The following is a 72,089-nucleotide window of genomic DNA, read 5'->3' as shown; positions in this document are numbered from 1 at the left end:
ATTCTACAAAGGATCTAAATTACAAAAAATCTATATAGGATACGTCCAGATATTTATTCCCTAAACGTCTGGTTTATTCCTTTTAAGAATTTGCATTTTCAGAATATTATTTATCAAATTATTTCACTGAGTAATCAGTGTTTCTGAAACAAGGTGCATGTTTGCTACAAATCGACACATTTCATTTGAAATGAATAACATATTACATCCCAGAACAGTGGCATATTTGATTCATTTTATTCAAAAATGTTTTTGAAATAGTTGATCTATATCTGACTTAAGTTTATATTATTTAATCACTAAATATTTTTGGATTTTCATGACTATTTGCTTTTTTATTATACTTTAAATTCCATCCACAAAAACATTTTGTATAACTATTATCATAATAAAATTTTAAAAGATGCTTTATGACCCAGAATGTGGAGAATTGTAGGGAATGTTCCTTGAGATATCTAAAAAAAGAGAAAAAAAGTGTGTGTATCTAGTTTCAGAGGTAATGCCATGAAATTTTCACTCACATCACTTTGATTGATAGAGCTATTCAACTCAGATTTATTTTTACTGGTTTTCTGTCTCATTGATCTATCATTTACTGATGGAGTTATTGGAGCATCCAACAGAAGTCATTTACATATTTTATCTTTCAATCTATATTTGCAATTTTGTTTTGTGTCTTTAGGCATCTTTATGTCACTCAATGAGAGGAACAATTCTCCTTAAAATTAAAACCTCAAACATAATTTTATTATAAAAAGTCTTATCTTTTTAAGAAATAAAGAAAATCACTTTAAAAGACTATTGCCACAAAATAATTGATATAGTAACTATAGTTATAATGATATGCTAGTTAGGTTTTAGTTAACAATAATTGTTGAGTTATTTGAAAAACTTTGTAGAAGAGAAAAGATACATTTTATTCAGTTCAACACTGAAGAGGGTGAAATAATCAGGTAGAATTTACAGATTGTCCTCTCCTCAGCAATGTGAAATTAACATTTCTTATAAGTTTGTGACTTCATGATTTCTTTCCATATGTATTAATAGTGACCCATGGAAAATGCACATTAAAAATTTAAAGAACCAACTAACTTTAATCAGAATGGTTACTATCAAGGAAACAGCAGCAGAGGCTGATAAAAATAGAGAAAAGTAGAACAGTTGTCCCTGCCAGAGTGAGACAGATTCCATATATATATGGATATATATATATATATATATATATATATATATATATATATATATATATATATATATATATATACTTATATTTATATATATATATATATATTTATTTATATTTATATATATATATTTAAAATGATTTACAGATATGCATTTAATGAAAGCTAAAAAATGTTTAAAGGAGTTAAAAAGTCGTGCAGTTTAAAGAGAGCAAAGAAATAAAGAAGTGATTCCATTTTAATATTGAAATTAAAATAATATAGTAGAATTACCATAAGATTCAAAGGATTTGCATCTTCATTCAGTGACATTTATGTACACATGTGTGCTGATATTTATTCAGAAAATTAATGATATGAAATTGCCTAGATGTCAATCACCAGAAAAAATGTAAAATAAAAATATGGTACATGTACATAATAAAATTTTAATCACTGATAATGAGTAATTCAATAAAATGCTCAAGGTAATAAATGGTTCTGAAAATTATTATATTAAGGGAAGTCATACAAATTTGAATTGATGAATCCTCATATTCTTTCTCATATGTAGCTTGCAATATACATGTGTTTAAACTGCTGTACATACAGATGAAGTACCAGAGATCTGGGAGCTAAGAGACCCTAAGGACTCTATGGGGTGTCACTTTATCCAAATGCCCAACATTGGGCAGAGAGAACAAACTCAAAGAGAGAATAAAATAACGCTATTAAAAAGTGGGGTACAGAACTAAACAAAACGTTCTCAATTGAGAAATATCAAATGGCTGAGAAATATCTGAGGAAGTGCTCGACATCCTTAGCCATCCGGGAAATGCAAATCAAAACAACCCTGAGACTCCACCTCACACCAGTCAGATTGGCCAAGATCCAAAACTCAGATGACAACAGATTCTGGTGGGGTTGTGGAGAAAGAAGAACACTTCTCCACTGTTGGTGGGGTTGCAAACTAATACAACCACTCTGCAAATCAGTCTGGCGATACCTCAGAAAATTGGACATAATACTACCTGAAGACCCAGCTATTCCACTTCTGGGCATATACCCCAGAGACACTCTAATATACAACAAAGATACATGCACCACAATGTTCATAGCAGCTCTATTTATAATAGCCAGAAGCTGGAAAGAACCCAGATGCCCTTCAGAAGATGAATGGATACAAAAATTGTGGTACATTTACACAATGGAATACTACTCAGCCACCAGAAACAATGACTTGACCAAATTCTTAAGAAAATGGCTGCATCTAGAGAATATCATTCTGAGTGAGATAACCCAGTCACAAAAGAACAGACATAATATGCAGTCACTGATAGTGGGATGCTAACCCACAGAGGCTCGCACTGCCCCAGAAACAACTCACAGACTGTAGGAAGTCCAGGAAATAAAGAAAACAAAACAAAAAAAAAAATCTTTACACAACAAGAAAACTTTGACTATCTTCATGTTACATTTTGTTTTGCATGTACTTTGCGCTCATTGTAACTATTGGGTTTTTGATGCATACTGTCAAACCTTTAAAAAGATCAAGTACTGACTATTCATATAGATTTATGTAAAAATTATTTTAAAATCTGAAAAAAAAGTACTGACAAAAATGTATTGTATAATTTTATGCAAAAAAATGCTTGAAATCTGTACATTTATCTTTGTTTTGTAAAATAAAGAAGTTAAAAAAAAACAGTAAAAAAAAAAAAAAAAAAAAAAAAAAAAAAGAGCCTACCTGTAGTAGCTAGACAGGACCTCAATCAAATACTAAGGGCAACTAACCCACAGTCAAAATATCTGATCCAGAATTGTTCCTGTCTACAAAATCTTCAGTGGCAAAAATGGAGAAGAGACTGAACGGAAAGCATTCCAATGACAGGCCCAAACTGGGAGACCAATGCCTGAAACTTACTAATGCTCTGGTGTGTTTCTAGAGAGGGGCCTAGCCTAGCTGTGTCCTGATGGCGTCCTACCAGCAGCTGACTAAGACAGAAGAAGATCCCAACATTGGACTGAAGTCGGGAACCATGTGGTTGTATTAGGGGAAGGATTGAAGAAGCTGAAAGAAAGAGCAACCCCATAGGAAGGTCTGTGGTCTCAAATTACCAAGACCCCAAGGAGCTCGCAGAGACTCAGCCGTCAACTAGGAGCATGCACTAACTGGTTCAAGGGCCCTGGCACAAATATAGCAGAGGTCTGCCTGGTCAGGCCTTTGTGGGAGAAGATGCAATTAATCGCAGAGAGACTTTAGACTCCAGGGAAGGGGGCAGCCTGCCACATTCTCAGAGGCAAGGGGGAAGAGGAACAGGATGAGGAAATGTGGCAGGTGGGACCAAGAGGTGGGATAATGATGGGAATGTAAATAAATAAAATAATAAAAAACTTAAACAGTATAAAAACACCGATAAAGTGACTATCTGAAAATATTATGATATCTAGTTTTTAATAATTGAAACTTTATGTTTTATATACAATACTTTATATTTATAATATATTAATAAATTATATTTGTTTGTTATGTTGTATACTTATAATATGTTAATTTTATATTTTGCATACCACATGCTTTTTGATCAAATCGAACTCCATTTCTTTACTTCATATTCCTCCCTAATTGTCCCACTGTTTTCCACACAACTTCGTGTGCTATTTTATTTTAACCAACGGTATAATTATAATTTTGTCTGCATGTTTAAGCATATGGCATATCCTGCTGCATCATTTATAGTCCCTTAGGAGTGGAATTTCTGAAAAAACAAACAACAACAGCATTACAACTGATTCTAACTCCTCTAGCTTCCATTGGACAATGTCTCCTCAACTAAGGCTAAAACTTCATGGTACCCACCCCTATCCATGCTAGGATTCTGGTTGGCCTCATCTAGGGAATGTAGAGAGTCACAACCTCTGGGAAACCCTGTGTAGAATACCCCTATCCAGTGCTCCACCTCACACTCATCTTACTCCTCTGACACAATGTAGCTAACAGGGTTAAGGAATTTGTCAGGGATATGTCACTGAGAACACAATAGTCTTTCTTTGTGCATTAGGCAGATAAGGGTGTCTGTAGGATGGCAAAAAAGCAGCTTCTCTGGTGAAGACTGAAATGCACTCATCAGCAGATATAAAGATTAACTTGGAGGACACCATTACTATATCTATTTAGAAGGTTCACAGTAGTAATGATCTCTTATGGCCTATGAAACTGTGCTCACAGGACTGGGGCCCCAAAATTCCATCTCTCATCATATAACATGCTCAAAAACCCATACATAACACCTAAGTTCAAAAATACTGGTGCATGATATACTTTAAAACTTATGAGACACTTTCCATTCAGAAAATATTTGAATATAATGAAAAAACTGGTAATATTCCTTTAACTCAGTTGCTCTAATTCAATGATTAGCATGGGCCAGTAATCCCTGGAGTCATTGCAGAACTATCAGTACTTTTGTGAAATTAGATTTAAAAAATAAACTAAGTTATTTTAAAAAATATGGAGAAATTGAGCTATAGCCTCGAGGATTAGATTATTTATAACATTATTTTAATATAGTATGATGTGCTTTCTGCTGATTGGGATGACAATTGCTTTCTCTTTTTCAGGAAAAAAGAAATACTAATTCATAAACACGAGTTTAATATAAATCTTTGTATTTGTTTTCATTTCTCTATCTTCTTCAGTGTCTATTTCACTTTGTGTAATAAATTAAATTACTTTCATTCATTTTCCTATCTCTTGTCTTCTTCTCACCACCACTGAAATCCTTCCTTATACTGAGTAAGCCACCGCAAAGCTTGGTGTACTAGCAGGTACAAAGCACATGAGAAACAGAGGCTGGAGAGATGTGAAATAAGACCCAGTTATTCCACTTCTTGGCATATACTCCAGAGATGCTCCAACATACAACAAAGACACATGCACCACAATGCTCATAGCAGCCCTATTTATAATAGCCAAAATCTGGAAAAACCCCAGATGCCCTTCAGTAGATGAATGGATACAACAATTATGGTATATTTACACACTGTAGTACTACTCAGCTATTAGAAACAAAGACTTTATGAAATTCCAAGGAAAAATGGATGCATCTAGAGAATATCATTCAGAGTAATGTAAGCCAGTCAAAAATAACAGACATAATATGCACTCACCGATAATTGGATACTAGCCCCAGAATGATCTGAACACACCAGAAACAACTCACAGGCCATTTGAAGCTCAAGAAAAACAAAGGCCAAAAAGTGAAAGCCTCGGTCCTTCTGAGGAAAAAAAAATAAGTGTATAGCACCCTCTCAGAGTGTGGTACACCTAGACCTTAAATCATTAATAATCCAAGAACTAGGAATTTAGCCTTGTGGCAATTTTTGGTATCCAAAGATCATTATGTTTAATCTATATACACCAAGAAAACTCTAACTGTTTCTATATTACGTTCTGTTCTACATGTGCTTTATGCTTATGGTAACTAGTGGGATTTTAATGCATACTACCAAGCCTGTAAAAAAATTAAGTACTGTCAAAAATATAATCATAGTTTTAGGCCAAAATGCTTTTAAAAATCTGTACATGTATGTTTTATTTAAAAAATAAGTTTTTTAAGAAACATACATAAATAAATAAAAATGATAAATTTTCATGTAAAATTAAAAATTATATGTGTTTTGGACAAGGAGGTATTGCGTACTCATGTACTCCCTCAGATATTGTTAGGGGAAGAGACTCTAGAAATTACTGGGCCTATCTCAATTTTATCAAGGATAGAGGACAACTTATTTGGGAATATTGAAGTTTAATAGTTGGTAATAAAGAGGTGTTATTTTATTCTGTGTTGTAGCCATCGATACATTCCCCACATGATAGCATATAAACTAGCACTTGTATTGATAAAAATATCTCTAAATCTCACAGATCACCAGAAATGTTGATAGTGATGCAAAACAAAGAATACTCGTTATTAAAATTTGATTAAAAAGATAAAAACACAAGGTCAAAGTGAACATGATTATAATTATCAGCAATTTGTCTTCGACTAGACAATAAGGTTAAGCCTTATTTCTTACAGTGTAGTACAAGAGGCTTTCTTTTATCTTTTCTCCACAAATTAGTCATAAAAATAGCCACTCCTAGATTATATAGTATTAAGGATAAATCTCTAGTCTATCAATCCTCTGCAAATTTACCTAGCACAAGTATTAGTATGTAACTACTGTCCGATAGGCCTCCATGACATTAGGTCTTTACAACTCACATCATGCTTCAATTCCTGCCAAAACCTTATAGTGTCTGATACTCACCAACACAATGTTAGCATCATATTTTGTGAATAGTAATGAGTATGATGCCTCTTTACTTCAGTCTTTATCTTTAGACATCACATTTGGATAATCTCAAAACTGAAAATATATTGTCTGGCAGGTGCTGTACTTTCACAGACAACTACTGTGAACCAAATACCATCCTTAAAAATTGGTGTAAAATACTAACCATGTCTATATCCATTCCATTGGGGAAATCAGAAACTAGTAGAATAGCTAACAACAAATACACAATTGTAGGAGAACCTTCAGAGTCATCTGCAGTTCTTTGATCTTCAAAAGACAACTCTTTGGAAGGCAAGTTATAGCCTTAGGACACTGGAAAAGTTATTACTGGTGTTCATATATTAACTAAGAAAATATATCTTTTGTCTCTCTGATTAAACTCTAGTGGCTATCTCAGCTCATAGAAAAGGGTTAAAAGTGGAGGACTTTTATGTGCCTATTCCCTACCACATAGATATAATATGAATTATCTTGGATCTGTTGATATTTAGTAGCCAAAAGCAGTCTCATTTGATAGTCATTTTTAGGTTAAATTTTATGATCAGTGAAGTTTTAATCATAATATAAAGCAAATAAGTATTTTATATTTTCATAGCTCTAAAAACAACACAGAGATGTTAACTTCTTTTTATGAAAACCATTTTAAAATATATTTCCAATCATTTGTAACAGAAAAGTAAGTATGGAATGAGAGGTAAGTATTTACTTTATATACTACTTCTTCTCTAACTAAAGTAGTGTTGGAAACTATTACAGAACAAAACACATATGTCAAGAATGGAGATATCAAATATACCTTAAGGTAAATCCAGTAACATGGAAACTGGAAACATGAATAACTAACTCCCCATGGCACTATACACTCTGAAATACCTGGTTACAATAGTCTACTCCGGCAATTACTTCTCCCTCTTGCTTTGGGTAAATTGATATCATTTTTGACCCCCAGTAAAGCACATGGATGACACTCTACTATTAGCCTGAAGGTAAGAGTAGAACAACAGAGAGACCTAAGTTTAAAAGCCACCGATGCCAACAGCATATTAGCCTGTGTTCTTCTGCAATCTGAGCCTTGTAAACTGAGCAAACCTCTATTATATAACCACAATTAAAGTTCACAAATATACCTGGACTGGCAACATACTGATTTCCCGCCCTGCAGGTTTGTTAACAGATCAGATCAAGTCTTCTATGGAGAGTTTGATAGCTGACAAGGTGAGATGTGCTGAGATCGACTTTTAATGCACATTTGGCCTGAAGCCATCCTAAAGAACACAAGCAATGTGATAGAGAGAGTTATTTACCTACCTGATAGAGAAACATCTTAGGCTTTCTAAAATGCCAAAGCAAGCACTGTCATCGTGAAGCTTAATGTGATCTCATAACATTGGTCCAATTAAGTGAAATGCTCCACAGCCACCTGTATTTCTGTCAGGGTATGTATCCCCAGGGTGCTGTCAGTAGCACATAATAATTCAAGAATGATTGTCTGAAAGGTTTTATTGGACTCACTCAGTTAACTCAGATAAAATGTAGAGAAAAAGAAAACCTTGCAAGTGACTGGATGAGTTTCAGTCCCCAGTGTTTATTTTCTATATAGAAATGTAAGATCTGGTTAATGGGAAGTGATTCAGTGATGGTTTGTCTAATAAGTTTTGCCTGATTCATTTTTTTTTTCAGTTTCTCTTGCCCCTTCCCCCAACTCAAGGAAAAACAATGTAGGCCATCACAAAAGGGTCTTCAAAGTACCCAACCTTAGCTGGTTATTTGGTATTAGAGATAGTCGAATGGTGTTTTGCTGGAGGCTGAAGGGTACATTTAAATTCATATTTTTTTAGACAGTAATGAACATATCTTTAAATTGTGTGGTTTTATTTATTAATATTCATTAGTATTAATATTTTTTAATTTATTTACACTTTTTACATTTGATTTGTATTTTATTTACATTTCAAATGTTATCCCCTTTCCAGGTTTTCCCTCCATAAACCCTCTATCCCATCCCCTCTCGGCCTGCTTCTATGAGGGTGTCTCTCAACACCACCTCCTGCCTCCCCACTCTGACATTCCCCAAGACTGAGGAATTGAGCCTTGGCAGGAACTAAGGCTTATACTTCCATTGATGCCCAATAAGGCCATCCTTTCTACTATGTATGCAGCTGGAGCCATGGGTCTGTCCATGCGTACTCTTTGGATAGTGGTTTAGTCCCTGGAAGTTCTGGTTGGTTGTTTTTGTTCTATTGTTTTATGTGGTTGCACACCTCTTCTGCTTCTTCAATCCTTTCTCTAACTCCTCCATTGGGGACCCCATTTTCAATCCAATAGTTGGCTGTGAGCATCTGCCTTTGTATTTTACATAACCTGGCAGAGCCTTTCACAAGGCAGCTATATCAGGATTATGTCAGCATGCACTTCCTGGCTTCCTGGCATGAACAATATTGTCTAGATTTGGTGGCTGTATATGGGCTGGATCCCCAGGTGGGGCAGTCTCTAGATGTCCTTTAATTCTGTCTCTGCTTCAAACTTTGTCTTCATATTTTTTTCTATAAATATTTTGTTCCCACTACTAAGATGGATTAAAGCATTTGCAATTTGGTCTTCTTTCTTCTTGAACTTCATGTGGTCTGTGAATCATATCCTGAATAATCAGAGCTTTCTGGCTAATATCCAATTATTGGTGAGTTAATACCACATGTGGGGTATTTTGTGGTTGTGTTACCTCACTCAGGATGATATTTTCTAGTTCCATCCATTTGCCTAAGAATTTTACAATGTTATTATTTTTAATAGCTGAGTTTTACTCCATTGTGTAAATGTACCACATTTTCTTTATCCATTTTTTTGTTAAAGAACATCTGGGTTATTTCCAGCTTTTGGCTATCACAAATAAGGTCGCTAAAAATATAGTGGAGTGTATGTCCTTGTTATATGTTCAGGCATCTTTTGGGTATATGCCCAAGAGTGGGGTAGCTGGGTCCTCAGGTATAATTCCAATTTTCTGTAAAATCTCCAAACACAGTTCCAGAGTGGTTGTACAGGTTGCAATCCTACCAAGAATGGAGGAGTGTTCCTCTTTCTCCTTATCCTTGCCAGCGTCTAATGTCACCTGAGATTTTTTTTCATTCTTTCTTTTCTTTTTTTGGTTATTTTATTTATTTTTATTTCAAATGTTGTTTTTCTTCCTGTTCTCCTGTCTGTAATACCCCCACTCCATTCTACTTCCTCTTTGTCTATAAGAAGGTGCCTCTCTATCTACCCAGCCACTCCTACTGCACAGGTCTAGCATCCCCCTATGCTGGGGCATCAACAGCCATTGCACCAAAAGCCAGTCATACCACTGATGCCAGATAAGGCAGTCCTATGCTATATGTAGCTGGAGCCATGAATCTGTCTGTGTATGATTTAGCCCCTGAGAGCTCTGGGGTATCTGGTTTGTTGACATTTTTTTGGGGGGGGTATGGCGTTGCAATACTTTTCAACTCTTTCATTTCTTCTCCATAATTCTTCCATTTGGAGTCCCCAGGCTCAGTCTGATGTTTGGCTATAAGTATCTGCATCTCTATTAATCTGGTGCTGGCAGACCTCTCAGGGGACAGTTATACCAGGCTCCTTCCAGAAAGTACTTCTTCACATCAGCAATATTGTCAGGTTTGCTGTTGGGATCAATTCCTACATGTGGCTGTATCTTGACGGTCTTTCCTTCAGTCTCTATTCCATTTTGTTCCTAAATTTCCTTTGGTCAGGAACAGTTTTGGGTAATAATATTGCATTGGGTGTGTGGCCCCATCTCTCAACTGGGGTGCATGCCTATCTACAGGAGGTGGTCTCTACAGGTTCTATTATTTCTGGGAGCGGAAACTTTTGTGTTTGATCCACACTAGGGCATAATTCTTTTATTCTTTTTGGTACCTTGTATTTTATATTCCCTCTCATCTCCCTTTTATCTTTCTCCCATCTCTTGTTCTGTCCATTATGCCTATGATTAGATCCACACGTAGGAAATATGCTGTTTGTTTCTATGTGTAGATTATTTCTTGATCAATCAGGTTTTTCATGAATTTGAAAGATTGTGATGTTTACGGGTGAAGGATATTGTGAAATACACATTTACTCATCTTTAATTTATTCATATATTTATTAAATTTTCATGGATTTTATATCTTTAATGATATTAAAACGTCTATGCGAAAAAGAAGAGCAGATCTTTATAATTTGAATCACCAGTTCTTTAGAGGCAGATGATTGCAATCTGTTCCCTAAAATCTTCCCCTCCTCAGACTTTGTGATCAAATTCAAGAGGAGCATCAGGTTATTAAGCCCAAACTCATACCTATTGCAGTTTTCCCTTGTGTTATGTCAATCCTTCCAATCCCCCATTGTGTGTTATCAAGGGAATTGTGAAACCTCCTTAAGCATAGATAATTAAACTAAAATTTATAAACAACAGGTTTTTCCTATTGGCAAAAATAAACTGTACTTCCATGTAAAACTGGTGGCATAGACTTAGTTTATTTATTATGCTCTTCAGTCTTGAAGATATCAGAAAAGTATAAAGTTTTGAATTAGTGAGTAGAATAATGCATCATTCAAATTTTTACTCATAAGAATTTGTTTTTATGTAAATGTTGTGTTATATAAGTATGTTGTGCAAGAAATTAAAAGTATGGTATATATCAATAGTTGATTAAGTGAGAAGATGTAAAAAGTCTTAAGGAAAGAAACTCTGGGGCCCAAGGGAGGTTGTTTGAATCTCATTCAGAAGGGGCAAAACATAGTCATCAGAGGTGGAGGGAAATGGGAACTGAGTGGGAAAGTGGGTGAGGAGAGAAACAGGGTTGATTATACATATTGGGAGTGTAATGAGAGAGTGCTTGATTGAGAGTAGAATTCAATGTGGGGGGAGGCATCTCTAGGACTAGCTGGATAACATGAAAATCTATGGGGATGAACCTAGCTGAAATTCCTACCAGCAGGAGATACAGAAACTGAATTGGCAACATCCTGTAACCAGGCATAACTTCCAGGGGAGGAAAGGGAACACGAAACCACCCACAAAATATTCAGCCCACAATTTGTCTTGTCTTCAAGATACACAGGAATAAAGGTGGAGCAGAGACTTAGGCAGTAGCCAAACAATGATTGCACCAACTTGAGACTCATCTTTTGTGAGAGAGCCAACCCTGACACCATTAATAATATTCTATTTTGCTTGCAAACAGGGACCTAGCATGGATTTCTCCTGAGATGCTTCATCCAGAAGACAAAAGAAACAAATACACATCCAGAGACCCAAAACTAAACATCAAGCACAGATCAGAGGGACCTGTGGAATAGTATGTGGTAGAATTAAGCACATCGGAGGGGACAAGGACACCACAAAACAACCTATGGAGAGAACTAACCTGGGCTAATGGGAGATCACCTACACTGAATTACCAACCAAAAAGCCTGTAGGGGTTGGACCTAGGCCCCCGATTAATTTATAGCAAATGTGCAGCTTGTTCTTAATGTAGGTTCTCTAACAAGAGAAAGTGGGGCTGCCTTCAAATCTGTTGTCTCCTTTGGACTACTCCCTATCCTCCCCCATCTAGACTGCTTAGTTGGGTCTCAGTGGGAGAGAATATGTATAGTCCTGGTGAAAATAGATGTCCCAGGGTGGGGTGGTAACCATGCAGGTCTACCCATTCTCGGAGGAGAAGGGGAGGGAGTAATAGTGGAAGGGATTTTTAAGGGTAGAATAAAGAAGAGAGGAAGAAGGGGCGCTGTGATCAGGGTATAAAGTGAACAGAGAATAAAAATAAATAAATTATTGGAAAAAGCCAAAAACAGTAAGACAGAAAAATAGAGAAATATGAACTATGAAGACATAAAATCAGGAAGGATTGAGTTCTGCATGCCGTTTATTATCAGAAATAATAGGATACATTAAAACTCAAAAGCATTATGGCCTTATTTGAACCAGCATTCAAATAATACTAAATGGATAAGCATAGAAGAAAAAAAAATGAACTTCAGTTAATATGCAGTGTTGGTGAAATTGTGAAATCTCAGTAACTGAAGCTATTTTTATGACCACCAGGTTGTGGCCATGAGACAGGTTGAGTATTTACCAAAATAGCACTGTGCTGAAATCATTTTTAATCATGTATAAATATTAAAGTTTGCCATCCTTATTTTGGCATAGAAGAATTGACTAAATTCTATTTATCAAATGTGTCATGTCTAAATGTTTTTATTCAGAGTATAAGGCTTTAAATTTTCTTCCAGAATATATTTTCTGATAAATATTTTTGATTTGAAACTAGCAGTATCATTGCTTCTGACCCTAGTCACTGCAGTATATAATATGTTCTTCCCTGTCTCATGTTAATACTATGATGAACATTTTATTTCTGATAGTTTTAAAGCCAAGCTTATAACATATCAATTTATTGTTCACTGAACTAGAATTGTGATATAATGATGAAGCAAAAAGATGAAATCAAGGATATAGAAATCTGTAGGGTATCTCACAACTTATGCCTTAAATTATAGAGAATCCAATCAGAGAGTGAGTCAGGATGTCAAGTTCATGGTTTGTCTGCAAGTATTGTCATTTGAATCATTTATGCAAGATCTACAATGAGATTGTTGAATTCATGTTCCCATTCTGAGACTAACCCCTTGTTTCCAGAGAGTAGAGACTTCCTTTGTTTGCTTTTTTGTTTGTTTGTTTCAGACTCACAATGCCTATTCAAATCAGAATCAGTGTAGTCACAGCTGTTTAGTATTCTCTTGTGAAAGGCAATACTGTTATCAGTGAAGAAGGAACATTCAGAATTTTCTTAGCTCTCCAAAGCTCCAAACACCACCAACAAAACTGTTCATTTCATTTAGAATTATTATTATTATTATCTTTAGTGTCATCACATTTAAAAGCATTTACTTTCAATAAGCACACTAGTTCATGATTAATGTGGATTTGCGCAGGATTATTGAGAATGTCAATACTAAATATATTGTAGTTTGACTCGAATAATATTTGGAAGAATGAGGGAAATGAATTCATTTGTGAAATTAGTGCTCTTTAGGTATTAAGAATAAAAAAAGGATATTTTATGTTTGTAAACTTCTAGTCAGACTGATACAAAAAGTATACAAAATGTTCACATTCATAAATTCCTATGCTTTTGATTGAATAGAACATAATTACTTTTATTAATTATGTTTTATACATGCACACACAACAAACACGCTATATATATATATATATATATATATATATATATATATATATATATACAGATAGATATAGATAGATAGATAGATAGATGGATAGATAGATGGAATAAAAAGGAAAAAAAATTATTTAACAGTTTTGGTTTTATAGTTAGTATCCTTTCAATTAGTTTTCTGAGAATAATTATACTTTAATTGCATTTTTCTGAGTTTTATACATCATAAACTTTAATGTCTCTTTTGCATGTTATTCTCTCTACTAATATGAAACACAGTATCCAAAGAGGAAGAATATGTCATTAATATTATATTTCAGTCTGTGATAATTTGTTCACATACTTATAATTTTTTTAGGAAAAATGGCCATGTGACAAATAAAGTATGAACTCTCTCTCTCTCTCTCTCTCTCTCTCTCTCTCTCTCTCTCTCTCTCTCTCTCTCTCTCTCTCTGTATATATAAAAAACTATAAAACTATAAGGTGGATATTATATCTATATTGGGTAAATCATATTTGTGCTCTCAGATATTAAAACACCATTCACGAAAAGTGAAGAGAAAAATTCAGGATCATTAAGGATGAATGAGTTTTGATGTTACTGATCTTTAGTCTGGATTTTTGTTATGGCAAGTAAACTTTCTAATTTAATTATTAGTTGAAATAAATAAAAATTTTAAAAGTTTCTTTCTGTCGACATAATGTAAACAACAATAACAATCATTGTGTTATAATTCAGTTAACCCAAATTTCCAGAATAATTCTTCTAATAGAGTGTAAATATTCCCAATGTACATTAAAGGTCATTCTGCTGTCTTTAGTTATGAGTAGAAAATCCCCATGAATATTAAAATGGTCAACACAGTAATGAATGCCTGTCATTGGAAGAAAAAGTAGTTTGCTTACCTCAGCACAGCCCAGCTTTCTGTAGTGACAAAAGAGTCTCTAAAGGAAACTATTAGAATGTCTGCCATCAGGTGTTTGGCACTGACAACCCTGTCCATTCTTCACATTAATGAAGCTCAGTACTAAACATATGCAATCACATGTCAAGTAAAATCTCTCTTGATAATTATGTTTTACTGGGAATTACATCATTTGATTTTTCTCAAAAGATTAATGAGGATATTTTGTTTTATAAATGTGCTGTATTTTCATTTTCCATTTATTGGTTGTTGGGAATGGAAGCTGTTTGCAATTTCATGCTATACTGAAGAGAACAGCAATGAATTTAGATAATCACATATTTTTGTACTGTGGAATACATTTGGTATACATTCCTTTTGTATACATTCAAGAGTTTATACCAAGATGCTATAGTAAAACTATTTTTAACTTTTAAAGAAATGTCTACAATGAATAAGACTTTCTTCCTTCCAAATCTCCACCATTAACTTCTGTTTTTTTGATTTAACAGTAAACTGTCACTGAAAGACAAGCACTGATGCTAGTTTTTAGAGGTTACATGTTTGCTCCAGTCAAAATAGCCACAGATGTTAGACACATAGTAAAGAACCATGGAGGAAAATGGGAATATTGCAAGAACAGGGAAATAGAATGCAACATTTTTTATTGGAAATACTCTCCATTTATATTTCAAATTTTATCCCTCTCCCACATTTTCATCCCCCTCCCTCTCCCATTGCCTCCATGAAAGTGCTCCCTCTCCCAAGCACTCTCTTTCATCTATACACTTGTCATTCCCCTACACTGTGAAAACAAGCCTTCACTGAACCAAAGGCCTCTCTCCTCCTGTTGATTTCAGAAAATGCTATTCTCTGCTGCATATACACCTGGAGTCATGGGTCTCTCTGTGGTTACTCATTGGTTGGTGTTTTAGTCCCTAGGAGAAGTCGTGTGTTTGGTTAGTTGATAATTTTGTTTGTCCCATGGGGTTATTGACCCTTTCAGCTCCTTCAGTCCTTTTTGTAGCTCCTCCACTCGGGTCTACCTGTTCAGTCTGATGGTTAGCTGCAAATGTTATCCCTTTTCCCTGTTTCCTGTGGAATTCCTCTATTATATCCCCCTCCCAATGCCACTATGAGATTGCTTCTTCAACCACCCACCCAACAATTCCCTCCTACCTCCCTGACCTGTGGTTCCCCTAAACTGGGGAATTGAGCCTTCACAAGACCAAGGCCCTATCCTCTCCTTGATGCTCACTAAGGAAGCCTCTGCTATATATGTAACTGGAGTCATGAGTCCCTCCATTTGTACTCTTTGGTTGGTGGTTTAGACCCTGGTGTTCTGAGGGTTCTGGTTGGTTGATATTATTGTTATTTTATGGGGTTAAAAAGTCCTTGAGCTCCTTCAGTCCTTTTTCTAAACTGTCAATTGTGAACCCCATTTCTATGTCCAGTGGTTGGTTGAAACAATTTCTCTCCGTTTTTCAGACTCATGCAGAGCCTCTCAGAAGATAGCTATAACAGGCACCTATTAACTTGCACTTCCTGGGATCCACAATATTGCCTTGGTTTGGTGACTGTATATGGGATGGATGGGGCAGTGTGTGGATGATCTATCCTTCAGTCTCTGCCCCACACTTTGTCTCTGTATCTTTTTTTTTTTGGTGATTATTTTGTTTCCCTTTCTAAGAAGGACTGAAGCATCCACTCTGGTATATAATTTTTTTGAGCTTCATGTAGTCAGTGGATTGTATCTTGGGTATTTTGAGCTTTGGATCTAATATCAACTTTTGAGTTAGTTCATATCATTTGTGTTCTTTTTGTGATTTTTTTCTTGGATACTCTCTGTATTTACATTTCATGTGTTATCCCCTTTCCCCCACTCCCATGCTCCTATCTCATCCCATTGCCTCTATGAAGGTGCTCCTTCTCCCAGCCATGCTCTCCCACCTCAGCATCTTGGCATTCCCCTATACTGGAAAAAATGAGTCTTCCCTGGACCAAAGGCCTCTTCTCCCATTGATACCAAAAAAAAATGCCATCTTCTGCTACATATGCAACTAGAGCTATGGGTCTCTCCATGTGAACTCATTGGGAGAACAAAACACACATGGGAGGAAATAATGGGACAAATAGAGGAGCAGGTAGTAGAGAAAAGATCATCCAAAGACAGTCTCACCTGTGGACCCATCCCATATGTAGCCACTAAACTACATACTATTACTGATGCCAAGTAGTGCTTACTGGCATGAACATAATATGGATGCCTCCTCAGAGGTTCTGCTATAGCCATACTAATATATATGATGATGCTTGCAGCTGACCATCAGTGTGAAAATGGGGACCCCAATGAAGGAGCTAGAGAAAGGGCTGTACGAGCTGAAAGGGTCTGTAACCCCATGGAAAGAACAAAATTGTCAACTAACAAAACCCACCACAGCTACTAGATGAGTGGGCTTTTATTCTAACTGCTTCACAAATTACAGATTTTCAAATTATCTTATTTAAAAAATATATTTAGTGGGCTTTTATATTTGTTATATTTAACTCTAGGAATATAACAGTGCATTTGGACATTTGAGTATGTGCACAATTCACACACTTATATATGGTCATCCCTTTGGTACTAAGTTTCTGAGGTAGTGACTAATTACTCCTGTACATCTTCTTAAACACCAAATGAAGATGTAAATGTTACTGATAACCTGATCATCTTTTCTCTACATATTTAATTATTCAACTTTCAACTGCAATAGGGAGTTGACTGAGGGCATCTCAATATCACTTCCTTATTCAGAGAAATGTTCCTGGCTTAAGTGAGTTATCTAAATGAACCAGAAGTATCGGATAATCTTGTCATTCCATTGAACGTAGCACAGATATTCTTCAACAGTAACAAGCATGTGTTTTTTAATTTTTAATTGGAAAGTTTATGCATTTACATTTTCAATGTTCTTTCCCCCTCCCCTCCCCCTGCTTCTATGAAGATGCCCCCCATCCCGAGCATTCTTCTCTCAGAGTAGAACTACTTTCCTGCCATTCATGCTCACTGACTCCCTGTTCCTATTTACAGTGCAGGCACATAAATTAGATGCATAGTCTGATTTATTATGTTGTATTCTTGCAATCAAAATATGGTATGATTTATAAATTAAAGAGAAGAAGAAAATAATGAGCTCTTAGTAGAGAGTGATGGTTCTGGCTGTGTCAATTTGAAGGTGTTGTAAAAAAAATTGTACACAGAACTATAATTTCTTGCTTTAGCAGAAAGCCGAGCTATATCACATGTGACCAAAGATAATGCTTCTTGCCAAATTACTACTAATGAAAGAATATAGAGAATATATTATTTATTTTTCTATATATCAAGATTGATGATTAATGTGATGCAGATATAAAGTGTAAGAACCCATGAAAGCAGATGATCTCATAGGCGTTAATAATGCCTTAGACTCTAGAGACTTACATATGTCAGCTTTTAATATTCTACAGAGATTTGAATAGCTTTATAAGCTTTATTAATAATTTTTAAACAACTTTTAGTTTTTCTACCCCAAATATTGGTGATGCCTAGCATATATAATCAAAGAAGTCTCTATTTTATAGCAGAACTTGATGTAGGCCAGTTCTTTGAATGCTGTATTCGGATGTTTGCTCTAATTGAGGTGGTGAAGTGGTGAAAATACGTGTTTTTAAAATTTTTTTTCACTCATCAAAATGCAGATATCAGACATGCTATAGACAAAGACTCAGTTACCTCAGTGGAAATCATAAGTCAGTTATAAATTTCTAATCTTATACCTTTTCTCCATTACCTCTTAATTTAACAACTTGAAATATATGCTAGATTACATAATTCAAATGTTTGCTCCAAACATTCCTTCTTATAAGGTGCTAATTAAAAGTGTAAAATTTAGGGTCCAATATTGGCAGTATCCAGTGAGTAATTCCAAAGAGGAGTCTTCAGAGATGAATTGTAAATATGAGCTCTGATAGTCCTAAGAACAGACAGTGACCATACCTACTTTGTATTACTGGGTAATAGTTCAATGTGACATGGTAGCCTTTCAAAATTACTGCCCAAATGATACATTGTCCTTTTTCTTAAGAACTAAAGAAGTTGATTAAGAAAATACAAAGTGCCAAGACAATTAAATTTTTATGTTCTGAGTGATGTTTGGGAGACAAGTATGAAATACCGAATGACACTCTGTACAATAACTATTCTTAGATTCTCAAGGTAAAAACAAGAATTTTTTTTTTTTTTTTTTTCTGAAAGAAGGTATTGATCCAGTTTACGGATGGTGGTAATAAATATCGCTGAGCTGAGGAGCAATCATGAAAGTCATTCTTTATTCTTCTTCTGCTGACATGAGACACTATAAACCAACAACCAGTTGTTCAGCCTCCTCAATAATTCTGTGGTCAAGGCCATATTTTTCCAGGGTGTTTAGTGTTATGGTTGGCAGGACAGAATCAAAAGCATTTTTGAAGTTCATATAGATTATGTGCACTTTATTTCTTTGATCACTTATATCTGTCACTGTGTCCTAGGGGAAAAAATGGTTGGTTTGACATTTTTTTTCTTTTATGTTCTATCTTAAAGCAGCCTGTTAATGTTTCAAGTACCCTGTGGCAAACACTTCAATTTTTTTTTTTTTTGTTTTTGATTTTGTTTTTGTTTTCATATAGATATAAACAGATACTGAAAAGATAGTAGGTACATTTTTCCTAGTATTTGTGTTCTCTTACACAATATTTTTATAGATTGATTATAATGCCTATATAAGATTTCCAACACCTACAGAGAGATGTAAGCCCACTGAGGGTTATTTAATTTTTAATAAGTACTTTACTTATATAATGCATGATTTGTTTCATTCATATACCTTTGCACATGTGTTAATATGTGTCTGTGGATATTACTCTTAGATGATGAAATTACCACCATAATGGACAATACAAGCTGGTAAATATGTCTTTTGGAGTTTACTATCATTGATCCTATTTATGCATTAAAATGGTAGAGATGATATCATAATGGGTTTTTGTGTGTTTGTATGTGTCTACGTCTCTCTATGTGTGTCTGTGTGACTGTTTGTAGACAGCCTAAACTTAATTTTATAAAGATTTTTCTCAAGAATACATTTACCAAGTTACTAATCATGATGAATAAAGTAATTCCTACCCAAAGAAGACCAAACAGCAACTTAAACCAAAGATGATGAAATTCTTCATCTTGGAAGGAGAAAGGATTCATTTTCTTATACATCTTATAGCTTTTCAGATATTTAGTTGCCCTTTATATCCCGTTTTCTAAAACAACACCACCAGAAACCTTAGAGGAAGCATAACTCATCAAAATGTGACCTAACCCAAGATTATGCTTGCCCGGGTGACACATTTTACAGTAAAGCTGCCTAACAAGTGTCTATGACTGTGGGATTCACTGTTATTAATTCATTTAATGGTCCTCAAAACTGCTGCCCTGAAGAGAAAGACAAACAGCATTTTTATTGTAACAGCTTCATAATAAACAAGAGAAAGTTAATGATAACATCTGCATACATCTTGCATGCCCAGTGTCTTGTGGAACCCACTTCCAACACAGAACTTCCACTGGTATCAAAATAAAGAAAAGTGACTTATCAAGCTTCAATGGGACTCAAGAGGGAAATTTGAACTTTCAGTCTTAAAGTTTCTGAAATCCAGATCAGTTCTAGACTCCTTTATCAACAACATGAAAAGTTTTTTATTTTATTTTATTTTTTTTAATTTAAGTTAGGTAGAAGGGAAGTGGCAAAACAAAAACTAAAAATCTTCCTATATGCATTGAGGAGGATCTCAGAAAATGGAAAGATCTCCCATGCTCATGGATTGGAAAAATCAACATCTTAAAAATGGCCATCCTACCAAAAGCAATCTACAGATTCAATGCAATCCCCATCAAAATTCCAACCCAGTTCTTCATGGAATTGGAAAAATCAATGTGCAATTTCATATGGAATAACAAAAGACCTAGAATAGCGAAATCCATCCTCAACAACAAAAAAACATCTGCGGGAATCACTATCCCTGACCGCAAGCTTTATTACAAGGCAATTGTGCTGAAAACTGCATGGTGCTGGTACAGAAATAGGCATGTGGATCAATGGAATAGAATAGAAGATCCAGAAATGAGCCCTCATGTATATGGTCACCTGATTTTTGACAAAGGAGCAGTAAACATTCAATGGAAAAAAGACAGCCTACTCAACAAATGGTGCTGGTCCAACTGGCACTCAGCATGCAAAAGAATGAAAATAGACCCTTTCTATCTCCTTGTACAAAGCTCAAGTGTAAGTGGATCAAAGATCTCCACATTAAACCAGATACACTGAAACTATTAGATGAGAAAGTAGGGAAAACCTTAGAACACATAGGCACAGGAGAAAATTTCCTGAACAAAACACCAATGGCTCAAGCTCTAAGGTCAAAGATTAACAAATGGGACTTAATGAGATTGCAAAGTTTCTGTAAGGCTAGGGACATCCTCAAGAAAACAAAATGGCAACCAACAGAATGGGAAAAGATCTTTACCAACACCACATCAGATAGAGGCCTAATATCCAAGGTGTACAAGGAACTCAAAAAGCTAGACACCAGAGAATCAAATAACCCTATTAAAAAATGGGGTACAGAGCTAAACAAAACGTTTTCAGTTGAGGAATACCGAATGCCCGAGAAACATCTGAGGAAGTGCTCCACATCCTTAACCATCAGGGAAATGCAAATCAAAACAACCCTGATATTTCACCTCACACCAGTCAGATTAACCAAGATCCAAAACTCAGATGACAGCAGATGCTGGCGAGGCTGCGGAGAAAGAGGAACACTTCTCTACTGTTGGTGGGGTTGCAAGCTAATACAACCACTCTGGAAATCTGTCTGGCGATACCTCAGAAAATTGGATATAGTACTACCTGAAGACCCAGCTATTCCACTTCTGGGCATATACCCCAGAGACACATTAATACACAACAAAGATATATGCACCACAATGTTCATAGCGGCTCTATTTATAATAGCCAGAAGCTGGAAGGAACCCAGATGTCCTTCAGAAGATGAATGGATACAAAAATTGTGGTACATATACACAATGGAATACTACTCAGCCACCAGAAACAATGACTTAACCAAATTCTTAAGAAAATGGCTGCATCTAGAGAATATCATCCTGAGTGAGATAACCCAGTCACAAAAGAACAGACATAATATGAAGTCACTGATAGTGGGATGCTAACCCCAGAGGCTTGCACTCCCCCAGAAACAACTCACAGACTGTATGAAGTCCAAGAAATAAAGAGAACAAAACAAAACAAAAAAATTTACAAAACAAGAAAACTTTAACTATTTCCATGTTACATTTTGTTTTACATGTACTTTAGCTCATTGTAACTATTAAGTTTTCAAGGCATACAACCAAACCTTGAAAAAAGTCAAGTACTGACTAAAAAATATATTCATATAGATTTATATAAAAATTATGTTAAAATCTGAAAAAAGTACTGACAAAAAATGTATAATTTTAAGCAAAAAATGTTTAAAATCTGTACATTTATCTTTGTTTTGTAAAATAAAGTTGTTTAAAAAAATAAAAATAAAACTTGAAATGTATGCAGTAGTTATTATTTCAAGACTGAAGCGATTTTAAACACACTTGTCATAAACATTTACTGCATATCATACAGTTATGTTTCCCAGTTTCAAAATACAAAAACAGCCCAGTCACATTTGAAACCTAGTACTATCAATGTAGGAATATTCGACCCAGAGACAAGTAACAGTAGACTGAGCAGATAACCCATATACTTCTTACAGAAGAGAGTCTAAAGCTAATAGTGGAAAAGCCATAAGTAGGTTTAATACAGTTCAATAAAAAACACTAGGTCACAATTTGCAAGTTATCTAGTATTATTCTGTTTTAATAATTCCAGCAATATCTATTTTAAAAGATTATAAGTGTTCAAATGAAGACATTATTTAAGCTAATAGAAAATATCTAGTATAAAGTACTGAATATGTATTAATACTTCACAAGGACCCTGACACTGATTACATATATTTTACCTGCTAAATCAAAAAAAAGTAACTAAACATTTGTATTTAACTAATAAGTAACATATTGCTACTTAATAAGTAAGTGAAATAACATATTAAGTAATATAATAGTCTTCTGAATAACATGTTTTTAATTCTATGCCTAAGGAACATAATTAAGTTATCATGTAGTAATTAACAAATAAATTGACTTAAGACTCTTCTTATACTTTTCATTGGTGAATATTTACATATTTGGTATTTGATGAGTCATGTGTAAAATGAGAACTGAAGATCAAAGCACTTTTATAATATAAGATGTATTTATTTGAAACTATGCTCTATCTAAAATACTACATTATTTCCTATTTACAATATGAAACTATCACAATGTCACCCCCCTAAATACTTCAATCTCTCTTCCATGTCTTATCATGTAGTGTTTGCTAGCCTCTATGACATGAGTTACTTTTTCTAGCCTAGACATCAGCATGCTTTGAACATCCATTCCTTATTCTCTTTTATTTACTTTATTTTTTATGTTTCTTTAGATTTGGGAATTTTTAGTCTCTACTCACATTAATCCTATATTTCAAAAGCATGAGACTTGTGTGATATTGTAGATTCATACCTAAAGAAGGGAGATTGGTCTCAAGATTGTTTTCATGGAGTGCTGATAACTGATTTGAATACAATTCTGAATGACAGACTACAATTGCTATTAGACAAGATTTAATGGAATTAACCTAGTTTGAATGGAGAAACAGAATGAAAATTGACAGGACACATGTATGTGATTATCTGATTGATGTTTGTGTCTCCTCAATATTTGTTGAACCCTCCTTCTCTAGAGCTGTACCCTTTGGTCAGGAAAAACTTGGCCATTGTAGATGAAATGATGATATATAAATGGAAGTAAAAGGTGAATGCACAGCTTATTTTTTGTGGATTGGAAAATCATAAGTTGTTTGCTCCAGAAGAGTTTTATCAGTAGCATTCTTATTATAATCAATATACTTCTCTGAACATCAACACATCTATTCTATTTTTTTGATCTTGCACAACTTCTTAATACATAAATAATATATTTCTTTTTATGAATTAGTCATTTCATTGCATTGTATTATAGAAAAACAAAGTAAGCAATATAATAATGTGACAAAGCATGAACTCATTATAAATTATGTGTTCAAAACCTTTACATTCTGACACAGTTTCAACAAGAAAGTGGGAAAAAAGAACACATAAAGTTATATCAATTAATTAGACTTCCTGTAGCTTTCAGGAACTGAACCACCACTCAAAGAGTACAAATGAAGGAAACCCATAGATGTAGTGACATATGTAGCAGAGGATGGCATTGTTGGACATCAATGGGATGAAAGTCCCTGTGTACTGTCAGGGCCTGATGCCCCAGTGTGGAGGAATACCAGGGTAGGGAGGTGGGAGTGGGTGAGAGGGTAGGGGTGAGCTCTCATAGAGGCAGGGCTAAGTAGGGATATGAGAATTTAGGAGGAGAAACTAGGAAAGTAGAGAACATTTGAAGTGTTAATAAATAAAATATCCAATAAAAAATTTACCATCATGGTATACTTTTACAACTTGTTAAACTGGGATTACCAAATCATGATTCTATATTTACTAAAGGAAAAAAACAAAAAGAAGGCTAGATTTTCTCCCAGATTACTGCTGTTTTTTCAAAAGTATTAAAAATATGTCTTTAGAGACATGCAGAAGTTAAGAATTCTGTTATCAATACCAGATCAATACATCTGGAGGTACAAAAAATAAAATAAAATAATATTTGAATTTTGACATAGAATCACACTGCATCTGCTACTGCAGCTATTCAGTGACAGATTAAACTAATCTAAAAACATGTATTAAGGAAGGAATAAAGCTTTGCCCTCCTAGTAAAGTGTACATAATATTCAGATGACTTTTACCCTTCCTGAATACAAATTGCTAATATAAGCACATGCTTTCATGGACTCAATTAGTTGTTTATCCTCATAGTATGTTTCAAAAATATTTTTTGAACAGAAAACTAATTGTATATTAATAAAACAGGGTGCTTACTTGCTCTCCTTCTTTAGAATGGTATACCCTTCATTCTTTAGTAGCTAGTATGACAGAAGCCTGAAGAATGATTTGAAAATCACACTAAGTGCCAAGGTGTAATGTTGGGATACTGATGAACATAAAAAAAGTCTTTAGTTAGTTAGTGACAAACTAAAGATAGTGTTTATTCAAATATAAATTTATTTGTCCTTGAAACAAAATATAAATGAGAATGGAAGATTTTTAAAATTTTTATTATTATAATGATCTTGGATATATATATATATATATATATATATATATATATATATATATATATATATGTATGTATGTATGTATGTATGTATGTATATATATATATATATATATATATATATATATATATATATATATATATATAACTATCTCCCCTGAATAGCTTCACATCTAGCATATTCCATTGTGATATTTGGTATAGAAATTATGTGATTTCATTTTTAAATATTATATTTTAAACTCTTAGGAGGAGGTTTTGTCTCAGAGTTAAGGATTTTCATTAGAAAAGTAAGAAAGTATCGTGTAGACTTTTCAAAGAATATTTCCCCCTAGAAGTTATTATTAAAATGAGTAATTGTGGTTATACAATGAAACAAGAAAAAAAGTACAAATAAAAGTTACAGGGAAAGTAAATACAAGCCAGAGAATTAGAAAGAGTCAGAAGATTAGAACAGATTGATAGTTTGGAGCCAAGCAGAGCAATTCAGCAAGAAGGCCAGTAGAATCAATTAGGTTAGAAATGAGCTTGAGCCAGAACAGCTTGTTGATTGAATCAGCCAGCCAGAGTTCAGATAGAAGTATAAAGGATGATCTTGCTTAGCAATAAGCTTCCAAGATGACAATTATATCTGGAGAGTAAATGTTAATTTTACAGCTGTCATTTGCATATTTTTTTAGGCAACCATATCTCAAAGCATTTGCCCTTTAACTCTGGATTTTTATTTTTAGACAACTCTTCTGTGACATTCCATGTGATACAGGCTCATGAATTGTTTTGTCGATGACTATCACATAGTTTATTATACTCTGCCTTTTCATCAGATATCTGTAATTAGTCTTTAATTTAAAAAACCATGCCTTTGAAAAGTGGTAAGGACCACTATTATGAGTCTAATACATATCTTAATCCTATATGTGTGTGGAGGAGTGTACAGAGACCGATGGGAGTCTTAAGAAAGGAATTTTTACAAAGCATAGATACTTTTTGCTGTTCTTGCCCTCAGAATCATTTCCTTTAAAAGGTAAAAAGATCTGTAAAGGGAAATTGATTTGATTCTTCTGTTCTCCATTACAGCTTGATGAACATTATATGCAAATATAAACACAGGAAAATATTTGCGAATTTGTGAATATTGTGTCTTATTTCTTCTCATAAACATTTGCTTAACTTCATTAGAATTGAACTTAGGCCCTTATCATCCATTTCACATGTAGAGTAAATTTTCTGGTCCTGTTTTAGTATTTCAGGAATACTAAATACTTTTACACTCCCAATTGAACTGCAGTAGCCAGCACAATCACAGAAAGATAGCGTCATTCTATTCAGAGAGATTTTTCAGGCTTTGATTATACCCAGAACAGTGTTCATTTATTTTTGTCTGCTGTAAACACTTCTGCTCTAGAGTAAAAAAAGAATCACAGTTCCTTTTAATATTGTTTTATTTCCCCTAATTTAGAAATTTTGTGTTAATTTAATTAATATATAATGTGAGCAACGTTTATATAAAGAAACAAAGCTTGACACCACCAAATAGTTTAGTTTTATGAACAATATGGGACGTAAACTGATATAATCTGATCAAATAAAATACTGAAGTGAGCTGAAAGAAAAAAAAAATAAGGTCTGAGAATTGCTCCAAATAGAAGATGGCAAAAATATAAGAAATTGGTTATATTTTTCTTGGTATAGACTCTGTTTTAATATGGCTTATTTTATTTTATTTTCTTATTTTTTATTACGTACTCCATATTTACATTTGAGATGTTATCCCATTTTCCTGTTCCCATCCATTCTCCTGCTCCAATTGCCTTCACAAAGGTGCACTCCCTCCTAATCACCCTCTCCATCTCATTGCCTTGGCATTCCCCTACAACATGCCCTCTTCTCACATTGGTACCAAAAACTGCTATCTTCAGCTGCATATGCAACTAAAGCCAAAGGTTTCTCAATGTGTGCTCATTGATGTTTTAGTCCATGGGAGTTTTGGAGGGTTTGTTTGGTTGATAATGTTGTTTTTCCTATGAAGTTTCAACCCCTTTCAGCTCCTTCAGTCTTTTCTTTAGCACCTGCATTTGGGTTCCTGTATTCAGTCCTATGGTTAACTGCAAACATGCTCAGTTTTGTCTGTGTGACTCTGGCAGAACCACTGAGGAGGCATCACTATCTGGTTCCTGCCAGTAGGGCTTCATAACATCAGTTGTAGTGCTTGGGTTTGGTGGCTGCATATGGGGTGGATACCTGGATAGGCAGCTTCTGAATGATCTTTTCTTCAAGCCCTGTTCCTCTATTTGACCTTGTATTTCCTCTGGAGAGTGTTTTGTTCTTCCTTCTAAGAAGGACTGAGGCATCACCATTTTGACCTTCCTTCTTTTTGGGATTTATAAGGTCTGTGAATTGTTTCTTGGGTGTTCAGAGCTTTCTTGGGCTAGTATCTGCTTATCAGTGACTGCATACCATGAGTATTCTTTTGTGATGTGGTTATCTCACTTACAATGATAGTCTCTAGTTCCATCCATTTGCCTAGGAATTTTATAAAGTCATTATTTCTAATAGCTGAGTAGTATTTCACTGTGTAAATTTACCATATTTTTGTATCCATTCCTCTATTGACGAACATCTGGGTCCTTTCCAGCTTCTGGCTATTATAAATAAGGGTTCTATAAGCATGTAGAAGCATGTGCCTTTGTTATATGTTGGAACATCTTCTTGGTATATCCCTAGGAGTAGAATGGCAGGGTCTTCAGGTAGTAATATGTCCAATTTTCTGAGGAAATGCCAGACTGATTTCCAGAGTGGTTGTACCAAGTCTCTAGGTAGCTTCCAAGAATTTTCTGATCTTGCTACCTCTCAGAGTCATTTGCTAAAATTACAGGAATGTCCTGCTATACATTGTTTGCCTGAGTGTCCTTCTTCCCATCTGACCATGCCTACCATTCTTCCTATAAAACCTCCCATTTGCCCTAATACCTCAGCCTTTCATCAGACTTACCATTTGGCACATGACTGAAAGGATGCATATATTTGGCCTGAATATGTTTTGAACAATACAATATGCTATCTCCAATTCTCTAATCACCAAAAACAATGCTTCAACATATGATCCATACAAAGTGATTAATGATACACTTTAAGCCAAGTCTTTAAAATTCATGTAAGACTGAGATGAAAATAAGACTAAAATAGACCATTAATCATATTATGTATTGATTATATTCTGTTTCTTATTGTTTTTTACAAGGCTGTTAGAAAACTTAATATAGTGACTTTCATTGTATTTTTATTGGACACGAACTGCTCTAAACACTTTACCTTCCTAAGGAAGATTTCTCTCCAACAATGGCATTTTATTTGCAAGTTGTGACTCATTGCCACTTCAAAAAAAATTAAAATGTTCCACATAATTAGATTACTTTATTATCATTTAATGTACGTCAAAGCTATTATCTTCCCACCACAAATGTAGTAATGGTGTTCTTATTCATAAACATATGTAAACAGAATTGGGACATAATTTGTTGTGGTTCTATCTGTTTAATGTTATTCTCTGCTACTAAATACTTGGTTTGATTTCTCTGAGTATGCTCACTCAACAGTAGGTTAATTAATTTTGTATCTGAACTTTTATCCTCTTGGTTTTTATGAAAAAGGCAAATTGATAAGATCATTACAAAATACTGCCTTACTGTGATATTAAGCTCAGTTAATTATGTGCATGGGTCAATGCTTAATTTGAAAACTAAGCACTGTGGTACAAATCTGAGCTTCAGAAACTTTTCTATTAACAGAAACAATTGGTAAAACAAGGCTCTGGGTGGTGTGCTTGTTTGTTTGTTTGTTTGTTTGGTAGGTTGGTAGATTGGTTTTGTTTTCTGAATCTCTTGTAGCACAATTCAATCTAAGGATAACATTGATAGTTTTGCCTGACAACCTAAGTACTGGGATCTCACCCAGCCAGGTCCCTGGTCCTTCAGGGCTGATGGTCAATCCCAGGACTTCTTACATGGTAAGCAGACTCTTTACAAACACATTAATATAAATAGCCCTTGGGTTCTGAATATATTTGTGTCATTCCCTTTCTTTCTTCCCTACATTAAGCCTTTCCCAGCTAAGTCTTCCAATGCCGCCCATGCCCTTCCATTCTTGAAGGGTTAGCACATACATTAATTATTTTTGTTATGTGTATATATTTATATGGTATATAATATATATTAATATATCATATTATATATACTTATATGTACAATATATGTGTATAGGTGTGTATTTGAATGTACACAGATATGTACAAATAAAACTTTCTGAGTCGATTTTTGTTGTTTGTGTATATATGGTTTCAGGATTTACTACTTTGAATTGGCAATCAATAGAGAGGTTTATCCCTAGGATATGGTAATTCTTATTCTAATTGCAGCCATTAGCCACTTGTAGTTCTGTGTTTAGTAGAGATGTTTGTGTATATAGGGTTGCCGGATTTACTAATCTGTATTGACAACCAATATAGCAGCTCATCGTTAGAATGTGGTAATTTTTATTCTAACTGCAGTCATTATCTGCTTGTAGTTCCTTGTGTAGTAGTAACAGCCTGCAAAGTTTCCCTTTCCTGCATTAGCCCATCAATTGATATTGCCATTTTTCTTGTTTGCTTTATGTAGCTGTCTCCAGGAGAAACTGTTGCACTGCTGACTTCCTGGATTCTGGCTTTCACAATCTTTCCACCCTCTCTTCTGCAAAGTTTCCTGAGTCATAGATCATCTTGCTTTAAAACAAATGTATCCATGCAGGCAGGGCTACTTATTATCAGTTTATCTCTGCATTTCATCTTTAACATGGCTTTTCTCCAATCATTTCTATTTACTATATGATAAATATGGGGTTCTTGGGGTTCTCATTGCTATGAAGAGACACCATGACCATGGCAACTCTCATAACAGAAAACATTTAATTGGGTCTGGCTTATAGTCTCAGGGTTCTAATCAATTATTGTCATGGCAAAAATGATGACAGGAAGGCAGAATAGTACTGGAGAAGGACCTGAGAGTTCTATAACTATTTTTTGTATTGGATATTCATTTTATTTACATTTAAATGTTGTCTCTTTCCCTCCTATTCCAATTCCTCCTCCTTCCCCTCTTGTTTCCATAAAGGTGCTCCTCCCAGCCACCTTCTCCCACCTCAGAGCCTTGGCATTCAGCTATACTGGAAAAATGAGCCTTCACTGGACCAAAAGCCTCTCCTCCCATAGATGCCAGACAACACTTTTTTCTCCTACAAATATAACTGGGACCATGGGTCTCTCCATCTGTAATATCCATGAAACAATTCACAGATTTATGAAGCTCAAAAAGGAGGAAGGACAGAATGTGGATATGCCAATGCCACTCCTTCTTAGAAGAAAGCTCTATATCTTAATCTACAGGCACAACAGGACACTGAGTCCCTGGCCAGACTTGAGCTTCCAAGACCACCAGGTTCACTTTCTTTAACAAGGACATAAGCTACTCCAACAATGTTAAATCTTTGAATACTGCCATTTCTCATGGGCCAATCTTTCAAAATCATGAGTCAATGGAAACCATTCCTAGTCAGACCTTCACAAGGGCATTCTGTGAACATATAAATAAAAATTAGAATATAACAAGAAATTATTATACTTAATGGTCTAACAACATATAGCTCATCAAATTCTTTCCTGATGTTTATGATGTCATTTACCTGGGAAGTTAGCTAAATTTCTAGCAGTAAGTCTGATTTTCTTCTTGTTTAATGAGCCTTAAGTCCATTTCTACAGTTGATGATTTTTTTCCTCATGAGTGCTACTTATTACATTTTAATAGATTTTTTATGTTGGTTATTGCTCTTATTTTTAGGTGTTATATGTGGAAGGGATTGTTTAATTGCTGCCCCCACTTGGTATCTGGCATAGAATATTCTATCACCATGGGGTAAATCGTAGTTGACTAAGATTATGATCTTCAACTGTAGTAGTCTACCCTGCTCCTCACAACCCCTAGAAGGCAGGTAGCAGCTACATTAGTAGTCTAAAGTATTTGGAGAGATATTTGGTATAACACTGCAAAACATTAAACATAAGACTCATCATCCCCCTGCTATATTTTTTGTTAGACTATGCTTTGGTTTTTGTAGGGTAGGAAGTATCTGACTAGAGCTGTTGACAATCATTAACATTTCTGTATAATTCCCAAAATCTTTATTGGAAAGGGGACAGTTTAAAGAATCACTGGTTTCATGTAAAATTTCTCTTAGTAATTAATTATAGATGGTAGTTTTAGGCTGTTGTGCTTTAAAGACCTAATTAAAAACAATTAAAGCAATATAGTTGCTACATGAAAATTAAAAAAAAAAAAGAATGTGATTGAAATAACTAGTATTGAGAAAGTGAAAATGGATGTGTGAGTTTGTATAGAGCACATAGTTTAAAATTTTGTTTTTTCTGTTTCCATTGGTATTTTCAATAGATGACCATTTTTAAAATAGCTTAAGGCATTCTTTGTGAAATAAAATCTAAATTTTAGTTTTGTCTTTAATCAGGTTGACTCAGTTTATAAAGCTGCATCATTTATTATGTTGAAGTATTTCATGGAAATTTAATTTACACTTATTTAGATGTGTAATTTTGCAAAATGTAATATTTCTCCTACACGATTTTTATTTCATAGATTTCACTAAACATGGTCAAAGAGATAACGGGCTCAGATTCTATCAGCTATAGTTTTACAGGTAATAATGTATTAGACATCATTTAGCTTGCCTTTTTAAAAAAAATTCTTTTAACCTGATTCCAGTGTCTGCCTTATTGTTACTGTTATGATGAGGTTTATCATTCTACATACAGACTGAAACTTCAATGTATTGACTGCTGGGAAATAAAGGAATTTGAGGAAATCTTAGCTTCAGGATGGAGACTCTCATTTCTGTTTTCTTCTCCCCAGGATTATGTAATAAATCCAGTGAAGTTTTTTGTTGTCGTTGTTTTGGTTTTACTCTTCCCAGGAAGCAGGTCACAGTGCAGGCATCTAAGTGACATTCTCTAGATATTTACAAAATGGAGACTCTGCATCTCCAAGACAATAGCCACAGGGAGGTACTTGAATGAAGCACATCATAACTGAGCACGAGGTATGTGCTCTGTTCTGTACATTTGTGGATCTATTATTTACCCTTCCACATTGCCATTCATCACCAATCTCAATAGAAACACATTCAAATGTAGCTTATTTCTCTTTTCTTTTGTTTTCAGCTATTTCTTATTTTTTTGTTTGAGTTTATAATATATTGGGTTATTTCTCCCTTTCATTTCCTCCCTTCAGAACCTGACATGTAAACTTTCTTGGTTGTTTTTAATTTCCTGGAATCTTTTCTCATTAATTGTTATTACATATATACAGATCCTTAAATGCATAATTAAAACATGAGCTAGAAAAGCTAATCTGTGTACAGTAGATCTGCTCATATGGATGAGACTTAGTAGGCCTCAATCTTACATGAAGAACTATGGGCAACCAAGAAATGCCAAGAGTATTAAAAGAATTAGTCTGCCTCAGAGAAGAACATACTAATTCACTGTCTAAATTTGTCTGTGTTGAAATTGTGGTTTTGACCATTTCACAATCATTCAATCAGGAATTCCCTTCTAAAAGACAAGTTTCACATGCAATCAAGTAAGCAGTTAGTAGCACTCATAAATAGTCCCGACAGTGTGACTTCAGAGGTCACATCTTCCCTAGCAGGCTGGATATGTTTTTATCCCCAGGAGTTAACATAGCAGCTTCCAGCTAACTGAATGCTAAGAAGCAAAGTTAAGGATTCTTGTTTTAAACAGGAAAATATTCTAGACATACTAGAACGTTTAGTATAATCACATAGTTAGAATGTGTTAAATAGTCAATAATACAAACATACAGTTTAAATATTAAGATCTTACTTAAAGGCTGTTCTTTGCCCGGGGCTCTTAATTTGCACTTGAAAAAAAAAATAAAAAACAGGAGAAACTTACAAGAGCATAGTGCAGATAACAACTAGGGTTTATTACAGAGTGAAATGCTGTTCTTTCTGGTGGCCAAAGGACCTTGAATCCAGCCTACATTTTAGATAAGCAACATGCTACAGTCATAGAGTAGACACATTTTTTCTTAAGACCATTTTAGGGGGAGGGTCACAGAAGATTTACAGGCTCCTTGGGATTAACTCTTAAAAACTGTTAGGTGGAAAGTAATCTTATACCCATCCAGGTCTTTCAGGAAAATCATCTTTATGCTCAGAGCAAGACATACAGTTCATTCTGAACACATTCCTTTGAGAATTACCCAGAGCTCTAAATACCCAGAGCTCTATAGGTTCAATTTTGTGTCTCAAATGCTGGTGGTTCTGAGGGAAGTGTTTAATGTCTAGCCAGCTATTCAACACAAGACATATCATGCACCAGTTCGAATAATTTTTAGGGCTATTTTTTATACTTTTAAACAAATGGTATTCATTGGATTCCTACTTAAGTATACAAATAGCAGCTTAGATATTCTAGTTTAGGCTTATGTCTTTCTAATATATTGCTGATCTTAATCCTATGCCTGTTTAAAGTAATTGCAAGTACTGGTTAAGGCACTTTTCAGTTTTATACACCAGACCCTACTAATTCCATAAATTATTAAAATTTGGATCTGAACCAGGGAGAGAGTTATAAGGTTCAGAATTCATGGAACCTTTGCTTAAATCAAAATTGGAGGACTTAGTGTCTGCTGCATTTAACCACTCTCACTATTTCTGCTTCACAGCTACCTTACAGTATCTGGCAAGACTATCAGGAAAATTCAGCAAACAGAGCTATTAAGATAATTGTCTAAATGGGTTGAATCAATCAATCAACTCTCAGTTATTTAAAGGTTGCTTATTTGGCTCTTTATTCTCTCCCCATTTCTCTTTGGCTTCTTGCCTTTGGCCATTTCATTGCTCTTTAGCACTTTCATTAGAGATTTGGCACTGAAATGTGAAGAAAAGATGAAAACTAAATGAGGCTATTTAATTTCCCAATAGGCTTAGCAATTTTGAAATATTCCTTCAGGAGAGTAGGATGAAATTTGGGTTAACTTACCTACTTATTAGGAAGGTCATATACTTTTAAGCATTATCATTTTTTGCTGATAAAGAAATAGGCAAGGCTAATTAAAAGCCAACTCGCCAAGGCAAACTATGTTACTTAAAATAACTTTCAAAAATAGAATACTTCACTTCTTATCGACTTAATTGTGATTGTTACATTTTCAGTACTCTGTATTATTTGTTTTCTTATAATATGCTTCATGTTAGGTTTCATACCGTTCTCTAGTCCTAAATAGCTCTTTTTAAGGAATTTTTTATTCTCAAACCTTGTGCAAAAATAGATTACATAAATGTTAAGAAAACCTTGTATCTTTGGTGAGATCCTCTGTACACACTCATGGTTACATTCACTTCATATCCAGCAATACACCTGTGCAAAGTTTCCTTTTCAGCATGCCTTATGATGATGGACTCACACTGTACATTGTTTCTCCTTTCTGCAAAGTTTGAATATGAGGTTTTTGACCTAAATCCACAATGGAGCTCATATATTCTCCTTGGCAGTACTAATACATTTTTAAACAAGTTTGCTACATCATTACATCCATTTCTTCATCTGCTGATGGAAATGATTCTACTTGTTTCTTGAAAATAACATTTTCATGAAAACTCACGTGCATATACTTATTTGCATATAGGTTCGATTTCCTTTAGATACGCACCTAATGAATGTGTAGAAATGCAGTTTGAATAGAAAATTTATTTCTCTATTTTTAAAAACAAATTCCAAAGACTTTATTAAATATGACTTTATTGTTTGTAGAATATTATTTTAGCAATAGCTATCTAAATAAAAACATTTAGCTAAGAAAAATATAGATTTTAATATAAAATTTTTCAATATGTACATACATTGTGGAAATGTATATAAAATTATAGGGTTGTTGAATTAAATGCTTTAAAATATTCATATGTAATTAAATACATGTTTTTACCCTATAAAGTTTTAAAGGATTATTCTGTAGAGTTTATATGTATCTTTAGTAATGGTACCAGCTAATAATCCAAGCAAAGCACAAAATAGTAATCATCTCCCTACAGTAAATGTTATTTTAAAATTGTCAACATTATATATATATATATATTCTCAAAATTGTTGTTGGTAAAATATTTGAAAAACAACAGTTAGAATATGCCAGAATGAAAATAAAATCTAGACAGTGTGTATCTTTTCAAACTGTAGCCAAAGAGTTAAGGTAAAACAAATCTGGGAAAGAAAAATTATCAATTTTGAAATTTATTGTTTGATTGAATGTAACTAATATTCCATGAACTTAAAAATTTAGCTAAAATAGGAAGAATTTTTGTTACTATATAATCCATGGTTGGAGAATTCATTTTTTGTTTTATTTTTGATACAATAATATAAATTAAAATCATGATGCTGATAAGGTATGTTGTCAATTTGTTAAGTTTAGACTATTTGTTTTGAAATTGAAAACTAAATTTATACATCTCAAATATTTAAGCAATAATTGACTATAAATGTACATGAACATTCACAGGCAAGGTGTGACAGCTTTTAAACTTACAAAGAATAAGCATCTCTCAGCAAAGTTCTGGTCTAGACTAAATATAACATTGAATGTAATCTCACATCAATATATTTTGTATGCTTTGGAGAAGGGTTCTAGGGTAATTAACCTTTAGTCAAATGTCTTCTACAGGGCACAGCCAAAAATGTCCAAGACAGGCAGAAGTCAAAGCCTTTACAAGGATTGAATATGAGTATATGTACATACATTACAGACTTATTCCTGATTCTCTTAGAAAAAACAAATAGGAGTTGGAATATGAAGAGAAAAACCTTTGACAACTGACTAATGTCCAACCTTTCAGCATTCATTTTCTACTACTACACTAACTGTGTGGAAAATGATATGTGTCCCTGTTTTCAAAATCTTTTTTATTTAAAAAATTGGCAATAGAAAAATACATATACATTATTAAATAATACCAATATGATAAGGCAGATAATCTTGGTTTAATATATATATATATGTAATATATCTGTTAATATTAATATATACTATATGTACATATAAATGACACAACTTGCTATGTTGAATAATGTTAATTCTTCATATGTAGTATATATATGAAACAAAATATAATTAAATGATTTTAAATCTTGACAATATTTTCTCTTAGTTTAGTTTGTACTGGTTTGATTAAACATCCTGATAATATTTAAATGAATCAAATGTTCCTTAATTTTCTTTATATAAATACATATTCAAGCACAAACTCACTAGAAATATAAACAAGGTCATTCATCCAAGAAATATATTTTTGGGTATATTTTTCATACCTCTCAGCATCTCTGCATGTGTTTTCAACTTTTTCATAACTATGACAATCATACCTACCTGATTAGAACAGTTTGTTTAAATGTATTCATCTCCAATACAATACATCCCTACTGTAGTACTTCTCCCAGTTTTCAATACCTCTCTTTTACCCCAGATATGCTCTCTTCCTCACGTCTCTTCCCACCAAAAAGAAAAGGCTTCTCAAGGACATCAAGCAAACACCATACCACTTGAAAAAATAATAAGACCAGTCACAAACATTGGTTTGAAGTGGCTCTAGGAACCCAAGAATTGTATCCCAATAACAGGCAAGAGAGACAGAGACACCCTCACTCCAAGTGCTAGGAATCCCACCAAAGTAGAAGCCAACAATCATAAATTATATTTAGAGGCCTTGTGCAGCACAGGCTCATTTAAGCTCATTAGTGTCTCTTCAGTCTCTGTGAGCTCCTCTAAGTCATGCGTCAATGATTTTGGGAGCTGAGCTCTTAGGTGTTCTTGACTTTCTGTCTCCCAAAGTTCTTCCTCCAAATCTTCTGTGGTGTTCAAGATGGAGATCTCATGTCTCAGCTCTCTCCTTGCCTAATATTTAGCTGTAGGGATCTGTATTTGTTCCTATAAGCTGTGAGAAGAGGCTTTTTTGATGACATGTGCACTAGACACAAAAATATGAGTATGGAAGAATATCATTTAGAAGCATTAATTTGTTTTCTGGGGATTTTTTGGTGGGTGCCAGATGTTTTTGGTTCTACTCCAGGTCTCTAGGCTACCCAGTCTCCATTTATTGTTTACGTATGCACTGTTGTCAAGGGCTTTCTCTCCTTGTATAGGCTCCAATTAATCTCTTATTGGTTGGCCATGTCTAGAAGTTCTGCACCCCCTACTGTTCCAGTACATCTTATAAGCAAGACAGACTGTAGATAAAAGATTTTGTGGCTGGGCTGGTATTACAGTCCCACCACTACAAGCCTTATCTGGTTACAGGAGATGGAAATTTAAGTTAGTTTTATGTCCAGTCACTTTGCTGAAGATGTTTATCACGTTTAGGAGTTCTCTGGAAGCATTTTTGGGGTGAGTTAAGTATAGTATTTTATCATCTGCAAATAGTGATATTTTGACTCCTTTTCAATTTGTATTCCCTTGGCATTCTTTTGTTCTCTAATTGCTCTGGGTAGGACTTCCATCACTATATTGAATAAGCAAGGAGAGAATGAGCAGCCTTGTCTAGTCCCTAGTTTTAGTGAGTTTACTTCATGTTTCTCTTCATTAAGTTTGAAGTTGGCTACTGGTTTTCTGTATATTACTATTAGTATGTTTATATATGGGCCTAACTTCCTGATTTTTCAATGACTCTTATCATGAAGGAGTGTTAAATTTTGTCCAATGCTTTCTCAGCTTCTAATGATATAATCATGTGGAACTAAAACACGCAATATAAAAAAGACAGCATTTTCAACAAATGGTGCTAGTTCAAGTGGAGTTCAGAATGTAAAAAATTGTAAATAGAATCATTCTTATTTGTCCTACAAAGCTGAAGCCCAAGTAGATTAGAACTTCCACATAAAACCAGATACACTAAAATTAGTAAAAGAAAAAATAGGAAAGAGCTTCAAGTACATGGACACAAGGGGAATTTTCTTGAACAGAACACCAAGGGCTTATGGTCTATGATCAACAATCAACAAATGGGACATCATAAAAGCACAAAGCTTCTGTAAGGCAAAGACACTGTCAATAAGATAAAATGGCAACAGATTAGGAAAAGATCTTTACAAATCATACATTTGATAGAGGACTTATATCAAAAATATACAAAGAACTGAAGAACTTAGATTTCAGAGAACTAAATAACCCTATTAAAAATAAGGTACAGAGCTGAACATAGAATTCTCAACTGAGAAATGTCCAATGGCCATGAAGCACCTAAAAAACATTCAACAGCCGTAACCATCAGTGAAATGCAAATCAAAAAGCCCTGAGATTCCATATCCTACAAGTCAGAATGGCTAAGTTCAAAAACTCAGATGACAGCAGATGAGGATCTGTAGAAACAGGAACACCCCTTTACTGTTGTAGGGATTGTATACTGGTACAAGCACAGCAGAAATAATTCTGGTGGTTCCTCACAAAATTGGACTTAGTAATACCTGAGGACCCAGGTGTACCATTCTTGGGCATATACTCAAAAGATGCTATAATATATACCATGGACACCTGTTTCATTATGTTCATAGCAGCCTTATTTATAATAGGCCAGAAGCTGGAAAACCCCAGATGTCCTTCAGCAGAAAAATGGATACAGGACATGTGGTATATTTTCACAATGGCATACTACTAAGCTATTGAAACAATGGCTTTATGCAATTCACAGGCATGTGGATGAAACAAATATTATCACCCTGAGTGAGGTAACCCAGTAACAAAAGTAAATATATGATATGTACTCACTGATAAGTAGATGTTAGTCCAAAAGGTCAGATTACCCAAGATACAATTCACAGACCACATGAAGCTCAAGAAGAAAGAAGACCAAAGTGTTGATGCTTCAGATTTCTTAGAAGGGCAAACAAAATATTCCAGGGAGAAAATATGGAGACAAAGTAGAGAGCAGAGACTGAAGGAAAGGCCAAACAGAGACTGTCCCACCTGGGGATCCATATACAGACACCAAACCAAGACACTATTGCTCACTCCAAGAACTGCTTACTGAGAGGAGTCTGATTTAGCTGTCTTCTGAGGGACTCCTACAGAGAATAACAAATACAGATGTGGATGCTAGCAGCTAACCACTGGACTGAGCACGAGGTCTCCAATAGAGGAATTAGAGAAAAGACTCGAGAAGTTGAAAGAGTTTGAAACCCATAGGAAGAACAAGGTTATCAACTAAACAGACTGTACTCGCCACACCCCAGTGCCAGAGCTCCACCAACCAGAGAGTACATATGGATGGTCCCATGGCTCCAGCGCATATGTATCAGAATATGGCCATCAATAGCAGGAGAGGATTTAAGTCTTTGGAAGGCTTGATGCCCCATTTAAGGGAATGCCAGGATGAGGAGGCAGGAGTGGAGGAGGGAGTGGGAAACCACTGAATTATTTGGATTCCAATATAAAGCACTATACTTTTTGAAGAATAGCATTCTTTCCTTCCATATTCATTTTTCTGACCATTATACTATCTCCCATTCACATCAACACTACATAATAAAATCTGTATCTTCAAATGTACTTGTATTATATATTCAATCTTCCAGCAAGAAAATAAACTACCTCATTTCTCACATATCTTCCCCTTATGTATAGAGCACACTGTCCTTAAAGATACTACAGTGGACTTCCTTGAAAATATATTTCTAGTAGAAATATTAGCATATTAGAAACTAATAGGTATTTTCTACATTACTATTTCCAGGTTACATCTTGTTTTACATGTACTTTATGCTCATTGTAACTAGTAAGATTTTAATGCACACTATCAAACCTTTAAAAAAGTCAAGTACTGACAAAGATGTATTCATATACTTTTATGCAAAAATGCTTAAAATCTTTACATTTATCTTTGTTTTTTAAAATAGAGTTGTTCAGTTAAAAATATAGGAGTTGTGCTAGAAATTTCTGCAAATTTATGTACTTTCGTAAATAGTTATTTAGAATAATAGAAACTTTAAAGTACTTTTCAATATATTAACAGTTTTTTAGATTAATGCAATTATGATAACTATTATGTAAATATTTTTTAAAGAAGAAATTTAAAGAAGGAGTTTCAGAAGTTGGGTAACAAAATTATAGCCCCACTTTGCCTCCAATACTTAAACAGTAGACATGCAGTGATGGGAAAGCTTTACACTTGATAACTATGGCAGTAAACAGAGTGGCTTGGTTCATCAAACTAAACATACTAAAAATTAATTTTCAGATGTTTTAAGTCTTCACTCTGGAAAAAGAAACTGTTTCTCCTTGGAAAAGTTTTTTTTTTTTGTTAAAAGTTTTACACACATTTTAAATAGTTACATTTGTTTTCCTTCCATTTTATTTTAAACATAAATTAAAGTCATTATTATTTTGAAAATATAAAAGAATCTATTCTACATTAAATATTTATGTTTATTTTCTTGCTATTGACTTGTGACCTCATACATCAGCTTCTGTTCACCTCTTTCCTTAGCAGCTTCAGGCATTGTTCAGCTTATCTGTTACGATACCAATTGCTTTCTAATCTAAATTGCTTATAAGGTCAAACTTCCAGTATTACTATGTTAATGTACCCATATAAAATATGTATAAGCCATACTTAATTAAAGTGGTTTTTATATTCAAACCAAAAATACCTATCCACAGAAAAGAGATATGGTTTCATATATTACTGTTCAATTTGATATGATGCAAGCTATCTCAGTCCAGTTTTCATAAGGTGTTTGTTGTTAAGTATCAGCTGAAACTTTCAGAGATATTCCTGTAAATTTATTCCAGGAAATCCATCATTTTTTCAGATGTTAAGCACTATCTGAATTATTAAGCAAACTTTTGAGTTAGAAAACATATTACTCATAATCTAGTTATTATATACAATAGATGTACATATTATAATAAAAAGTAACAATTTTGTCCTTATCATAATCTTGACAAAATATTAGGTGAATAGGTTATGACAACACCGTTCTCTAATCCTTAAGATGAATTTAAAGTGTCATTAGTTCCAGGCCTGCTCGTACTATACAGTGATAGTATGCAACCAAAGCAAAACACAAAACACTCACCAATGCTTCCGTATTAACTAGAGGAAAGTATTCTGAGTGTGTGTGTGTGTGTGTGTGTGTGTGTGTGTGTGTGTGTGTGTGTGTTTGTTTGTGTTTGTTATGTACTAGTTACCAAAGTATTGGAAACATGTGCCTGTGTGTATGTGTAGAGTATAAAGGTTGAAGTTGAACTTGAACCAGCATCTCTCTCTGTGTCTCTCTCTGTCTCTGTCTCTCTCTGTCTCTGTCTCTGCCTGTCTGTCTCTGTCTCTGTCTCTCTCTGTCTCTGTGTCTGTCTGTCTCTCTCTGTCTCTGTCTGTCTCTCTCTCTCTCTCTCTCTCTCTCTCTCTCTCTCTCTCTCTCTCTCTCTCTCTCTCTCTCTCTCCAAGGAGAAGCTCATAGATGTGTCTAGGCTAGTTACATATTGAACTGTAAGAATGTACTTCTTTGCAACCCACACAGCAAAATAATGTTAAAGAACTTTCTTGGGTTGTTTGGTAAATTAGAATTCTGGTCCATGTTTGCATGGAAACCCATTTCTAGACTGAGCTGTTTCCCATATCTCAGAAAATTATATTTTTAAAGATCTCCACATTCATATTCCATATGATTTATTATTGGATGAGATGAAATTACACAGTGCCACAACATCCTGTCTATTTGTGTAAAAGATACATTCAGTTTTCCAAGGCAAATGCATTTATATGAATACAATATTGGTCTTAATTACAACTAATATATACATATTTAATATGTATATGCAAGAAGAGATTATATATATATATATATATATATATATATGTTAATTTACTTTTCTTATTCACACAATAACAATGGATCTCCAAGATCATTCACACTTCTCTAATAGAATTTGCCAGTGTGAAAGCACACTAAGAATGAACTGTCAGATCTGTGACAGGGCATAGTGATAGTTCTCACCTCATAATTGGACCAATATAGCAGTTATGTACCACCTGCCCTTCTGTCACATCCATTTAGAAAATTTCCCTACTTTTCTTTATGGGTTTGGTGCTATTTCTATTGTTCATTACTACAGTGTAAACCTTGGATAGGGTTCAATTCCTGTTTTCAGACATGTGCTCTCCCTAATTTTTAACATTTTTGGCTGTTATGTATTAAACAGTATAATAAAATATCGAAATGGAAAAAAACTCAGTTCATTGGAAACACTGACAGAGCTGCAAAATGAATTAAGATTCATTTATCTGAAAAAGCAGAGAGCAACAGGATAATGAGAGTTGAACATGTAAACGTGTACAGAAATCAGAAGAAAAGTGTTAAGAGCCATTATTTCATGAGCTAAACAGTCAGGATTAAAACCAAACAGTCATTAAGACTAGGCACCATGTAGATAAGGTTATGGGACATGTGTACAGATAACTATTACACATCACATATTATTACTCCAGAAAAATTTTGGACTAGTGAGTGTAAGAGTGATATTTATTAGCCTGTAATAATTGGCATCTAGAAGGCTTACTCTGTCTGCTAATCTTGGCCTACTACTGTAGGCTTCTAGTTTCCATACAATCTAACCTGAGCCTAGAATGTTTACAGCCTCTGAAAGTCACTGCTTAATGAGCCCACTTTCTTGCTCCTTCTGATCTCTGGCTGGCTATTTTAACTCAGTTGTTTTGATTCAAACTCCTCTCCAAGATGACAGATTCAGTCCAGCTTCTCTCTTAAGTAGCCTCTCTTTTCTCTCTGTTCTTGTGAGAATTGGGCATATTCTACTCTTTCAAATTTTTTTTTTTTATTTGTTACTTTGTCTGCATCACAAATAGACATCACTTCCAAACATGCTTACTTACTTCTACAAATTAACTCTACTTTCATTGTTTGGGATTAAGAATATATACTAAAGGCATGTCTGTATTTGAACCAGCTGTGTTGCCAGATTAAAGACTGGTAGAATTTTGCAGTAAAACATTCTGTCCCTGCAACCCTTTTGGTTTTATTAATGAAGTTGTTTATATATTGAAAATGAAACATATTAATTCTATTTCATTAGGGATAATATTTGCATTATTTATCTGATGTTGTCTTAACTTTGGTAAGTGATACCTAATAAGAATATTAATCATTTCTTTTTGATTTTACATTTTTATGAATTGCTGCTTTATAAATTATGTCTTTATTATTCTCTGAATTTCCTTAGTGTTTGTTGTTATATGCCCCTGATTATCTCAAATAGCCAACTTTTTTTTATTCTTTGTGTTTTTCTATTGCTTTATTTATTTAAGACCACAGTTTTATTATTTCTTGCCATCGAATAGGTGGTTTAATGTCTAGGCTCTGCTGCAAAGAATATGACATATATTTATATAGTGGGCCATTCTCTGATCCCTTGAAGCCATTGTTTATGCTTTTAATTCAGAACATAAATACATACATATATCTGTACCATTGAGATAAGGTACTAATTACTCAAACACATGTTGAAAATACCATGTTAATTATACATTTAATATGCTTAACTTATCAACCTTACAGTTTAGAAACATAGCACATTGCAGAGTGTAAAATGTTTAGTTTCTTAATCTAAAAACTCAGAGTTCTGACTGACTAGATATATCTAAGTATATTTGGCAAAAATCCAAGATTAAAATATTTGAGTTGGGTTTCTGCTTCTGTACTGGTGTAAAACTACAAATTTTAAAAAAAATCATTAAGTAGAATGACAGTGTTTAGTGGATCATAGTAATGTCAAACAAACGGCAGGTTCATTTGACAAAAATGTTTTGAATCAATGTAGTAGTAAACAACAGTAATGAATGAGAGATTTTAAAATAGCAATAATTCAAATTATAGGTAAATTGTGGCAATGTTTGTGTCCAGGATGTATCTAAATGTCACGGATACTCCTGATAAAAGTAACAGGAAGGACATGAAAGCCATGGAAGCAGGTAGGCTGACTGCAAATTTTCAGATCTCTCTCCTCCCCTCCAAATCCCATCTTTTCACCATGTCTTAACAGACAACCTGCCACACAGTCTCCTTCCCTTCGGGCCAACCATCTGCCTTGGATCACACAGATCTTCCCCTCTTTACATGATCATCCCACCTCATTGTTTTCTTTCATCATCTGATTTCAATAAAAATTCCCTGAAATTTTTCAGTCCAGGGAAGCAGATGCACTTACTTCAGTTCTTTATTCTCCCTGCTCTCCACTAATAACCAGGTCTCATCTCTAGATCTGTAGCAAACTACCTACTGTGACCTTTCCAACCTCATTGTACCAATTTCCTGAGAACTTTTACTGAGAACGGTGGAATTTTCTCCTTTCTTCCTTCTTGTGTACCTCCCTAGTCCTTGATTACAAACTGTCAGTTCTCAATATTCAGGAATACACATTACACAGAACCCTGTATGCCACACCTATCATGATCCCAGAAAAATTATCTACCAGACAACACAGAGCCACAATTCTCACCTAAGAACCAGCAGGGTCTACAAAAAACAAGGAAGCAAACAACCTTCACAGCAAAACCAGATAATTAGCAAGGAGAATTTTAAGCTCCTCAGACAAAGATGCATAGATGTCAGTGTAAAAACACAACCAATAATATCCAGGACAAAATAAATGTACTAAAGCCCCAAAATTTCAGAATAGTAGGGCCTAAGTTCAGCATTAAAAATTAAGCCAAAAAGCTTAGAACTTTCCATGTTATTACATATCTATGCATAAAAATTAAGTAATAAATACTAATTACAATAAAATAATTCAGAACTACTATGTCTGAAGAACTATGAAGTTTTTAGTAGGCTTAACCATAATTATTGCATTGACATTTATTTTTCATAATTCTTAGAGGCTTTAAATGTTATTTGTACATACTGTTAAAGTATACTTATGAAACAATAAAATATACCAATTATACATTGAGTTCAGTAGTATATAAGTATATTAAAAGTATATGAATAGCCATAAGGAAAAGGAACTAAGCAAAGAAACAAACTCCAACTACCTAATAAAAAAATTATTAGAATAGCACCTCAGTCTCAGTGGAGACTCTCAAAATCAGAAGACCATGGACAGATATACTTCAGATTCTCAGAGGTCATAGATACCAGCCAAGACTGCTATATCCAGCAAAATTTTTAGTTACTGTAGATGGACAAAATAAAAAATTCCATGATGAAACACACTTTAAGACATATCTATTTAAAATTCTGAACTGAAAGAATTAGAAGGAAAATTCTAATTTAGCATCAATGGGAGGAGAGGCCTTTGGTTCAGTGAAGGATTTTTTTTCTACTATAGGGGAATGCCAAGGCACTGAGTTGGGAGAGGGTAGTTGGGAGAGGGTACACCTTCATGAAAACACAGGAGTGAGGGGAGAGGATAATATTTGAAAACAACAACAACAAAAAACTGAAAGTAAGTATTTTCATCTAAGACAAAGAATGAACCATTTAGGTCTATCTGAGTATCATCAGAAGTAGGTTGATTACTTCTACAATATAGAAAATTCTGAAACTGAAGAATAGACTTCACAAAATATCTGTGTTTCAAAAATTTCTAGAAGCAGACACATCACTCAAAGTCTCTCTATTGATTTTTATCTCATAGAAATTTGACCTTTGAAGGATGTTTTGTGAATGCTATCACTGAAATAGAAAAGCATAATATTGCAATCTCAAAAACTGAATGGATTTCATCCCTACCTGTCAGAGCACAAGAGGATGATAATATTGTTAGGTTAAATGGTGCAAATGACAGGAGTTGACATAAAGAGCAACAGAGGTGATGAGGCCAAATATAGGAACTGGAAGTAAAAGTGTTATTCAATTTAAGTTATCTAACATTATAACTGAAGTTACTTTATGAGAGTAAAGAGGGCACAACTCAGGTTCTAGATGTGAGCATACACATATTAGAGGACTAGGAATGAATTCCAAGGCAAGCATGCCTTGACATCATGTAAGTAGCACTTCACTGAGCAGGACAATATTTACCAAGTAAATCATGTGCATGGGTAATAAAGAAAGTCCTTATGTTGAAGAAAATTGAAAAAAAAAGAAATATTTCCAAGAGAGTTATTTCACAATCAGTCCCAAGTTTTTATAGCCCAGCCCTTTTAAAATCATATTTACTTTAACAGTTCTTTTGAAGTTTCAACTGAGGAAGGGGAAAGAAAATAAAATCTGATGATTGTTTTATAGTTGCCAACTCAATCCATGATGTGTGCCTGTGTTAATGTTTCTATAATTAGAAGATCAGGGTTGGTGTGATAGATGTGGAACATGTTTTTCACAGAAGAATGGAGCCCTGGGCTTGGTATCCAGCACATATGGACATGGGATGTTGCAGCTGTTCTTTACAGCTCCACCATTGGATGATGGAAACAGCACTGACTGAAGAGCAAGCACAGCAGGGGGTCTGGGTATCAGGTTAAATGAGCAGCTATGCCTCCTGACAAGCAAACACAAGGAGGGGAAAGTGGAAGGAGAAAGAGAAGATAATGAAAAGAGGGGGTGGGGTATGAGTGGGGGGAATGATCTTCTTGTGTACTGAAATAAACATAAATACATAGGATCTTGAACCACACATGAACACACACAAGACTTTGAGATGAAAACGTAAAACCTACTTCTCACTTGGTAATTCCAGCATTCATAGATCTCATTCTCTATCTCCTCCTTCAAATTCCAATACTTGCTGCAATACTGAAGTCTCTTGCTTAAAAGGCTGCCATACCTGCAGTTAATTTCCACAGTCTCCCTCCATCACTTTAATCAATAACTTTAGATTCCCAGCAGTATTTGGTTAAATATCAACATGAGTTACTCTGAATAACAAGCCTTTGTTGGACCAAAGGCCTCTTCCCACATTGATGCTAGCCACTGCTATCCTCTGCTACATATGCAGCTGGAGTCATGTGTCTCTCCATGTGTGCTCATTGGTTGGTGCTTTATTCCCTGGGAGCTGTGAAGAGTTTGGTTGGTTGATAATGTTCTTCCATGGAACTGCAAACCCTTTCAGCTCCTTCAGTCCTTGAAAACCAAGTTTCTTTAATGTGGTGTTTGACCTTCTCCTTTCTACAAGCATAAAAAGAAAAATACTTTTAAAATGAGTTGGAGTTATCCTAAATGCTTGTGTTTTAATTAGTCGCTCAACATATTTTATTTTTCTTTTAATTCTAAGAAGCTTTATATTTTTAAATTTCTTTTCTATTTCTTCAGTGCAACACTTACCGGACTCCTGTCATCCCCTGTTCATTTTTGTGGAAGCAGAGTATGAAAGTCACCTACAATTACTTTCTTGTCTGTTTGTTTTTTTTCACTGTAATATATCCTTTCCTCAACTATTTAGAAACTGAAGGTTTTAGAAATTAGGATTTTTTGGACACTGGATAGCTGTTCATTGTAATTTGAGTTATAAAGATAACCAGTTTAAAAACAAAAAGACTTCTCTTTTTTTATGGAGGAAACTTGAAGCTATCATTCTGAGTGAGGTAACACAGTCACAAAAGAAGACTCATGGTATGTACTCAAGGATTCGCAGATACTAGCCCTAAAAGCTCAAAATACCTAAGAAACCATCCATTGAAATTATGAAGCTCAAAGAGAAAGAAGGCCAGAAAGTGGATACCTCAGTCTTCCTTAGAGGAAAGAACAAAATGTTTATAGGAGGAAATAAAGAAACAACTAGAGGAACAAGGAGTGGAGAGGAGATCATCCAGAGACTGCATCACCTGGTGATCCACCCCACATGCAGCCACTAAACCCAAGCACTATTGCTGATGCCAAGTAGTGCTTACGGGCAAGAACCTGATATGGATGCCTCCTCAGAGGCTCTGCCAGAGCCATACTGGTACAGAGGAGAATTCTTGCAGCTAACCATTGGACCAAACAGAAGAACTCTAATGAAGGAGCTAAAGAAAGGACTGAAGGAGTTGAAATTTTCTGCAACCCAATGGGAAGAACAAAATGATCAACTAAACAAACCCATCATAGCTCGCAGGGACTAAAACACCAACCAATGAGTTCGCAGGGGGAGACCCGAGGCCCCAGGTGCATATGCAGCAGAGAAAAGCATTTTTCTGAAATCTATGGGAGAAAAGACCTTTTGGTCCAGTGAAGGATAATTTTCCCAGTGTAGGAAAACGCCAAGGTGCTGAGGTGGGAGAGGGTGGTTGAGAGAGTGATCATCTTCATGGAGGCAATGGGAGAAGGAGTGGATATGTGAATGTTGGAAAGGCATAACAATTGAAATGTAAATGCAGAGAATATCCAATAAAAATAACAAGAAGAGGAGAAAAAATAAAATACTTTTCTAAGTAATGTGTTGTTTCATTCAGAAATGGGGAGCAGAACAGAGACTGAGGGAATGGCCAATTAATGACTGGTCCAATTTCAGCCTTATGGGAGAGCATCAATCCCTGAAACGATTACTGACACTGTTGTATTTTAGACTGGAGTTTAGCATGGCTGTCCTCTAAGAGGCTTCACCCAGCAGCTGAATCAGACAAATGTCAATATCTATGGCCAAAGAGAGAATGTAGTTTGGGGACATTTATCAAAGAGTAGTGGGAAGAAATTCAAGCCACTAAGGGGATAGGAACTCCGCAGGAAGACCAACAGAGTCCGCTTATATTTGGAGTCTTGGGTCTCTCAGAGACTGAACCATCAACCAAAGATCATATGTGGGCTTGACCCCTGCCTCCCCACAAATATGTAGCAGATGTGCAGCTTGGTCTTTATGTGCATATTTTGCAAATGGAGCTGGGGCTATCCAAAAAACTATTGCAAGAACATGAAATATGTTCTTCTAGCTCAGCTGTCTTGTGAGCAGGATACAAAGTGAAATAAATAACAATAATGATGATGGTGATATTAATAATAATGACAATGATATTTTAACAATGTGTAGTTTCATGATTGCATTATTTAATCTTATAAATTAATAAAGATGAAACACCTGCAGTGATTTTAAATATCCTAAAACTTAATTTTAAAACACATAAGAGTTTACAATTCAGCCATATTTTTTATATGTAACTTACCATATAAAGTCATCCTCATGTGTGTATGTGGTCACTCTTGTTGGTCACACAGTTCTTCTGTTATGTTGTGTAAGGAAACAAGAATTGTGACTGACAAAACCTACTCTACTGTCTTGTACCACTGAAAAATTCTAACTACTGTTTTTAATTTTCTATTATTTTTTAAATCACATAGATATATGTTCATACCTTTCCTTATGCCCTTAAAAAGGAAAAAGAAAACCAAACAGAAGTAATGAAACTTTTCTGACAGCCAGTCCTTGTTAGTGTGTATGTACCTGTGTCTATGTCCTTTCCTTCTCTAGATAGTAATTTCTGTTTGAAATATATTATATTGCAATGACATTTTTGATAAAATAACTAACACATTTTTCATCATGTACAGATTTTTATGCTGTATGTGCCTTCACATCAAAATTAACTTTCAACTCTGATGATAAGTAATTAAATAAGCAAACATGGCTAGCTGAACCCAAGTCATCAAAGAAATATTTAAATATTAAAGCTAATATGTTTATTTTTATCATTTAATTAGCTATAATGTATAATTGCCCAAACCCAAAAGAAAATAAAATTGATAGTTTCTCCCTCCTGAGGCAGTATGAATGCAGAGTTCAGATAGAGGTCTCTAAGAACATGTCTGGGGAAAAAATGTCACTTTAGTGACAGCAGTTTTTTTTTTTTTAATCCAGAGTCTAAAAATGGGTATCAAAGATAGAAATGTTCCAGTTAAAAAAATATAGTCAAATTCTGACTGAGAATAACTACAACTCAAGACTGAGATATTTGTGAGTGAGCCAAGAGTCTGAACTAAAGTCTGATAAAAATTGGTCCCTTTTGTCTGGAAACCATGAATATCCTGGAGATGTTATTGAAATAAAATCAATGTCTATTCTTATAAAATTTAAAGCAAACAAATATGTTCACCAGGCTAATTTAGAGAAAAAAATCACGAAAAGAAATTGTCACAAATTCAGAAGATTTTTCATTTGAAATAAATTGTTTTAAAGCTTTTCTTAACATAGTATGATCACATTGATTTAATTTAATTTGAAAAGTATCTTAAAGTTCTTTATCTTTTTGGTAAATTTCTTGCAGCATCATTTTACTCTGTGGCTCATGTTTGTTTCTGTCCAATGACAAAGTCTCTGTTGTAGACTCTGAAGTGCTAGAAGAAAAATGGTGAGCCAAACAACAGAGAAGCCATCAAGATAATTCTAAGAAGTTCCATATTTATTGAGATGTTACAGAAATATTTCATTAAATTTCAACACAGACATTTATGCAAATAATAGAAGATAATGGAACTTTATACAGAAAACATTCTGTGTAGGGTTAAAGATACCTGAACCTTAGCCTACCCATGTTAGGTATATAATTATAATAATGAGACTTAATTTCTGCAGCGTCTGAGTGGAATAGAATGGACAGTGACACAGAGAACATAATTATCAACTATCCAAACCCACCACTTCTCCCAGGGACTAAAGCACCAACCAATGAGTTTGCATGAAAAGATCCATGGCTCCAGGTGCATATGCAGCAGAGGATAGCATTTTCTGACATCAATGGGAGGAGAGGCCTCTGGTCCAGCAAAGGCTACTTTTCTCAGTATAGGGGAATGCCAAGGTGCTTTGGTGAAAGAGGGTGGTTGGGAGAGGGAGCACCTTCATGGAGGTGATGGGAGGGGGAGGGGCAATGGGATTGTGGGAACTGGATAACATCTGAAATGTAAGTGCAGAGAATTTCCAATTAAAAAAGAAAGATAAGAAAATGTCTTGTTCCTATGGCTTTTACATCTTTCTGTTCCCTTCAACAATGTCTGAGGCTTTACTGCAGGAATTGTATAGAAGAGGCATCCTTTTGAACAGGTCTTCACAATTTGAACTTACATATTATAATTTTACATCTCTCACAAAGAGATGCTGGGAGCATTAGAGAGCAGAACACAAATAGTTATTCAATAACAAATAACCACTCAATAAAACAAAAATTCAAACAACATACAAATTGGTCAGGTTTTACTTACATATGTAAAATTATGTAATATATATATATATATATATATATATATATATATATATATATATATTATATAATCATCCAATAAGAGAAATAATTATAATTTAAAAATAAAAGTAAATATTCAATTGTAAATGTATATTAAATTACTTTGAAATAATTTTGTAGCAAAATATTCAATACAATGAACACAATCATCAGAAACACTTTAACATTTTTAGTATCACTAAGAATTTTATCATGACTATATAAATAATCAGAATAAATCCAAGTTTGTAAACTGTAGAAAATATGAATATTTGAACCATCTTGGAGACAAAGTGGACTATATCATTTAGTCTTAAATTATTATACCAAAGTCTCAGAATACCCAAGATACAATTCAAGGACCATATGAAGTTCAAGGAAAAATATGACCAAAGTACAGATGCTTCATTCCTTCTTAGAAGGGAGAACAAAAATATTTTCAGGAGGAAATACAGAGACAAAGTTTGAAGCAGAGACTGAAGGAAAGGCCATCCAGAGACTGTCCCACCTAGGGATCCAGCCCATATATAGCCACCAAACTGAGACACTATTCCTGATGCCAAGAAGTGCATGATGACAGTAGCTTGATATAGCTGTTTTCTGAAAGTCTCTGCCAGATCATGACAAATACAGGGGAAGATGCTCACAGCCAACAATTAGACTGAGGACAGGGTCCCCAGTGGAAGAGTTTGAGAAAGGACTGAAAGAGCTAAAGGGGCTTATAACCCCATGAGAACAACAATACTAACAAACCAGAGCTCCCAGAAATTAAACTACTATCCAAAGAGTATACATGGACAGACCCATGGTTCCACCGGCACAGGTAGCACAAGATGGGCATCAATGGGAGGAGAAGCCCTTGGTCCTGCCAAAGCTTGATACCCCAGTGTAGGGGAATGTCATGGTGGGGAAATGGGAGGGGTGAGTTAGTGAACACTCTCATAGAACCAGGGAGAAGGGGGATGGGATGGATGTATGAAGGTGAATCCTGGAAAGAGGATAACATTTGAAATGTAAATAAAATATATATAATTAACAAAATAAAAACATATCACCATGGCAGAAAAATAAAATATATTTCTTCCATATTTAAACAGAAAGAGAATGTGCCCCTTGTTATGTTTCTAATTTGAGTACAAAAATGAAAATTTCTTAAGTGTTGGCAAAGCTGTCATGTCAGAAAAATATTTTTTTCTGAAAATATGCAGAGATGTCTTAATGGACAAAATTAAACATTAATGTTCATTACTAGATACAAACTCCCAGGCATGCGAACATTCCAGCTTTGTGATAAATAGAATTCATGCCTAATAAATAATAGTTCTTAGAGAGTTAATGAATTTTTGTAATTGTTTATTCCAGAAAGTATCAACATTCTCTTCAAACAGGGTCTGGGTGTGTGGTTCACTCCATATAGTATCTACTCAGATTGCAATAAGTGCTATACAACACCCTCTGAGATATCCAGCACATATCTAAATCATCTATAATTTCATCACCATGTGGTAGAGCCAAGAGGATTCACAGACCAGCCAGACTTGGCTAGTTCCATTTTCTAGTTGGAATCTCATAACCATGAATTCCTTATTCTTTATCCATTATTTCATAATTAGTACTAAAAAAAACAAAAAAAATAAAAACAAACAAACACTTCTTGTTTTACCTTATGGCGCCATTTTATGTCTTTTAACACAGAGAAAGAAAATCCTTTCCATTTTTGTTATGCTGAGTAAACTTGTTTGAATATATATATATATATAGATAGATAGATAGATAGATAGATAGATAGATAGATAGATGATAGATAGATAGATAGATGTACATCGGTAGTAAATGTTATTTCTCTCTCTCTCTCTGTCTCTGTTTCTCTCACTCTCACTCTCTCTCTTTCATGTGTGTGTGTGTGTGTGTGTGTGTGTGTGTGTGCATTCACATATAACAGGATTAGAATATCCTAGTCTGGCCTGATATTTGCTATCTAGCTAAGGATGATTGGACTGTGGATCATTCTTTGGCTCTACCTTCTGGTGCTGAGATTATAGATAATCAATTAAATTTATATGGGAGCTATCTCAGTTGGATGGCAATAGTATACTGGGCAGTGGTCCATGCAGACTGGGTGAAGACAGTATGGGACAATCCACACACCCAGTAAATAGTTAAATACAATGCCGATACTCCCTTGAAAAAAACAATAAAAAACAACTCTCTAAGAACTATTATTTCTTAACCATGCACTCGAGTCACTAATCCTCAAATTTACATAAAATTTTATCAGTTTTCCTAATGTTCCCTAAGAGTGGAGTATAAGTCATTAATAGGTTGAGATCAAACATGAAATTATGTGCTTGACAGCAAATCTCTGCTGGCAAGAACAACATTTAGAAGCTTAAACATGTGTGGAATTGAAAAGATAAGGGTTGTTCCCTCCAGATATATCTTTCAGGATGAATAAAAACATTTTTTACAATCTTTTAGAAATTCACTATACCTTGAAGCAAAGAGTCCCAAAGTGCTCAATCATATTTAACTATTTCAATATGGTGTCAGTTGAAAATAATTAGTATTGGAAATATGTGCTTTTCTTGTTTACTTTATTGGTATGCATGCTTATTCATATATGGTGGTTAACAAAATATACATATATTTCATATAACTAATGTATAAATACATTACTATCCATTTCTATGTTTCTGTAAACAATTTATTTCAGATAAAAACATAAATTTTCATTGATAATTTGTTGTCTTTAAATCTTTGTTTTAGCATTTTAATAATGCAAAAGCAAACTGTCTCAAGAATTCAAGATCTTAATTTATTACATAAAGGCCTTCCTGATGTCATCCTGAGTTTACTCTAGCAGAATTAAATTCAACCTCCATTTCAAAGACATGTATACCCTGGTCTTGAAAGCAGATAAAATCGACAGTAACTGTCTAATAAAAAGACAAATTAAAAATATTTCAGACTAGCTAGAGGGGAGATAATCACAAAGGATGACTGACAGATGAAAGACTAAACCTGAACATGGAATGGCCAGAGGCAAGGCTTTGATTATTTAACATTCTTTCCTGAATGTTTAACTTCCTTGTTGAAGGTACACCAAGATCTTATGAGACATATATTTATTGGAAATCTGAAAACCCACATGGATTCTGCATAGTCTTATAAGATGGAAAGCATTGTGTTGATTAAAAAAATCTTACATGCATTAATGAGTACTTATTGCCATGTACTTCAAAGTGCTACACATATGACTAGGAACAAGGCAAAAGAGCAAAGAAAAGAAGGCATTATAAAAGCTATAATCTCTCTATTCTTACATCAATGCAAACAAAATTTGCAAAGCAAAATATTTAAAATCTCATTTGACAGAACAACATCAAATAAGTAAATACATACCTACATACATGCATAAATAAATAAATAAATAAATAAATAAATAAATAAATAAATGGCCACTGTGATTGTTGCCTCATCAACTGACATGGGTGACTACATCATGAATGAGTTTATACCTCCTGTCATCAAATCTCATCTTTCTCTGAAGTAAGGTGGGTAAGTACAGGCTGTGAGTCAGATAGAGAGTATAGGACTTGTACTGATCAGATAATATAAACAGAAATGCAATGCATAAATGGCTTATATTGTTTAAGAATTTTATCAATTACTTCAATCATTTTAACTTACTATTAATGATGCAGTCAATGATAGTCTCACCATTTGTTTTAATAAACAATACTCAACTGTTTTTATTGGCATATAGTCAATAATTTATTCCTTGACAACTTCCTGTGTAAAAGCATTTAGACATACAGTATTAATAAAGGGATTGAGTACAAAGGAAACAAGGACATGTAAACAGTAAATTACAAAAAAATGATATAAGGTAGATAAAAAGTGCTGTAATATGTTCAATTCATAGTAGATATGTTGATAAGAAGTGGTAGTATGAGGTGCTGTGTACATAAAGAGACTTTATCATTGGTGAGTTAGGGGTTTGATCTTTGTCTCTTATGCAAATCATGGAGCCTTCCCAGTTTGCATTCTTTGTGCTTGTGACCTGAATGGTTTTGCCTGCTGTGATTTCTGGTGTTGTCAACCTGCTCCTTATTTCCAAAGCATTAGTTACAATTAAGCAGGAAATATAAAAAGAGGAGGAAGACAGACAATGTTCAACAGGGAATCTTTCCTTTCTAACTTAGAAATGATAAAAAGAAAATCAATAATGGACAGGATTTTATGTGAGAGGAGACAAGGGAGAAATACAGAGGGTGAATAAATTGAATGGAGGTATGTAGCACTGGGGAATGGGGAACTGGGGGTAGCCACAGGAAATCCTAGATGCCAGGAAAGCAAGAAGCTCCCAGGACCCAATAAAGAGGACATTAGCAGAAATACACAACAATGGGGATATAGAACTTCTAGGGACCATATTCAGAGGTTAGGTACAACCACTAGTTGAGGGATGGGGCCACCGACCCATCTCAAAAATATTAACACAGAATTGTTTCTGTCTAAAGGAAATGCATGGACAAAGAGTTGAGCAGAGACTAAAGGAAAAGCCATCAAGTGGTTGCCCTATCTAGGTATCCATCCATCTTCAGACACCAAAGACAGACAGTATTGTTGATTCCAAGAAGTGCTTGCTGACAGGAGCCTAATATGGCTGTCTCCTGAGAGGCTCTGCCATAGCCTGACCAATATAAGAAGCAGATGCTCCCAGCTAACCCTCCGATTGAGTCCAGGGATCCCAGTGCAAGATTTAGGGATAGAACTAACAGTGCTGAAGAGGCTTGTAACGTCATAAGAAGAACAATATCAACTAATCATACCACCCCCCAGAACTCCCAGGGACTAAACCACCAACCCAAGAGTATACATGGAAGGTCCCATGGCTCCAGCTCCATATGAAGCAGAGGATGGCCATATCAATAAGAGAGGAGGTCTGTGGTCCTGGAAGGCTTGATACTTCAGGATAGGGGAATGCTAGGCCAGTATACTGGATGGGTTTGTGTCAACTTGACACAAGCTGGGGTTACCACAGGGAAAGGAGCCTCACATGAGAAAATGCCTCCATGAACTCCAGCTGTAAGGTATTTTCTCAACTAGTGATCAACTGGGGAGGGCCCAGCCCATTGTGGGTTGTGCCATCCCTGGGCTGGTAGATGTGAGTTCTATAAGCAGGCAAGCTGAGCAAGCCAGGGGAAGAAAGCCAGTAAGTGACATCCCTCCATGGCATCTGCAGCAGCTCCTGTTTTCTGACCTGCTTGAGTTCCTGTCCTGACTTACTCTGGTGATGAACAGAGATATGAAGTATAAGTTGAATAAACTCCTTCCTCCCCAACTTTCTTCTTGGTCATGATGTTTGTGCAGGAATAGAAACCCTGACTAAGACAGTTGGTAAGGCAAGAGTGGTTGGGTAAGTGGGGGAGTTCCTTCATAGAAGCATGGGTGAGGGAAGTTGGGATAGGGAGTTTGTGGAGGGGAAACTTGAAGGGGGTGACATTTGAAATATAAATAATAAACAATTAAAAATGGTAGATTTAAATTTGAATTAATAGATCAACCATTTTCATTTTATCTCCTCCACAATTAAAAAAAAAAGCAATGGAAAGATACATTTCAACTTTCAGGTAGTAGCAACAGACAGACTTTCCCATTATGTTACTACTTTTAAAACAAAAGCTACTATACATTATTTTGTAAATAATAGAACTCCATTGAAAATGGGCTTAGTCATTGTAATAAAGTTATGAAGGCACTATGAGAGTCAAGTCATAATTTTCTAAATATATTCAATAGAGAGTACATAAATATTTTCTAAATGGATCTGTCTTTTGAATTAAATATTGTTAGTTTTTTTTAGCATTTCAAACCATAAAATGAGGAGTTAGTGCAAGTCATTAAATGATTAAATATATTTCTAATACTGCACCTCAGAGTCAGGAGAAAGGCTAAACATAAAATCAACACAAGCTTAGGTTCAGTAAGCATGCATCCTAAATGGGGCCCAGGGAACCAGAGGTAAGATACATGACAAGGACACAATCTCTAGCAAATGTCTGAGGGAAAACACAACTAGTAAATAGGAAAACCAGAGAGTCATTTAAATGAGGCTTGGGTGAGGGCTAATATATGGTTCTTGAAAATGAAATAGGAGATAGATGATAGAAATGAAGGGAGAAGTGGTGTTGCCTGGCTGTGAAATATCAGACAATGAATGAATAGAATAGAAACAGTGGACAGACAGAAATTGTTGAACCTGACTCAAGGTGTCTGAGTAGATTGACAGTAGAACAAGATTTCCTTGTCCAGAGTACAAAGTGATTAATTTTTAGCTAGATAGTATTTGCCATTTATTAAAAGAATATCCTCTGTATGTGCTAGAGTGTACATAGCATAAAGTACCTTATTATGAGAGCAAAGCATTGATGGTATGGTTATATAGTTAACATTTTGCTCTATACTACTTGGCTGTTTTTCTCACTTTGCTTTATTCATATAAACATGTGTAATAAACAGTGCTCAGCAATTGAAATTTAGATATTATTTTGATTCCTCCTTCTGCAACGCATGCCGGAAAGCAAAATGAAAATTATCTGATAAGCAATAGAATTGCTGTTCTCCCTACGTAAATGAGCACAATGTCATTATTCTCCAGAGCGCTCTTGATAAGCAACTAGAGCTAGGCACTGTTTATGTGATTCTAACAGAATAAATTCAGACAATGAAAATCAGACAAGAAATGCTTAGCTCTTATCTCTGATACAAGACAAAATACAGCTTTACAGATAATCACCTCTAACTCTATTTATATAAAAATTGCTTTCTAGATTATTTCAATAAACTTTCTATAATATGATCATGAATGTGTAAGTATTTGGAGGGTTATTATAATGCACAGTTATACCACTTACTTAGTAACCCTCCACAGTTTATTATAGTTGACATTATCTACCCCTAATTTCACTGTTAATAAATAAGTGGCCTTTTAAACTAATGATTTGTTGATAATTTTGACTAACATAATGATTACCAGCTAATGTTCTCTATCTGTAAATTATGATCTATAAAAGTGTTTATTTCATTAATAATATTGAATTTTTGTTCTTGCTGAAATATTGAAAAAGGAATTTCTGTGTTTGTCCAGAAAAAGAGCCCAGGGAGTATTTTAGTGAATATATTTAAGACACTCTTCAACTACATGATAATACATATGCATTCCCTGATCAATTGTATAATGAATGATTTAACATAAATATTAAAATATATTGATTTACAAATCCACAGTATATTAGTGTCATTGTTACATTTTATACCCCACAGAGTATAAAGAACAGATTATTACATAAGAAACCATTTACATGTTATAGAATTTGTGTATTTTTAAACTGATAATAAATGTATGATGAGTTATAATTGAAAAAATAATTTGTGTCAAGGAATGCATATGCCTTTTTCTATGAGAGTGATAAATCATGCTTCATAACATAAAAAGGCTATAATGTTGAAGACAAATAATTCTAGTTTGTGGAGCTAAAGTTTCCACAGTCCATGTGTCCTACAAAAGTAGGACAGGTTAATAAGTGACAGGAAGAAATGTATGTATTTGGTTTAAACAGCATGAAATGTGTTAAAACCTCATCAACAGGGAAATACAGCTGCTAACATGCATTCTAACAGACTAACAGGAAGGATGGACTTAACAAGAGGGAAGTTATTTGAAGGGCAGTCTCAGCACTGGGGCACTGCTTCCAATACCAACAATGGTCCAGAGGCACCAGCTGGGCTGGTAGCAAGCATTATCTCCAGTCTGTAGCACTACTTTCTAGAAGAACAGGAATGCTAAGTCAGACTGCACATACAGTGCAATACATTATTGTGTTCTGGCCTGTGTAAGACTAGCCTTTCCTGAGAATAGCCTTAGGAAGAATGCAAGCAAACATTTTCTCCATTCAGATATTGCCAGCTCCCTGAATTCTTGGTGTCCAAGTATTTAGCTGTTGTTCTTCCAGACAGAATTCAGTGCTTCTCAGTCTCAGCCAACCTCACAATTCTTCATGGGTGAAAACATAGGAACAAAATAAGGTTTTTAAGACACTGCATTTCAGTGTCAAAGACACTCTACTGTTCTAAGGTGTCTTACACACACTATAATCTCTATAATATACACAGAAATTAGCATTAGAAGACAGGGACTAGAGTAACTATTTTTAAGTAAGGTCATTAATGAGCACTTTTAGAATCTGAAGAGATGGCTCAGGGTTTTATAGCACTTGATACTCTTCCATAGGCTCTGGGCTCAGCTCAGTTTCCTGTACCCATCAGGCAAGTTACAACTGTCCATCGCTGCAGTTAATGGGATCGTGATGTCTTCTTCAGACCTCCAGCATCACCAGATACTTATGGAGTATAATAAATACTGATAAAATATTCACACTCATAAAATAAAAATACTTAAAATGAGAAATCTTAAAATTAATTAATGTTTTTAAATGCTAAGAGAAGAGGTACGCAAGTATGTTTCATGTATAGAAATACATCTTGTTAGTTTCTATGAAAAAGAAAAACAAAAGGCAGGATCTAAAAAGAGAAAGAATGTAGCATCAGGCTTTGAGATTTGGAAGGTGAGAAAAAAATGTGCATTTATATTCAATATATTTAGTAACCTAAGAAGATGAAATGATACTCATCTTTTAATTGAGATAATAAGAAAAAATATATAGATTCAACTTCATTAGATAAGTTTGAGATAATAAAAGATTATAGTTTGAACTGAAACATCTTTTCACTATTTTCAACATCAGATACAAAGACATTTTAATCAAAGTTTCCATTTATTTCAGGGTCCAATTGATGTTCTGGTAAGCTCTAATTTTTGTAGCTTTTAGGTGTATATGATAGAGAAAGTTTCAGAAAGTTAAGGTTATCCTTGCAGTTTTAATTTATTTACTATTTATATACTTCTTCATCTCAATAGTAGAATATAATTAAAATAGCATTAAAATAACTGAACAATGGAAATGTTTTCAATGATTAACAACAGTGAATTGAAAATGTGAGTGAGATTAAAAACATCAAGCCAGGTGAAGAAGAAAGATAAGAACTGGTGGGCAGAAAAGGTGACCTGAATAAAATGGACAAACTATCTACCATCCACAGAACCAGAATGAAATAATCAGAGCATCACCACTCAAATGGTTGCAAGGGACACTGAGAAAAATAACTGATAGACATAACAGTAACGAGCTTTAAAAATCATTTACAACTTAATGGAATACACCACACACACACACACACACACACACACACACACACACACACACTACAAACTCATAGTCACATTAATAACAAAAGATCAATCCAGAGATAAATGATAAATTACTGATAAAGTATGGAAGGTCTTTAATTTAAACTAAATAAGTATTCTTAGCTGTTGAATTATTAATGATTTAAGGTCCAGGTATACCACACTTTGAAAGGGTTCTATACACTTATCTTTTTTTGTTTTGTTTTGTTTTGATTTTTTTTTTTTGAGCTTCATATAGCCTGTTAGATTTTTCTGGGGTATTCAGAGCTTTCTGGGGTTAGTATTCAATTATCAGTGACTGCATTTTGTCTGTTCTTTTGTGACTTTTCTTGATGGCATCATTGTATGAATAAACTAAGACACTCTCAACCATTCAGAGAATTTTCTGTGTGCAGCAGATGCAGATACTTATACCTGTCCAGGGTATAGAGAAGTAGAGACTGCAATGTACAATACTAAAATATGTAAAACATCTCCATCTAAAAAAAGTTCAGAGATCATTGCAGAAGAGGGGACAGTAAATTGTAAGAATCAGAGGTAGGGGTTGACTAAAACAAAGAAAAAAAAAGAAGAAATGTGTCGCTGGGTCCTTAGAAGCAGTTGCACATGTGATCCCATTACAGTGTGACAGCGGGCAGAAGTCCTGTGCAAACCCAAGTCAGAACAAATCTAAGTGTGAGAAGTAGAGTACAATGTGTGCCCTCACACAAGCATATATTGTCCACATTTTGTTGCTAAGTGTTAGTTTAAAAAAAATAAAGATATATTCATGTATTCAATATTTTATCATATATTCATTATAATATATTATCATATTATAATACATTATAATTTTTGTATCATTTATTATAATATAATGCATATTATGTATTGATTAATTATTATTAAATCTAGTATGCATATTTATTATGGGTTATTTTGACCACACTCAAGTAGTAGCCCTTAATGAGAAATAAAAGATACAAAGTTGGGTCGGAGGAACCTTGGAACAGTTGGGTAAAGGAAGATGAAGAGCATCAAAACTCATTGCATAAATTTTTCAAAGAAAGAAATAGAAAAATCAAAACTAGTAATAGAATATATTTCCTTTTTCCACAGACTTGCATTGTAATAGCAGTCATTACTTCGCAAGTCAAGTAATGATATTTCTATTTAAATATTGAAACGAAAAAGAAAACTATATTTGGCAGGGAATATATCTATTAGCAACAAAATTTTGTTGTTTGGTCAAGATTTTGCTTTATAACTACAGTGCTTCCACAAACATATTTAGAAGGTGAGAAGTGAGGACTCAACAAGTAATCCTACACTTTATATATGAATTAGTGACATTTCCTATAAAATCTTGCTGAAAATGAGAGAAAAAATACACATTATAAGCTTTAAGTTAAAAAAAATGTCCTAAATGATAATGAATTTTGCAACATATTACAACTTTCTTATAAAAGCATACAAAATAAGACAGAGGTCATAAAAACAAAAATTAATTAGGAAATATGAAGACATATTCCAGAAATTTCTACATATATTTCAATTGAAATTTTTTCAAGAAACTGATACATTTTAAATTTTAATTGCTTATATTGTATTGCACAAATAGTAGAAATAAAGCAGGAGGAAGTCTAATATTTGAAAAACTGTTTTAACATTAAATTTAATGTACATAAATGAATAGACAAGAACTATATTATGTTTATACAAAACAGATGTCATATTCTAAATCAAATATGTCAAATGCATTAATATAAAGTCTAAGGACTCTCAGCCAGAAAATGTTTTTTTCACCTGTCCTCCCTTAATTTCTAATTTTTTTATTATCTTGAAAATGTTCTTTGTTAAATAAACAATTTTATTTTATTAGATATTCTCTGTGTTTACATTTCAAATGTATCACTTTCCTCTTCCTATTCCCCTCCCCCTTCACTTGTTTCCATAGAGATGCTCTCTCTCCCAATCACCCTCTCCACCTCAGTGCCTTAGCACTGGAAAATGTTCTTAATTACGAGGAAATACTCTAAACAAATATTTGTTTATGTTGTGTATGATTGTGAGCATGTGTGTGTGTGCGCATGTGGACATAATGTGTGTGTGCATGGACTTGTGTGTGTGTGTGTTTGTGTGTGTTTGTGTATGATACACTGAAGATAAAATCAGAACTCTCTGGTTTATAGCTGAGCTACTTTCCTAGACCAAGGCTCAAATGCCTTTCTGTTTGTTTATAAAACTGATATGTATTGTATACCTAGTATGTTCTTGGTATTAGGCATATGTGTTCATGAACAAGACACAGGCTTTGTCCTTCCAGGGTTTTTGATTGAGCACTGCATTATAAATGTCTCTAAAGGGTCAACTATAAAGGGGAACAAATAGTGACAGTAAAATACTAAATCCAGGAAAGTGGGAAGGGAGGGTCAGAGGAGGCCATTTGCCATCTTCCTGAGGGAAGCTGCCCTATTTTAAGGGGCAGGATTTCTCATTCCTGTCTGTTTCAAATTAACTCAGTTTGAGATAGAAACACATGGGTTTAGAACACCCACATCCACCATTTCTGCAAGTTCACAGTGATAAGTAAATGGGCTTCACTTACTCTCTGACATGTTCCACAGTTTAAACCATGACAGAACGTGAGGAAAAACAGCAGGACAAATACTCTCTCTGAAATCGTTTTTCCTCTTTTTTTAATTGGAGTTTTTCTATAATTACATTTCAGATGTTATCCCCTTTCTGCCAAGCTCATCCCTGAGATTCTTCACACTAGTCAGAGTGACTAAGATCAAAAACTCAGGTGCCAATAGATGCTGGCAAGAATGTGGAGAAAGGAACAGTCCTCCAATGTTGGTGGGGCTGTAACCACTCTGGAAATTAGTCTTGTGTTTCCTCAGAAAATTGGACATAATACTACCTGAGGACCAAGACATACCACTCCTGGGCATATACCCTAAAGAATCTCAAACATCTCACTAGGAGACATGTTCTACCATGTTCATAGCAGACTTACTTATAATACCCATAAATTGCAAAGAACCCATATGTCCTTCGACACAGGAATGGATACAGAATGTATGGTACATTCACACAGAGAGTACTACTCAGATGTAACAAACTATGACTTCATAAAATTCCTAGGCAAATGAATGGAACTTGAAGCTATTATCCTGAATGATGTAATCCAGTCACAAAAAAAAAAAAAAAAAAAAAAAAAAAAAAAAAAAAAAAAAAAAAAAAAAAACCACTCTTGATATGTACTCACTGATAAGCAGATACTAGTCCTAAAAGCAGTGTATATCCAGGAAACAATTCACAGAAAATAATTTCTTATTTTAAAACATAAATATGATAGTCTTTTATAATTCACTTTATATGCTAAGATTTTATTCTACATTCACTGTATATGATAAGGTTTAGATCTTTCCAATACAAATATGTGAACCTGAATTGTGTAATTTTATTTTTACTCTTTTATTTCCTACTCACAAAGGCTATACACTTGTTATCAATGATTAAATACACTCCCATACACATGTACACCCATATATATATATATATATATATATATATATATATATATATATATATATATATATAATGTGTGTGTGTCTGTTTATGTTTGCATGTGTTATGTATAAATGCATATACATATATGCATCTTCATTTATGTGCATATATATTCAAATATATACATATATATATGAGTAAAAGATTCCAAATTACCTTTTAAGTACTTCTATTTTATAATATAACCAACTATTACAATATTAGAATTTGATGCATAGTAGCAAGCTTCATTGTTTGTTTTATATGTTGTCTTAGTAATACATTGTTAAGTTTGAGTTAGATTTTTATTTATTTCTTAGTCCTTTTACATGTACAGAACCTATTAAAATCTTTTCCAATGTTTTTCCTTCATGGTTCAATGCTGATATTTGAATAATACTATGGCATCATTAATCTTATTCTTCCATATATTGTTGTGTTTTTAAGATTGTGCCAAGTAACAAAATCTCTTAAAAGACTAAAAAGTATTTACTAACGGAGCATCTTTTTATCATACCACTAGTTTTATATGGTTGGAGTCAGTCTGGGATGGGCTGACGCCCAGGCACTGTGGCGTTTCTGAAGCTCTTTTCATTTCCTTGCTCCACAAACCTTAGTGTCCATAGTTCTTTCTCTACTACGTTGCTATTCTAATTTCACAGGACACTGATACTCTCCAAATGAAAGCAGCAATGGAATAAAATAATAATGTTCTGAAGTTACTTGTTTATCACTTAGTAACTGGCTCATATTTTATATATATTGGCATATTAATTTGAATAATAAATAATGAATTTTGTAGAACCTGTAAAAATCTGTGTTTATTTTATGCTTAAAATGAACTTTAGAAAGTGGATATAAAAAATCTACTGATCAACAATGGCAGTTAGTGTTACAAGGCAAATGATAAACTTTCAAACCAGACAGCACTGTACTTACAAAGATCTTTTCTTCTGGTGACAAGGACAAGAAAGCTACTTTTCCAGGGGTACCAATAACCACAGCCTCACATTTGAGATAGACATAAACAACTTCAGTGACAACGCTGACTCTTACCCATACCCTTTCTCCCGAAAAGGTAATAGCCTAGATATGAAGCCATCAATGTGAACTTTAAAATATTTTGATAAGGATGTTGAAGAGTCACTTTCCAAAGCAGATGGCCTATGGCTGGGGTGTAGGTGGGGAAGGGCTCAGTTTTTGTTAAAGAAAAGTGAAAAGGCTGGCCACTGAGAGCTTATCCATGCTCCAGTGATTACATGGGTGACACATGTTGCTCTTTTGTTTAATTTATTGATTTATTTTGTAGGGTAGTTATAAGGGTGGAGACAACTGGTAGAACTGGGAAGCAAGAAGATCTGAATTCATCATATGAAATTCACAAATGCTTAATCTATACTCACCAAGAAATCGGTTTCCATGTTAAGTTCTGTCTTACATGTACTTTATGCTTATGGTAACTAGTGGGATTTCAATGCATGCTATCAACCCTCTTAAAGAATTAAGTACTGACAAAAATATTCATCTAGTGTTATGCCAAAATGCCTATAAAAATATGTATATGTACCCCTCCCTTTTTAAAATAAAGTTGTAAGAGAGAAAAAAAAGTTCACAAATAATCATTAAAGATTACACTAGAAAAATGAAAAAAAAAACAATCTAGAAATAAATTCTTTGACCTATTTTGTACAGTTTTCATTTGATTGTTTCTTCTTTTGTACAGTCAACTTAGCTATTGTATGTTTAGGGATTTATAGAGGAATTAGGTTGTCTTGTTTCCTTCTGAACAATGAAACATGTATATCCAGAGTTTCTTAGATTTGCTTCTTTCTTTTAAAAAATATTTTATTGGATACCTTCTGTATTTACTTTTGAAAGGTTATCCCCTTTGCCCACCCAGCTCCCATCCCCCTCCCCCTCCATTTACCTTCACAAAGGTGCACTAGCTCCCAGTGACACTCTGCAACTCAGGCTTTCCTTGGCCTTCCCCCATACTGGAAAAACAGACCCTTCCTGGACCAAAGGTCTCTTCTCACATTGATACCAGACACTGCTACATATGCAACTGGAGCCATGTGTCTCTCAATGCCTGCTCAATGGCTGGTGTTCTAGTCCATAGGAGCTGTGGAGGATTTGGTTGTTCAACAATATTGTTCTTCCCTTGAGGCTGCAACCCCAGTGCTGGTAGGGGAGGAATGAAGGAGCTTAGATTTTTTTCCTATGGTCCTTCTTTGTTCCATATTACCTTCCTTCCTTCCTTCAGTACTCCCTTCCTTCCTTCTGTCCTTCCTTCATAATTCATGCTCCTGTTTGTTTATTTCATTGGTGATATTTACAATTTTGTACTGGCATTGGAATGTTTTCCTAGGTGATACTGGGTTTTCAGACTGAAGGTTCTATCTCAAATCACCTTTTTTTTTTCTTTTTCCTTTCAATAGTTATTTTATTTACTTACATTTAAATGTTATTCCCCTTCCCAGTTTTCCCTCCACAAACCTGGTATTCTCTTTCCCTGCCTTTATGAGGGTGCTCACTTTTACCCACCCACTCCTGCCTCAGCACACTAGCATTCCCCTACCATAGTGCAGGGCCTCAGATTGGGCCTCCTGCTAAGTGTCTGCCCCTTTCTGTACAAGTTATATAATTCTCTCTGTGCCTACTAGACTTACATAGTGTCAGAACTGATCATTGCTCCAAATATGCATCCTTCCCTGAATCCACTGTGAGTTCTGAAATCCCCTGTGTTTGTAGACTTAGCCTACTCTACCACTGGGCTTCTCAGTGTAGTATGTGGTAAAACAACACAGAGTAAGTTTGTTTTGACATCTGTACATGAAAAAAAACCCTGATATAAACCCTTATGAAATGTTATCTCATGTACAAAATGTATTCATACCTTACAATAATTTATGATGTAGCTAGTGATATTCTTACTTGTGAAATAAGGAAATTGATTATAATATGCTCTTTGTTTAAATAAATTTTACCACAAAGAATACTTAGATCATACATTTCCTTGCTTTGAATGTACCAGATGTTAATCTTCTATGTGCCAGACATCATTAAAGTGACTTTCCCAACAGCAGCCCATTAACTACCAACTTTAAATGACCAGTTTGGTTTAATATTCTCACCACTGTGTCAAGAATGAAAATACTCCGGTATAAACATGTGACAAACTGTGTAAATCACACAGCTGTGAAATGGCAACAACTGCATTAGCTTGTTTACATTTAGGGCAATCATAACCAAAGTGTCATCACGACTTTCAAAGTCCTTTTACAGTTTGCACAAAGATACTTTCTTACTTCAATAGGGAAAATATCAGAGAACAGTAACAATCAAAATCAAACTTGAACCATCTATGTCAGGAATTCTCTATGTTCTGGGCTCCTCCGAGGCCTTGGGTCACTTCTCCAGTTCTGCACTCTGTAGCACACACCTTGTCTTCTAGGCTTCAGATGCCTGTATCCCAATACTGCTGCTGTTCTTGGCAGTCATCTCATGGTACTAACATCTCCAAAACACTGATGTTTTCCACTGCAACAATGTTTCTCCAACAGCCCCTCATGGGCTCTCTTCATGGTGAAAGCCTCAACTCCTCTGCAAGACCCCTTGATCCCTGAGCTGTCAAATGCAACTGAGTCTGCACATTCACCAATGGTATCTCATGGCCTCTAACAATACCAAACCCCACTTTCTCTTCATAAGCCCTTCATGTCTTCAAAACCAGTACCACCTAGGTGACTCTTACACATTACCGAGTCCTGCTGCCAACACAAGGTTCAACCATGGCTACCTCTGGAAAACAGCTTTACTGTGCTCTCAGGAAGCACTTCCTAGAAGATGCTATTCTCAATCACAGCTAATTTCTTAGCTCCAGCTGACCAGCATCAATTGTCTCAGTAATGCAAAGGTTTGACTTTAGTAGTTCTGGTATCTTATTAATCACAGCTGATTCTTCAGCCCCCCCCAACCCCCGGCTAACCAAAAAACCACAGAATATTCACAATCAAAACAGCGATGGTCCTGATAAAAGTCTTTAATCTTCCTTCTGAATTTTAACAAGCCAGGCCTCCATCTTCTACACTGTTCTCAACATTATCTTCCAAGCTCCTGTAATGCATGCCACAGAGCTCTTAACATCCCAATGGCTCTTCCAGTTAAAAGTTCCAAAGTCCTTCCACAATCTTCCCCCAAACATGGTTAGGATTTTACAGGAACACCCCACTATGCTGGTACCAATCTGTCTTAGTCAGGGTTTCTATTCCTGTACAAACATCATGACCAACAAGCAAGTTGGAGAAGAAAGGGTTTGTTCACCTTCTACTTTGATCTTTCTGTTCATCGCCAAAAAGTCAGGACTGGAACTCAAGCAGATAAGGAATCAGGAGCTGATGCATACGCCATGGAAGAATGTTACTTACTGGCTTGCTTCCCTTTCTTGCTCAACTTGCTTTCTTATAGAATCCAGGACAACCAGCCCATGGATGGCACCACCCACAATGAACCCTCCTACACTTGTTCACTTATGGAGAAAATGTCTTTCAGGTGGATCTCAAGGAGGCATTTCCTTAAGGGAGCCTCCATTCTCTGTGATAGATCCAGCTCTTGTCAAATTGACACACAAAACCAGCCAGTACAATGTCATATAGTCTTTCAGCATAGTGACAATACAATGCTTATAAAGTACACAGATAAAATACTCAGTAAACAGAATGTGAAATAATACACAAGATTTTATATACATTTTGTCTAGAAAACTCAAAGGAATATTATATATGCAAATGTTTATAAGTAAAATAATCAAGACACACAAAATGTAAATAGAGCTGGGGAAATCTTGATTGAAATAGAAAACTTTAGGCAAAATAAAAGGTAAGTCAATATAATATTTGTATTTTATTATAAAATTATATTATCTATGAAAAAAATAATTATAAAGGCAATATAGTTCTTTGAATTCTATGGCTCATAAATTTACTTTTGCAAGGCTTCTTTCTTTTAGGTTTTCACTTACCACAATAATCAAATTACATTCTAATGCACACAAATTGTTTCTATATTTTATATTGGATGATAAAAGTAGATACTAAATGTCTAGATATTCACTTATCCTATAATTGTCATACTATTTTGTGATTGCTATTTTATGTCCATTTAGCACAATCAAGTTCTTTGGAGAAATGGAGACTTCGGTTGAGAAAATGACCCCATATGATCAGGGTGTACAGAAGCTTATAAGGTATTTTCTTAGTGTTTGATGTAGGATGACCCAGCTCATTATGGGTTTGCCATTGTTTGACTTGTGGCCCTGGGAGCCACTCTATCAGAGTGGCTTTTTTTGGCAGCAGATAGAAGCCAAGGCAGAGACCCACAGCCAAATATTATTGGAGATTTTCATTGGGTCTCTTTGACTGGAGCTCAGAAAATCCCTTTAAAATGGAGGTGGAATAATTCTAAGAGTCAGAGTGGATGAAGGACATCAAAAGAACATGGCTCACCGAATCAACCAAGCTATGCACATAGAGACTCACAGAGATTGGAGGAGCAAGTAAGGAGCCTGCCTGGATGTACGTGAGGTCTTCCTCATACATATTATAGCAGTTAGCTCAGAATTTCATAGGAGAGCTTTTGTCTTGTCTTATTGTATTTTGTTTTGGTGTGTTGATTGTTGTCTCTTGGAGGTCTGCTCTTTTCTGAAAGGAAGCAGAGGTATCAGTGGATCCTGGAGAAAGGGAACATAGCAGGTAGTAGGAAGAAGTCAGGAGAGGGAAGAATGTTAGGTTATACTGAATGGGAGAATACATTTTCAATGAAAAGAAGTTTAACAAAAGAAAGGAATGAAGAATAGGGAAGAAAGAAAGGGAGAAAGGAAGGACAAAAGGAAGAAGGGAGGGAATATAAATAAGCCACCAGGAGCAAACCATAATGACAATTGTTAAAATTTAGCTTAATGTTACATCAAAAAATTGGTGTGCTAGATAGATAGCCCAGCTGTTATGATCATTTCATGCCCTTTTAGAAAATCAGCTTCAGTTCCAGAATTCATATTGGTGGCTTAAAGTCACATGTAACTTATATTCCAAGGGATCTAGCCATTTGTGAAATCACGTGCACATGACTGGCCCATACCAAAAGACACACACACACACACACCTACACACAAACACAAAACACACAACACTCACAACACAAACACAAACACATACACACATACTTATGCACAAATACACATATATACACATACAAGCACACACTGAAAAATATAAGGCCAAGAAAGAGAAACAGGCATTTTATTATTTTACATACTTCTCAGAAGGTAAGTTATTTTATTTGGTTAATCACATTAATTAAATTCAAATGCTAACTTTGTGATTTTCATCATTCCATTTTCTACATCTCATTGTTGTTGTATACACTAACATTATTAAAGTTTTATGATTAAGGATATGTTTTATCTGAAATATATGCATGGGAAATACTCATTTAAAATGAATTAAGGTTTGAAGCAGTGACTATGATTTTATATGTGCTGCTATTTCATCCAGAATTCTCTAACAGTCTCCCTAAAATATAATTTATATCTCCCAAAGTATGCTGCTGGAGCATCTGATGTATTAATTCATGTTTAAATTTTAAAAGAAGAGGAGAATAATATAGAATATTTTAAGTGACAATGCTAATATTTTTAGATTGATAAAAGTATAAGCACACAATTGAATATGCATTCTAGTAAACATCAAGTAACAGAATTAATATAAAAGCACATCTGCTAAAACTCATAGAAAAAGCAGTATAAATTTAAGATGAAGACTTACCTAAAGAAATGCTTTGGTATATACATAGATATATGGTACTTGCTTTCTCTCAATATTTTCTAAAGAAAAGAAAATGAACAAGATAGCTCATAACAGAACCCTTTAAAAACACACATTCTGTGGCTTCCAAAGGATCTAATAGAGAGCAAGTCTCCAAACCTACAGTTTTTAGTTGCAAGTTGATTCTTATAAATAACAATTATTTCTTCTTTGAGGCAGGCATTGGTGGCCGATTCCTCAATTATGTTTTACTATTTCATTTAGGTTTAATCTAATTTATTATTTTTCAGAATGATGAAACAGTCCTTCCTTATTGAATTTCACCTAACATATTTACCAATAAATAAAATATTTAAAAGATAAGGAAGCTAAATGAAATTAAAGTCTGGACTTATAATTGGCTGTCACCATAGAATTCAAACTAATTTTCTTGAAATGCTTTTCTATTACAGATATCAGAGTCAACATTCATTTTTATAGAGCTTTTAGTTCCTTATAGCCATTAAAGTTTAAAGTATATTTCACTTATACACACAGACATCGTTCTCCCAAACTCTAAAAGGAAAACATTTTGCAAATAATTTATTAATATACTTATACCAGTAAGTATGGCTTTAATGTTTATGTTGTGTTTTATATTGCAGTGTACTCAGTGTTTAACATGCAGCTTTGTAAGCAAATTGTATATCACTCTGGAAACCTTTGGCCACCCAGGGTATGTAACAAATCAATACATGGCTTCTGAAACAGTCTTATAGTTTTTCCTTGGAAGTTATTTTGATGATATGGCATTTGTATAAAAATTATTAACCATTCAATATGTTTAATTAAGTACTAACCACAGAGATGATATAAAATTAAAAACCATAACACAAGCTTTTAATATCTATGGTAACTTTAAAGGCCTTTCTTATGATATTCAAATCTTCACACCAAGGGCATGTAACAAATCAGTGTATGGTTTCTGAGACAGATTTCTAGTTTTTCTGTGGATTTAACTGATCATAAAGAAGGGAAATAATAAAATATTTAAAGGAGCATACATTCTTTTCTATGTCTATCAATGTATTTCTTACCATTTAATGAATAAAGACCTTTCAAAATAGCTGGTCCTTAGAAAATTAGACAAATTCGTACCTGAAAACCCAGTTATTCCACTTCT

Source organism: Micromys minutus (genome assembly GCF_963924665.1).
Source record: "Micromys minutus genome assembly, chromosome: 5".
Taxonomy (NCBI): Eukaryota; Metazoa; Chordata; class Mammalia; order Rodentia; family Muridae; genus Micromys; species Micromys minutus.
Note: the sequence above shows the minus strand (reverse complement) of the source record.